Here is a 72,089-nt window from a genome sequence, read left to right as displayed (position 1 = left end):
AGAAGAGACGAGCATTTCTGTAAATTTCATCTAGTCCTGATGTCAATGTAGTTTACACAACTTATTTAGAATAATAGACCATGTCAAACTAAAGCATGAACTAAACTCAGAGCATTTCCTAAGATGATCTAGAACATCTGCAGTGCTCTCTTAAATGAAATACACATTTTTGAACAAAGCTCATGTTTTCTCGTGTTGTGTCACGTGTGTGTTGTGAAACGCTCTTACTTGTAAACAAACAGTAAACAGTGAACCACACGCCCATCAACAAGTTTTCTTCCTTCTGTTCTTCAAATGTATATTTCTGCAAGCCCACGTCTCTGTGTCTGACAGGTAACGCGCATGTTGCTGTGTCTGACGAACAGGTCGCGCGGGTGCGCGCATATGGCGGGCATTTATCATTGCTGGCAAACAATATGACACATTTGCAGTTTTGATTGTATAGATATAGATTAATATCCACTTCATCCAACGCTCTTTGTGTTCTGCGTGTTCTTAAGTTTCGCGCTACGAGGAGTGAGTAATCCTGCTTCAGATGATTCAGATCGTGCTGCGAACTGAACAAATCATTTGAACTGATTCATTAGCCTATTCAAATGGTTTTGCCCATTGTTCAATTAATGCTTTCAAAAGAATCGACTCAAAAGAATCGATCACTCGGGAATGCCCGTAAAAAGAGACGACAACCTTGAAATAAACAATGCGTTTTAAAAAGCATATTTTAAAATGAAGGAATGAAGGAACGTCACGCAATGTAAGTTATGTAACGAAGTAAAAGTACAGATTTTCTATTAGAAATTTACTCAAGTAAGAGTAAAAGTACACACTTTTAATTTTACTTAAAAAGTACATATTGTCCAAAATGTTACTCAAGTAAATGTAACGAAGTAAATGTAGCGCGTTACTACCCACCTCTGTGACCATGCTAATATTCTTTTATAGTCATAGACATATAAATGACTGACAAAGTTCTCCTATATTTACCTGTGTAAATGCATGTTGCCCACAGTTAACTGTTTTCCTAGTCACCAGGTGGCGGTGGCACCGGTCTTTTTACATTATTTTGTCATGTTGCCACTGTATTTTCACTGTGATGGTTGTTTATTTATAGTATGCTAGCTTCTGTCACTTGCATATGATGATTTCATTAATAAACTTATTCACGTTCTTGCAGGCAAGTGTTTACGGAAAAGTTATTGATAATCATAATGGGACATACACTGTTGATCTTCTGTTACCCTGGGAAGGACAAGCACAAGTGTCTATACGTCTGATGCACTCCAGTGAAGTTGTGCAGTTTTTTAAAAAGTACTGGGAGACTTCATTCCCACGCAGCCACTATTATGGATACTTTGAATGACCAGGACCCAAAGGAGTCAGGATTAGTGAAAAAGTAGAATGTAATCTTAAATGGATTTATGACGGAAGTTGGAGTAAAGGCAACTGCTGCTGTGAGTATAAGGATGTGAAAACAGAGACGGTGTGGCAGTGTGAGAGACCAAAGCAACTGTATTGTGACAACTGGGTGTATCATGAAAGAGGACCATTTCAAAGTCCATTAACTCCCTTGGAAAAGCAACTTATCACAAGGTAAAAGAGAAACCTGGGGTAAATATAAGATATGTTTTTAAAAAAAATTTACATTTAGGCATGTGACATGTTTTTTCCAAATTAACTTACAGTGCATACAAGATATACAGTATACAAAAAATTACAAGTACATGTGTTTGTTGGGAATAAAACCCTTTTCACTGTTGTACAAAATGATATTACAATCAGTGTTGGGCACGTTACTTTTAAAAAGTAATTAGTTATAGTTACTGAGTTACATCATTATAAAAGTAACTAATTACCGGGGAATGTAACTATTGCATTACCTTTTAAAACTGTTCAAATATGTCAAATAACTTGGATGACCCCAATATTAAATATATTAAATAAATGTGTGACGAGGGAGGCGTGATGAGAGCCGTGGGAGGAGGAAGCGAGGCCGGTGATGTGATTGATAATGAGCGTCAGCTGGGCGCCACACTGGCCTCGTATCTCCCACGGAGGAGATCGGAAGCATAAAAGGCTGAGCGACAGGAGTAGACGGCGAGAGAGGACCGGGCCCGGACATTGGTTAAGTTTTGTTTATGTTCGTGTTGCCGGCAGTTGTCCGTGAAGGGCTGCCGTCTTGTTACTTTTGTATTTTTGTGTATTTATTTTAAAATGTTTTGAATGTTCGCCGGTTCCTGCCTCCTTCCTTCCGTTTTATTGAACCTTGTTACAAAATGAAATAGAAACTAAATCAAATATATTATATGTACTGTACACTAATCCAAACTATTTTAATGTTGCTGTGGGTCAATGTGAGAGACAACTATTAAATTCAATATTTTATATATCAATAGTAAATATTATCATTACTATACTGGAACAATAAAACACAATAGAATAGTTCAGAACTTTTACTATTTATTGCACACACCACAACTGGTCTACAAATAAGTCTAAAAAGAAAATATGCTTCTAAAGACATCAACTTCACAACTGCTAGACATACTGCACTACTTATTTTTTGTGGTTTCTTACAAAAGTAAACAGTTTAATAACAAGAAGTGCTCTTAATGTTTTGACTGCTTTCCAGTAGCCTATGATAGCGGAATGTTAGTTTGTGCATACTTTAGATTGCATTTTAGGAGACAGAATATTTAATTACTCGCAGTTATTGTTTGACAGCGGAGCGTGAGGATAGTTTCACTTTCGCTTTGGAAATGTTATAGTTTTGTTACCCGCAGCAGCATCTCTGCCTCATTCCATCCATTTACAGTTGTGCTCAAAAGTTTACACACCCCTTGCAGAATCTGGAAAAAGCTGAATCTTTTGGAAAAATAAGAGGATTTTTGAAAATTAAGGTTTATTTTAAATGTAGTCCTGCCCTGAGCAAGTTATTACGCTAAAGAAATGTTAACATAAAGTTCACACTAAAGAATAATAACAGAATTTCTAAAAATAGCCCAGGGCAAAAGTTTTCACACCCCTGATTCTTAATACTGTATGATGTTACCTAAACAATCAATGACAGTTTTTATGTTTAGTCATAGTTGTTTAAGGGTTTCTTGTTTGTCACGAGTCATTAGACTGTCCACTGATCTTCAAAACAATCACCCAGGTCCTCCACAATCTTTCCTTTTTCAGCATTTCTGGATATTTTACTTATGTCCAGCAGTAACTGTATGATGTTGAGATTCCTCTTTTTACATTGATGACAATCAAGAGACTCATACACAACTATTACAATAGATAGAAACATCCAGTGCTGCCCACAAAGTTAACACGATTCATTTAAAGTCAGTTGGGTGTAAACCTCTGAAAATGGTTTTGGTGTAAAAAATATATATTTAATTTCCTGAAAAACATTTATGTATTTTTAAATCTTCTGAAGGACATGTATAAATAAAACAATAACAATTTACACCAAAACCATTTTCAGAGGTTTACACCCACCTGACTTTAATAACCCACCTGATGTAAATTTTACAGTCAGCCTGTATGTCTACAATAGGCCTACTGTATTTAAAAAAATTCTAATATGTGGCAAATGCATGTATGTAATGACACTTATTGTTTTACTTTATGTATTTATTTTTATATTTCAAAAGTCAACTGTGGCACTAGTTTTAAAATAAGTTTTGGTACTTTACAATAACACAAACTCAATAGTCAACTGTAATAAATGCAGCCTTTTAAATGAATTATAAACTTGCAGATTTTGATAATGTACACATATACTGGTTTAATGTTTAATGTAAAGAAAACACATTTGGACAATATCTGCGTATCGCAGTTCGTGCGATGTCATGACGTCATCAGCAGTGGACGTGGACATTTCGCGCGCTGCACATGCGCATTGCGACTACCGAAGGTGGACCGAGTGGGAATGTGAAGTGGTGAGTAATATATAACCCAGTACCTCTGTTAAAACGTGAACGAGTAATATTTTTATTTTGTCACGTTGCAAATGTAGTGAAATGTTTAGACGCCACTCCCCCATAATTAGTGCGTGTCGTGTAGAAGGCGTATATAAGTGGTTGCTAAGGGCAAGGGAATGTTGAACTGCAAGGGGTTAGGCAAACATCCCCAGGGAAAGATGATATCTGTTATGAAATGATAAAACACCTTTCAGATGTGTCCCTGAGTGTTATTGTACAGGTTTTCAATAAGGTATGGGAACTAGGTAAACTTCCCTCTTCATGGAAGCATGGAGTGATCATTCCTATCGCTAAGCTCGGTAAAAATCATTCTTTAGCCACTAGCTATAGGCCAATTGCATTAAAATTAAATCAAACTTGTGTAAATTAATGGAAAGAATGGTGGTAGCCAGGTTAAATTATACAATAGAAAAGGAGAGTATTCTTTGCCCTCATCAAAGCGGTTTCAGAAAAGGACGAAATACTATGGACTAAGTTATATGTTTACAATCAGATTTCAGAAAGGCAATGGTGAATAAAAACGTACTAATTGGAGTGTTCTTTGATGTGGAGAAGGCTTATGACATGCTATGGAGAGCGGGGCTTCTAATTAAGTTAGATAGGATGGGCATTAAGGGGAAAATGTAGAATTGGATAATGGATTTTTTACTCAATAGGACTATTCAAGTGAGGGTTGGGACAAGTTAGCATGTGGAGCAGTTAGAACGTCTCCAATTTCAGCCTTGCAGGTTGAAATGGCAGAAATGCCTTTAGAAACGAATCTGAAAATGGCATACTGGTGCTCTTTAAGGGGACACAGATTTTCATCCCGTTAAGGATGTGTTAAGAGAATGTTGGGAGCGTGAGTATACTAGTTTTAATAGTTTTGGGTGGAATGGTGATAAAGATGCAAAGGATATAGGTATAGATGGTATTGTCATGAGAAATACGGTAGTCACGTCAATAATACCCTCTGGGTTGTACAGAATGCCTTGTGTGGATCTCCAAGTGAACTGCATAAAGAACAGGTGATAAGAACAGGTGTTTACCTTTGGAAGTAGCAGTGAACAATTATTTGAACCAGAAGTATAATGATAGTGTCCAGATATATACAGATGGGTCCAAAAATCCAGATTCAATAAATACAGCAGCAGCTATATATGTACCTCATATGGGTCATAACATTGTTAAAAGGCATGATGTTTCAGTATTTACAACAGAACTAGTGGCCATATTAATGGCAATGATATGGGTGGAAGAATCAAATATCAAAAATGTAGTCATAGGCCCTGATTCTTTTTAAGCATTGTGCAGTTTAAAAAGTGGTAAATCAGATGCTAGGCAAGACATCCTATATGACATATTACAGATCCTACACAGAATTAATCCGCTAGATACATATATTACATTTATATGGGTACCAGCTCACGTAGGAGTGGAAGGGAACGAGTCGGCGGATAAAATGGCAAGGGAGTGATATTAAGTTGATATTAAGATATCGTTAAGCAAAGCTGAAGCAAAGTGTACAATAAAGAAAGCTGTTTTAAGCATATGGCAAGAGAAATGTAATAAGGAGTTAAAAGGAAGACACCTTTTTAGTATCCAAGATAAGTTATAGAGTGAAAGGAGTAAATATGGAACCAGAAGAGATGACACTATTATATCTAGGCTACGTATTGGGCACACCAGATTAAACCAATATTTGCACATGATAGGGAAAAGTGAGACAAGCAGGTGTGAGCACTGCGGGGTGACAGAAACAGTGGAGCATGTGTTAGTCCATTGTGAGGCATATAGTAGTGAGAGTGTATTGCGATTGACAAGATATCCACGTCTCATGGTCCTTGTGTCACCATAGAAATACAAACCTGTGTGTCCTTTATTTATATTTTCCCAGGTAGTTATACTGGGTGGCGTAGTTGACAGTCCCCTTTTCCTAAGTCTCCTCTTCCCTTGACTCTCTCCACCCTCCTCCTCGCCACATTTGGCATACCTAGCCACACAAAACTAGATTGTCCGTCTAATTTGGTTTCTCCGCTGAAGTTATTATTAGGTGAGTCTAGCACATAATTTGATGTAGTTAGTGCGTGTTAGTTCGATGAACATGCTGGAACGAGTTTTCTTTGTGTTTTTGTTTTGTTTTAAGTTCACTTGTAAGCGTGCATGGTGTTCATATTTGTACTTGAGCATGTTAGAAAGTTGCCATTCACATGCAGGTTTGTGTCATCCTTTTTAACATGTTTAAGTTACCTGTCAGTTCTGTAATAACGAGAGAAGTACACTCACGAGTTTTGTGCAGCATTTGAAACTGCATATAAATGTGTCTAATTCGCAATTTCAATGTGTGCCTGACTTTGTCAGGTTTTCTTTGTTTTATTTAAGTCCCACATATAACATTACAGATGTCACAGGTCTGAGTAGGACTCTCCTCTTAGGCACAGATATGTGACCCTGGACAACAAAACCAGTCTTATGGGTCAATTTTTCGAAATTGAGATTTTTACATCATCTGAAATCTGAATAATTAGGCTCTCTATGGATGTATGGGTTGTTAGGATAGGACAATATCTGGCGGAGATACAACCTTTTAAAACTCTGGAATCTGAGGGTGCAAAAAATAAAAAAATTGAGAAAATTGCCTTTGAAGTTGTTAATCAGAGGCACTGTAGCAGGCCATCCACTCACAAAAGTAACATTTTTATATATTTACGGTTTGAAATTTACAAAATATCCTCATGGAACATTAGGATACTTAATATCCTAATGATTTTTGGCATAAAAGAAAAATCTATCATTTTGACCCATACAATGTTTTTTGGGCTTTTACTAAAAATGTTCCCGTGCTACTTAAGACTGGTTTTGTGATCCAGGGTCACATATGTGATAAAACATTGAAATGCTATATGTAAAGTTCAATGTGGGACCCTAACACAGTTTCTGTTTCATTTGAAGAGCCATATTCAATCAGGACTGGCGATCCAGTGCCCTTTTGGTCACAACAGGTCATTTAAGGTAAGATCTACATTCGCATCACAAGTGTCACGGACACACAAAACGTGCTCCGTAGACCATTTGAAAGAGCCTGCTATGGCCATGGAAACTGATGTTGTGTCTGAAAGTGAAAGGTCAGAGGTTGCTGAGCAACATTTTTTTAAGAAACTCTTTTTAAGAATTTTTTTTTTAAAGAATTTTTTATTGAGGAAGAACAGAGTAGTATATTACAAACACAGCATGTTACTAATGCTCCTCGTGTCTTTTTAAAAAATTTAACCTTCTATCTTTTTTCTAGAAAACCCAACAAACAATGAGGTGCGTGCCGTTCTGTCAGGGAAATTCTCTGGTTCTGTTTGTCATGCACCTCTTAATGGCCCATTTTAAAGAAAAAAAGTCCCTTCTAATTGAAGCTGATGTAAGTAATATTTATTTTTTATGTCCTATATATATATATATATATACAGTATATATATATATAAATATATCATTTTTAATGCAAATTTTTTATTTGGTTACTTATTTTACGTAACTGCAACTGCAGCCGACATGGAAAGAGGTGAATTACCGGATTCACCCACACTGATCATCCAAGGTAATTTGATTTGCGTCCGTGTAAACATTATACAAACTATTCTTTGCTTTCTACAGTAATCACCAGTATCTCATATTTTGTAGAATTATAATTTTTAGTTTACATGAGGTACCCACCCTTCAAGAAAGGGTTTATCTTAGTAAGTAAAAGGATCTGCCAGTGGGGCAAGTAAAATAATCCCAAAAGAAGATTATTTTACTTATCCCACTGGCAAATAATTTTACTTGTTTTGAGCAAATGGATTTAATTTAGATTTTCCCCCTTGAAACAAGACTAAATGATATCTTGTGTCATTTTACTTATCTAGTTAATGCATCTTCATTTGAAAGTGAAAGTGACCTATTTGTCAGATATGGTGACCCATGCTCGAAATGTGACCTCTGCATTTAACCCATCCAGAGAGTAGTGAACACACGCACAGCAAGTGGTGAACACACGTACACCCGGAGCAGTGGGCAGCTATCACTGCAGTACTCGGTCAGCAAGTAGGGGTAGGTGCCTTGCTCAAGGGCACCCCAGTCGTTACCCGCCGGCCCTGAGAATCCAACCGGCAACCTTCTGGTCACAAGTCCAACTCTCTAACCATTAGGCCACGACTGCCCCTCATTTAAGAATTTTTATATATTTTGACTAGAAAAAAGAATTACAAGGTAAAATAAGTTCTTTTTTGCAGGCCATGAACCATACTTTTACAACAAAAGTTTACTCTTTCATAATTTTTCTAAGTGAATTGATGACGCCAAGCAAATGGATGATGTCAGTTCAAAGGGAAGTTATCCTGGGACCATGTTCAGGGGAATTTGTTGAGGGTCTGGCAGCATTGTTTGTGACACATTACAACTTAAACCTCGCTTATCTGTATGAAGCTGCATGCACGCTCAAATTTATTCAAAGGTAAGTCAGAGCATGAACTCTTAACCAATGTTTATTGTTTACTTGCAAATGTTCTTGACCTCTAGGTTTTCCAGTTAGAATGCTTTATCAGGATTAGATATGTAGAGCTGGAGCAACACACGTTGCCACGTTGATTATGCACTGTTTATCCATAAATCCCTGTCATGTTTCACACCAAACTCTAAAGCAGATGCTAATAACTAATATGACTGTGCTGCTACAAGCCTGCAAATTTCAGGACTTAAAACTGCATTTTTGATAAACCCAGTCTGTATAAAAGTAACTGCACTGGACAACTACTTGTCTTTTTATTTTTGGGTGACTCTTTAAAATGACACTTCTTTGTCTGGCAAATGTTGTATTTTGTTGTATTATTATATGCTGCTTTTTTGGTAACTAGATGATCTGGTTGTTTTTCGCAGAGGAATTGTGGGCATCAATCCCGAAACTGGATCTAAAGTTGCTGCTGGAAAGCGAGTAAAAAAATGCATTAACTGAACCCACATGCACACTGCTACTGAAACTAATGGACTTTGAATGTCTTGCAAATTAAATGAAGAATTCAAATGGAATTGAAATAAGAGACTCTGGCCAGATTTTCAAGTTTGTGGTTCATGTCCAGGTTAATGTACATGCAACATCTTGCCTTTTTATAAATAATCAATTTAAAGGTAGGCACAATTCAGACCATTTCTCATGTTTAAAGCCATATTTTGCAAACTGAAATTTTCCTTGTATTTCTATGGCTAAAGCCTTTTATTTGTTGTGTAATCTTCACTGTTGTGAAAGGAAGCATTCTTGTATTTTTAAGGCTAAAGCCTTTCATTTATTTTGCAATCTCATTTTCTTTTATTTTTTACTTAGTTTTGGAAACTAGTGCTTAATGTTCATGTTTATTGTACAATAAATGCATTTGGCTACATCTATGAAATCCTGTTTTATTGTTCACGTTACATTAAATTAACACACCTAAACACTACTGAAGTGTACAGCAAAAGTAGGTTACATAAATGTACTAGCAGTGAAAAATCTTAATTGTAGTTAATTTAGTGAATTTAATTTCACAGCAAATGCTATGATTCACTACAAGTATAGCAGTCCATATAAATTCACAGTTGCCCTTGTACACTTTAACTGTAATTTTACAGTGACAGCTGTAAAAAATTACATATTGCTACATGTGTGTATATATACAGAAATATGCTGTATTTTTACAGTGAAACTGTAGTTAGTGATTTACAGTACTCTTGTAAAAAATTACAGTCTTAGTGGCAACCAAAGTTGAAGTTATCGCTCTGACTATTAGGCATTGATTGGTGTAACTTTACTCAGTCTGTGCGACTGTGGCTGTGTCTTGTTTCGTAAGGCTGCGTCCTTGTGTCCTCCAGAGGTATCATCCTCTAAAGGATGCAGTATATGGAGGATTCTCAACTTAGAATTAAATGAGATGTCCTTCATAGGACATAGTGGCAGAAAAGGAAAGAGGAAGTACCACGTTGCTATGACAACACGTTGCACTCGCACACCTGTCAAATTAATTAAAATGATTTCTACATGATTTAAGAGGTAAAAAGTTGGTAACTTTCTACCCTAAACAATGCCAAAAGAGTTAAACAAATATAAATTGCCTTACTGTTTCAAAACATTTAAAAATCACTAAACACTTGTAAACCTATTTACTACATATGCCTGCTAAGATTCAAAAAACGTGACACAATTTGTAAATTGTTAACTGTCATGGTCCTGCCTTCTTGTTCAGGATTTTCTAGTCTTGCGGCAGGATCGTGACAGATCCCTTATGTTTAGTGTGAGAAAGCCATGGGGTGTTAATCTTTTGACATTCCATGTGTTTTCTCGTGTCGTCATTGGCCCCGCCCCTCTCGTTTCCTGTATTGCTTCCCTGCTGTGTCTTATGTTCCTCACCTGCCCCTTGTTATCTTCCTTTGTTTGTCTCCCTTTAAAATGCCCTCATGTTTCATTGTCCTGTGCTCGTTCGTTGTGCTTATGTGCTTGTGTTCCCGTGTAGTTGTACCTGTACCTTTGTGCTCCCTGTGTCTTGTATTATCTTGTCTTGAGTCCTTGACGTTGTGTCATGTTTAGTTTTTGTTATTTTTTAGTCCTGCTGTTTTTGCCCCACGTGGGAAGTTTTGGTTGACCTTTTTGATATATTTTAGTTGCCTTGTCTGTTCCCCATGGTGGGTGTTTTTGTTTTTTGGGAACAAATAAAGTATATTTGTTAACCCCTTCACCGCCGCTGCCTGCACTTGGGTTCTTCCTGTGAATCCCTGACAGTTAACATTTAAACACCACATATTTGATTGAATGTGCAGCTGTTGCAGTTTAGTCAAATAACAGACGTTGGCCGATGCAAAAAATTGTGGGTAATCTCTAGCAACGAAGGATACAACTCATGTATCCTCTGTATTCCTGTCAAAGAAGTTCGCATTTGAAGGGTGCCTCTGGAGAGTCCTACCTGATTTTATGAAACGAGACAGCCTCGATGACGAGCAGCCTTCGAATGAGACACAGCCTGTGTTTGTGTGTGAAAACCCACCCACTCTGCCTCTGGTTGGCAAAAGATGAAAATTGACCTTACCTAAGCCAATCATCATCATTTATGCGGTTGTCTCCCACCCCATTCACACACACACACCAATCAAAATCAGTTATGTGTCCCACCCCCCAACACACACTGCAGAGAAAAAAAAACTTTGCAGGTCCTTTGGATGAGAGAGAGCCTACTCGGATAAAAACTGCTTCAGTGAGCTCAATTATAGAAACGCTGCATACGGTAACGACATTGTAACGGGGAAACAGTAATTTGTTTGTTTACTCGTTACTGAAAAAAACTAACGCCGTTTATTTATAACGCCGTTATTCCCATCACTAAGGCTACAATCATTTATAATCATTATCATGGCAAGAAGCAAAGTTTAAAACTGCTGTGATGCTACATTTCATTAAAGCAGAACCAAACACCAAGTCACAACTTGGCTGTGTAAAGACGCCTTTGTTAACTTTACAGTGCAATTTGAACATTTCAATTGTATTTCATAATTTATAACTTTTAATATATTTAACATTCTTCACTACAGAAAATTTACAAATGTTGGTATTCCTGGAGACACACGCATCATAAATGTTCTTTCCAGCTCTGCAAGTATTGGTATGTTCAGATAGGACAAACGACACATATTTAAATGCACATTGTTATTACACACCTTAAAAGTAAATAATACTTTCTTTGCTTTAGGTACAACAGGGAAATGCAGATCAGGTCTGACCACACCAGTTCCTGCAGGATTCTATTTTCAAGATGTCTGGAAGTCTTTTGTATGTAATACTAGAAGGTTTAGTTTTACACAAATGGCAGATTGTCTTGCAAACAAGATTATGTACATGATGGGAGACTCTACCACAAGACAGTGGTTTGAGTTTTTTGAAAGAAGTGTGCCAAGTAAGTCATTAAATAGGTAATTTTTAATTTATTTATTAGTTTAAGGTGTTTACTGTAACTGATCACAGAAAGGTAGTTGGTTCAAACTCAAGAATTGTGATTCAAGCACTCTAACCCTTGTTCTTAAAGGTGCCATAGAATGGAAACTGTATTTACCTAGATGGCAAAGATGAATAATAAGAGGTCTGTACATGGAAATGACATATCTTGAGCCTCAAACACTATTGTTTCCTCCTTCTTGTGTAAAACGTGTGCATGCAAAAGACCATTGAAAAAGAGGCCAATCCCAACATTACACAGACTGTGATATTACAGTCGGGATGTACGCCCCCAACGTTGCATATACCCGCCCATGTTCTAGGCCAGCCAGACGTGCACAGCCGAATCATCGGCAGTTCTACAGGTAGCAGGGCTCTCAAGTTTTGAACTGAGTTCAGAGTGAGATTTTGACGGCGGCGGGGGTTTGGGTGGGGACGGGGGTCTGATCTGAAAAATGTGACACATAAATTCGTACAAATAAAAAATATTTATTTAATTCAGCATTTCTTAGTGCAGGTGTGAGTGTGAGAGAGAGATAATAGTGTTGTTTATTGTAGGTGTTGGTAGCAGGTTTTGAGGCCTTCAGCACGGGTTGGGGGCTCCCATTTGAAACACGGGGGCTCTAATTTGAAACACAGTGGTTCCAGGCCAGCCATTTTCACTGTCATGATGGATGACAGAGTTCCATCTAGTGCCAAGCGATTCCTGGTTTTGTTTAGTGAAAAGAGAATTTGTACGTCATGTGAAAGTTAAAACCAAAAGCAGCTACCTGGACAGACCAATAACCAAAATCTGTCTTTTATTGGAAGCAGAAGATGAATAATTATGGATTGAAGTTTGATGGACATTTTGCTTTAACATAAACTTTGATCTATGGATTTGACGAAAAATAACTGTTATGAACATTGAATACGTGATTATGAACATTTATCTCTTGGACTAATGTGATGAGACTTTTTCTCCTTTATGTTGGAAAATGAACATAGTGAATTTCATGTCTTCATGTACAAGTATCTGTACTTGTAATTATTATTAATTTTGATAATAATTAGGGGCTGGTAAATGTAGTGGACATGAAATGGTTAATCTGTCACATGATTTGGGAGTGGTCATGTGGGTATTGGTTATTAGGCACCTGCTCACCTGTTGAGGGCAGGAGGGGGTGAATGGGGAGTAAGTGTACTCTTTGTTGATCAGCAATTCTTGCAACGTGTTTGTGGAGTAATAAACGGAGTACCGGAAAACTTTCCACTTTAACATATGGATGATGTCATTTTTTGATGCGTCACAAGTACAGCACTCCCAGTTTAGCCTCTCAGCGGCTTTTTGAATAGCATGGCGCCGCTACATTGTCGTGTCGATCGAGCCCGTGAATCACAGAATGTGTCTTTGGAATCAGAATGTTACGGAGCCCGTCTGGTCACCCCTCGGAGAAAAGAAAACAAGACCCGCAAATCCGTGGCCACAGTTTTGTAATTCGTTCCCTCAGTTTAAAAATCCGTGCTCTCGGATTAATAAACTGTACCCACAGTTTACAAAACCGTGCTCTCGGATTAATAAACTGTACCCACGAGTTTCCAATCCGTGCTCTCGGTTTTGTAAACCGTCCCCTCAGTTTTTGAAATCTGTACCCACGAATTCATAATCTGTGCCCACGCTTTCGCAATCCGTTCGCACAGTTTTGCAAACTGTAGCCTACTCGCGGAATTGAAGCCTCTGTCTGTCAACAGAACAAGCTCCTACAGCAACATTAACGAATATTGTATACTGTTTTATTTTAGATTATATTATAAAGTGTCTTAATGTGTTTACACACGAGCGCGTGGCGCATAAAGCATGCGTTCATTGTCGCGTTTCACTGGCATGAAGTTGGTTTGACATTAAACTTTCGATATTCGTGAATTTAGGGACCGTCTCTAAAGTTACATTCACATTAAAATATTTTTTTCCAACTTCAAAAGCATTTAAAAGGAAAGATTTATAGCCACAAAACTAGCTGTACAGTGTTCATGTGTGTGTCAGCTATTATGCACAACTTTTAGATTATTGAGTATTAAAATAAACCATCAAATAATATGCACATATTCCTATACGTATATTGATCTTTAAATAATGGTATATTTGTGTATGAGACCATTATACACATAGGAATGTTTGCATGTGATTTGACGGTTTATTTTAATACATATCAATAATCTAAAAGGTGTGCATTCTATCTCACACACACATGAACACTTTACAGTTAGTCAGGGAAGTCATTCCCTTTAAATGCTATTGAGTTTTAAAATGTGTATATTTATGTATGAGCCCATACAGCAGTGAAACACATAAGAATATCTGCATTTGATTTAACTGTTTATTATAATAAATATAAATAATCTAAAAGGTGTGCATTATAGCTGACACACACATGAACACTGTACAGTTAGTCTTGTGGGTATAAGTCATTACCTTTAAATGCCATTAAAGTTGGAAAAAGGTATTTTAATGTGTACTTTAGAGATGGTCCCTAAATTCACGAAAGTTTAATGTCAAACCAACTTTATGCCAGTGAAACGCGGCAATGAACGCATGCTTTATATGTGCCACGCGCTCGTGTGTAAACACATTAAGACAATTTATAATATAATCTAAAATAAAACAGTATACAATATTCGTTAATGTTCCTGCAGGAGCTTGTTCTGTTGACAGACAGAGGCTTCAATTCCGCGAGTAGGCTACAGTTTGCAAAACTGTGCGAACGGATTGCGAAAGCGTGGGCACAGATTATGAATTCGTGGGTACAGATTTCAAAAACTGAGGGGACGGTTTACAAAACTGAGAGCACGGATTGGAAACTCGTGGGTACAGTTTATTAATCCGAGAGCACGGTTTTGTAAACTGTGGGTACCGTTTATTAATCCGAGAGCACGGATTTTTAAACTGAGGGAACGAATTACAAAACTGTGGCCACGGATTTGCGGGTCTTGTTTTCTTTTCTCCGAGGGGTGACCAGACGGGCTCCGTAGAATGTAAACGTTGTTGCGGGGATATCTAAATCTTACCCGGATACAGCAATGCTATTTTCTTATTGGCTGTTCGGTAGCTTTTTTTATTTGATTAGCTGGTGCGTGGCTGGCAGGGCCTTCTGAACTCTATGGGGAACTCACTTGATTCCTCTAATAGCGGCGCAACTTGGTGTGCGTTATCCTGGAAATTTCTTTGCGTGAGAAATACAAGGTGTGGCGTGTGAACGGGTTGAAATGTGTATTTGATACTTGAGAGCCCTGAGGTGTTGTGAATAGGGTTGGGCGATGTCTACCAAATTGGCATCGGACGATGTGTACAGTGAAACCTCACAATGGATGATGACATTGTTGTCTTAAAGAAGCCGTGACATCTAGGTGCGAGCTGCACAGAGACACATCTTATTTATACAGTGCGAGCTGGGCAGTTATAAAGTCAGGCATGTGTCATCTGTACAGTGCGAGCTTCTCAGTTATAAACTCATGCGCGTCTTTATACAACGCAAGCTGCGCAGACACGCGTCTGATTTACACAGTTATAAAGTCAGGCGGGTCTGCACAAGCTGAGCGTCTTCTTTAGACAGCGCGAGCTGCACAGTTATAAAGTCAGGCGCGTCTGATCTGTATTGTGCAAGTTTATATGCCCCTTAAGCCTTGTTTATATTTGTTTACAATGCAATTTGAAGCACAGAGCAGCGAGAGTCACGTGACGAAAGGGACAGTTTTTCGAACCTGGGACAATATCAAGCAGGCAGGGGCGTAGCCAGAACTTTTTTTTAGAGGTGGCCAGGTAAGACCCAGTGATTTTATTAGGGTGACCAAAAAATCCTTACAGACAGAAATTCTTTAACTTCTACTGTAATTTACACCAATTCTTCATTACACATAGTTTGCTGGTCAAAAACATACACAAAGAACGTAAAGTAAACAATTTATTTGCAATGCTTTCATGTGCTAACATTATTTTAAAATAATTTGCTAGCTATCATTTGCAGTAAGTTAGCATTTTGTATAGAAAATAAACATTGCAGTACCCCAACTTAAACTTTTGCGAAAATATAATTAATTAATGAAATCCAGTTAAACAAGACTGATTTTACTGACCTGGAGCCGGCTGCACCAGCTGTGCATACGTTACAACTTAGCCTACTGTAGTTTTGACTTAAACGGGCATTAAGTTATGCACTACAAAATATTTTTGAGTTGCACCATTCAACTTAGTTGAAGCGTAATGTTACGTACAAACTAAATATTTACGGAAGCCTCCTAACGGAATAAGCTCTTGTTTCACTCAACATTCTTCAATGACTTACACACATGATAATGCTGACATTTACAGTCACTTACCTTTTAAAATAGAGAACATTATGTGATGACATTTAATTTTTGACTGCTCTAACACGAACCGTCCTAGCGCGCCTCCGTGTGTGTATATCTGCCTGTTTTGTGCACGTCAAAATGAAATAATTTTCTTTTTATTTAATTGCCGGTTGGCAGTCAAATGAAATCACCCATATTGAATGTCATTTATTATTGCATTAAGTAGGCTGTATTGTTTTAAACAGCATTTGTTTATTAATCTACTTTTAAATATGCTGTTCATGAAAGGTAGTATTCTATATACCGTTTTACCATTATTATGTGAGGTAAAATAATTTTAAATCAAGAATGTTTTGAAATTCACAACATTTCAACAACTTTTTTTCACGAATTTAAAGGCTGCTATTGGACTGTTGAAGGTAAACGTCATATTATGCGACTACGCATTACTTTACGGAGAGCTAACGAATTAGCTACGTTCTGCCTTAAGACCAAATGGTGCAACCGAATAACATACAGATTTAGTTACAAACCAGCTAGTTACTAAGCCTCTAGTGTGGACTTTACATTCACGTTTAAGAAAGAACTTATGGCTGGTGCAACCCTACCCTGATCCTTCTGCTCGCGATGAACTTCCATGGTACACAGACAGTACACTGTCACGAAGCGAAGAGGTTAGCAGCTGTTCAGCTAATAGCGCTCAGACTGTTTGCGTCAGTGCATCAGCATCATATTAACATCATATTAACGCGAGAGTAATGTTCTCGCGTTACTTTCAGTGTATTCGCTAAATGATCTGCGCAGCACTCCGTAAACTCCAACACGCATCTCAAAACTGCTTCACACAACAGAGGTGGCCAGATAGGTGGCCATCCATCATTCAGGGGTAGCCGTGGTCACCCATGGCCACCATGTAGCTACACCCGTGCAAGCAGGCTTCGCTCAGTGTTTTGATACTGATTTAAGAAGGGTGCAATTCCGACTATATTGCCATTAGAACCCCTGCCGCAAGCAGTAAGCAGGAATATTTTCCACTTCTTCCAATTCACGCCTGACAGTAGCGATCTGTTTGCTGTGCAAGCTAGTGGCATGAGCCGGTGCAGCAAAACAGCCAGCCAGAGCAGAGCTCAGCATTAATATGCATGACCCTTCCAAATAAGGTAATAACAGACCTTTTCATTCTAGGGACAAATCCTGGGTTTGTGAATGGACATGTAAAACCGTTTCTGGATAATTTTGGCACTTAATAAAGCCACATACCTTCTATGTACATATCAGAGAACAATTTAACATATTGTATCAATGAATTCTTTGGCACCTTTAAAATCACATGTATATACAGTAAGCTTTGATGAGGAAGTATGAATAATGAAGTGAATATGTGTGACTGCAAAAATTTTAATGGACTCCAACTTATCTCATTCAGACCTGAAAAGATTAAATCTTCATACCGATTCCCAGAATGGACCCCTGGTGGCTCTAGAGATGACGAAAAATATCATAATTCACTGGAGGCCACATGGATTACCTCTTCAGTTTCGTAAAATGCCAGCTGTTGATCTGCATTACATCAGCAATGAAATTGATCAAATAGCCGGCGGCCGTCATACAGTTGTTGTTTTCACAATATTTGCCCACCTGGTTGTTCATCCGTTAACGTTTTATGTGCGTAAAGTGGCCAAAATTCGTCAAGCAGTGGTTCTACTACTGAAACGTGCACCAGAGACTACTGTCATCATCAAGTCTGGAAACACTGGGCTCACAAAGGTACAGTACACTGTCATTTCAATTCAAAATCTTTGTTGCATCATTTATATGTGATGCCCAGTGTTGGGCATGTTACTTTTAAAAAGTAACTAGTTAGTGTTACTAGTTACTTCTCACAAATAGTAATTAAGTTAGTAACTGAGTTACATCACTATAAAAGTAACTAATTACCAGGGAATGTAACTATTGCTTTACCTTTTAAAACATTTTCAAATATGGTCAAATAACTTGGATGCCCCCAATATTAAATATGTTAAATGAATGAAATGGAAACTAAATTGAATAAATTATTTGTATAAAACATTGCACACTAATATACACTATTTTAATGTTGCTGTGGGTCAATGTGAGAGACACCTATTAAATTCAATATTTTATATATTAATATATTATTTTTGTAAATATTGTAAATATTATCATTACTATCATGGAATGATAAAACACAATAGACTAGTTCAGAACTTTTACTATTTATTGCACAAACCACAACTGATCAACAAATAAGTCTAAAAATAAATTATGCTTCTAAAGACATGTAGGCCTACCAACTTCACAATTGCTATACTGTACTGTACTACTTATTTTTAGTAGTGTCTTGCGGTAAACGGTTTAATAACAAGAAGTCCTCTTAATGTTTTGTATGCTTTCCAGTATGATAGCGGAAAGTCAGTTTGTACATACTTTAAATTGCATTTTAGGAGACGCAATATTTAATTACTCACAGTTCTTGATTAACAGCGAAGCGCAAGGATAGTTTCGCTTAGGAAATGTTATAGTTTTGTTACCCGCAGCAGCATCCCTGCCTCATTCCATCCATTTAAAAAGTCTCTGTGCTCTGTGCTTTGTTTCACATTGCCGTGACAAAGGCAGAAAGTAAACAAATGCCCACAGGCTGTAGCGTCATTTGTTTTACTGCGAAGCATGGATTTATACGTTTTCAGCACGTTTCAGTGTGGATAGGCAGCATTTGGAAAACACTTGAAATACTAGTGTGGTCAAAGACCGTTTTTAAACCGAAAACTCAGTTTTCAAAGGGAAACGTATGGACAAGGTCTCAGCTACTAATTGTGTGGCAGCATGTGACGATGTGAGGTGCTTCATTAGATAAAAATTACTTGCCACTGACCTAGAGCCTCTTTCTTCCTGGGCATAAGTTGCACGTTACATACACATTCCTTGTGTTTCACCATAACGAGGGAAAAGTAGTGCTTATTTCCAGTTTGCGAAAGCTAACTTACATTTGAACTTGTTGCTCTTACCATCACTTTCTGACTCCTAGGCATTGGTGTACACTGTGCGACTGTGTTTGTGTGTGAAAACCCGCCCTACTCTGCCTCTGGTTGGCAAAAGATGAAAATTTACTTTACCTAAGCCAATCATCATCAGTCATGCTGTTGTCTCCCACCCCACTCACACACACACACACACACACACACACACACACACACACACACACAACAATCAAAATCAGTTATGTGGCCCACCCTCCAACACACACAGCAGAGAAAAAAATGGATGAGAGAGAGCCTACTCCGATGAAAACTGCATCAGTGAACTCAATTATATTAACGCAGCACTTTATTGTCAGTAACGGTAACGGCATTGTAACAGGGGAAACAGTGATTCATTTGATTACTCGTTACTGAAAAAACTTACGGCGGTAGTAACGCCATTTATTTATAACGCCGTTGTTCCCATCACTGGTGATGCCTATTCGTGCTTAATGTGAAACCCTGTTGTTTTGTGACAATAGTGCGTTCCCTTTCAATACGGTTCACTTTGCAAAACTCCTGTTTTACCCGAGACTGAAGCCTATTGGTTAACGTCTGTGAAAATCACACATCAATGGTGTTTGGGCCCTCCATTTTGGGCAGCACCGCTCGCCTATATAAGTCCGGGCCGAACTCCATTCAGTTCCATTTTGTCATTCAGCACGATCATCTCGCTCGAAAACTACGCTTCAGAGCGCTTCCCCTGCGGCTATCCGAAGAGCAAATTTCTATAAAAGAGCATAAGCGCGTTGTTTCAAATGGAGCTTAGGGACTGCGGCTGAGCCCCGGCGTGCTCTCTCTCCACCACAACTCAGCGATCCTGTCCGCTTTGCCTATGAGGCCCTAAGCCCCTCCTCCAGTGCAAGCAGCGTGCAGCATGGTCTCGTTCGGCGGTACAGACGAACTGGATGAAATTTTTTCCCCCGTCTCGGAGTGCGACGATTGGGCCACTTCGGGCGAAAAAGCTGCCCTGCCGGCAGAGGGATCCAGCGACGGCCATCCTTATTCTGACTCCGAGCTCGTCAGAATCCTGTCCAAAGCAGCTGCAGAGCTCGGCAACCACCTTTTCGTCTCCTATCGACCCAGAACACAGCTGCCTGGACGAGTGGTTCCTGCAGCCGGGGCGCCGTCAGCAGCCTCCCTGCCAGAGATCCACTCCCTTCTTCCCAGAGGTTCACCAAGAGCTCACTAGATCGTGGCACGCCCCACACTCTACCCGTGCCCACAGCTCTGTCACCGACACACTCTCCTCGGTTGATGTTGCTGATGACAAAAGCTATATGAAGAGTCCATAGCTGCCCACCTCTGCCTGTCTTCTGTCAGCGGTTGGAAAGCGAGACCCAGCCACCCGTCCAAGCCGTGCCGCCTGACATCTGCCTTGGCGGCGAAGTCTTATGCGATGGCGGTGCTCCATTTTTTTTCCGCGAGCTGCAGATCTGGCTCCCCGTGGCACGAAAGTCACTGCCCAAGCAGTCGGACGAGCCATGGCCAGCCTGGTGGTGTTGGAATGCCACTTGTGATTAAATCTGACGGACATCAAGGACGCCGACTTTGTGGCCCTCCTCGATTCTCTCATATCCCCGGCTGGTCTGTTCGGCTCCACAGTCGGTGGCTTCACCCAGCGCTTCACCAAAGCACAAAAGTCGTTGCATGCGATGCACCACTTCCTTCCGAAGAGGGTGGGTCCTTCTGCTGATACCGGCAGTTCAAATCCGCCACCACAGCAGCAATGTCCCAAACCAACGGCCACACCGCAGCAGCCTCAACGGCAGCCGAGAGCCCGATCTGAAGCGCTCCCGTCCGGCTAGGTGTGCCAGTCTTCCCAGGGTAAGAGTTCCCCGTCCCCGGCTGATGCTGGACCCTGTGCCGACTCCGAATACCTGAGGCGCGGAACCCAAGGAGGAGAAAGGAGTTGAGTCACGCTTTAGCCGGACCACCCCCGAAGATCCCGTTCTCCCCAGTCCTCTGTTTTCATCAGGGAACTGGACACGGTGCTAATGTTGTTGGTTATGGGCCCGCTCACACGCTCCCAAACCCACTATCACTATGATAGCAAAACCACTATTTTTAACTCCTCACAAATTTAGCAATTTTCCTCCTCACCATGTTACAATAGGAGACGGCACCCCACTGCCGTGCAGCTGTGAGATTACATTCTGTCTTTCCTCCAAGAGTTGCTGGATGGCGGCCGCGCCACTACACCCTCAAAGTCTGCATGGCGGCTTTAGCGGCGAATCATGCCCCCATAGACAGTCGTTCAATCAGGATGCTCGATCTGATCGTTAAGTTTCTCTGCTTGCTCTCCCCTCAATGAGCAGCAATGAGCAGCCACAGTCTATTATTTTTAAAATTATAAAAATTATATAGGCTTATATAGGCGAGTGGTACCACCCAAAATGGCGGGCTCAAATGCCATTGGTCTGTGATTTTCACACACGTTAACCAATAGGCTTCAGTCTCGGATAAAACAGGAGTTTTCCCAAAACGTTTTGCTAAACGTAATGCTCATTCCCTTTATCTCAGGGAACCAGGGTTACGTGAGTAACCTTATCATTTTGTTACAGGATGAATATGGAAATGACTGGTACCGGATGCAGTTGAACACAGTGATGAGCGAGATGTTCCGTGATATTAAAGGATTGGTCTACATGGATGTATGGCAGATGACTTCATGTCATTACTCAAGGGAAGACATTCATCCAGTCCGTGTTATCGTTGGCAATGAGCTTGATATGTTGCTCTCGCATGTTTGCCCTTCCTGACACATGCAAATAACAGCAAAAATCTTGAGCAAACCAGTGCTTGAAGTAGGAAAAAGGATCCGGTACTTTCTTGTGAATGTTGACATATGCAACTTTTTACCACATTTTAACTTTCTACAACAAAAAGAAACTATTTGGAGATATTGCTTATATTTCATTAATAGTTCTGCAGTCTTTTTAATTCTTCTGTTAATTAAATCCACCATATAGACGGTTTCATTGGACACGCGCCTGACTTGAAGTTAACTTATGTGTTTGTTGATCGGTCTGGCTAGTAGCTAATAATATAACTATTTATGTTTTATTTAATTCATATTTATATTTTATTGTTTAATAATTGTATTGGATAAAACATTTGTTGAATATGATTGTATATTAATTTGATTAAATAAACAATTTGTTGAATGGGTCATGTAACTTTGTCACATTTAAGTTTAGTCAAGTTACAGTTCTTCTACTGGTAACCCAAAATAACACTGACTAGACATACTTTTATGTGCTAGCTAATGTATTTTACTTATTATTTCTGATAACAAGCAATAATAAATAAATAAGTAGGTACTCTATTCTTTGTGGAGGTATACCGTAAGTTACATATGGACCACAAAAGCGCACATGGGCAGTAACGTTTGTTTACGTTGTTGCTTTGAAACCGTCTATACACACAGTCATATTTTATGCCTTATACTGTATGCTATAAACTTATATGTTATGTTTTTAGGCATGTTAAGTTAAACACACGTTAACTCTTAAATTATGTGACATACCACCTGTTTTCATTTATAACAGCAAAATTTGCCAAAGTTAAGTAGTTTGCATCTCTGAATCTTTGCCTTCTCACATCTCACTACACAGCGCCTGCCTGCCGACAGTAAAGTTCTGTCTTCTACAATTTAATTGGCTGAACATTCTGTCTTTATCAGTTTGTTTAATTGGCTGACATTCTGCTTGGCCTCTGTAATTTGATTGGCTAGAATTCCGTAAATCCTGTTTGATTGGTCAACCTTTTGAAATTGGGTAGATCCATGCTAATCTCACTGACTGGAAGCATCTTGCGCTTAAAATGACGCGTCTCCCTAAGGTCGGGGTTGATCGATCTGAGAGTTCAGAGGTCCAATTTCCGACTTTGAGTGCCGTTCCTGACATTTATTTCTGGGTTTGAGATGGAAATATTTGAAATCCCAGAAAAAAGGAAGGTACGCTAAAGATTAAAATTGAAAAGTGCCGGTGCATATCAGCCCACTTCAAGCACTGGAGCAAACTTAACATGTAAAAAAAATATTCACTGAACATATGCTTGAACAGACTGGACTGCACAAGATTTGTGATTTCTTTCTGTGATATGTTACTCAACTTTCCACCAAGGCATTTGCAGGTACATTTCTAAGGGATATTGGCTCTAAACACTGTCTTCTACAGGCTATGTCTCACTGTACAGACGGACTGTTTATTACTCTGTTTATTACATCTGCCGTCCTCGTGTCTTCTTGCAGCAGGTTCACATTGATGAGCAGGAACATCTTTCTTCTGGTGTTTTTCAGAGTAATAGGAAGGTCTTTTTAATGTTTGATGTCATATAGTTGATCGACATCTGTGAGTGTCCTCGTGTGCATGTATGTTAATTATGTTTAATTTAACAAGTGTAAAATGTTTAAATCCTGTCCAATGAAGATCTGTAATGTTTTTATGTATTGTCAACACTTTATAATCCAGTAATTTAAAGAAAGGTATGTTTTTGCTGAGATTTGTTATTGATTTGTTTGTGTTAGCTCAGAATCATAATGACAATTTTTTTCTTGTAATGCAATTTACTTTTTATTTTGTTTGCTTTTTATCAAAAAATAATTTGCAGGGACTTTGTTCTTTGCAGAGGTCCACCACGCATGTGCAGTAACGTTTGGCCCAAAATCAAATCTGGTACTCCCAAAATGTCATCAGTAAGGTGTATTCTGGATCTGGGCCACCATACACAAAGATAAACAACAGGGTGTTCTTTTAAAGTATGTCGCACACCCTCCGTACTCTATTTAAAGGGTTTACAGGAACATTCTAAGGCAGGAACAGGTTAAGCCCTACTAACTAATTTCATTTAAAGTGTTTATGAAAAATGTAATTAAAATGGCCTTGAATGCTGTGAGAAGAGCCGTTAAAAACCGGCGAAGGTTCCGTCATGGGAGACGGGCGCTCCAATCACAAGGCGCTGTCGTGAATAATTATGAGAAATGTCTTCTCATTGGTCTAGAAAACACAGTGTCATGAATAATAATGAGACACCGACGCGTCATCGATGTACTATAGTACATCGCACGTCACATCCTTTGACGTTGGCCAGATGAGGATTTTAAACCCGGAAGGCAAAAATAGCGCAAAAAATCTAGAAATTAACTAGTTTTCTCTACTGTAATAACATTGTTTTCTATGATGTGTGTTACAAGGACTCCCACAGGCAAACAAAACTTAAGGTCCAAGTTCTTACAGCTTGCTGCAAGGTCCCCGGATGAACCAACGGAAAGAGACGTGCAACTGGGTGACAGGATAACAAGGTGTTTATTTACAAGGTGGAAACCAAAAATTGGAGAAATGATCATCAGGAAATGCAGAATGTTCATTCAAGTCCATGGTTTCAAAAATAGTCCGTGTCAGTAAGAATGTCCCATCAAAAATTCATCAAATTCACAAAGGTTAGGCTACAACAAAAATAGGTCCAAACTGGTAAATTTAGTTAATCCGGTTACTTAACTCACTCAACGAGCTCTTACTACCAACCTTCCTTTGTCCTACTGAAGGCAGTCTTAAATAACTCAAGCCCTTATGGGGATCATACCAACCCAGGAAACAAAAAGGGGGTTTAAACAATCTTAACAAACCATATAAATGTATTATACTGGCACCAATAAACAAATACATTTCCACATTGCAAATACAAAGAAATAAAACACTAATAATACAATTACTTCAAACCAATAAACATTTACCATTTTACAAACAAATATTCAGACCACTGATTTCCCCCATTCAACTAAACAGTTGGGCTGCCCTTCTTGCAGGCGGGAAAAAGACAGATAAAATGGCAACTTATACACATATTCGGCTTTGACTGTATCGCGTGGAAAAATGACCCAAGACGTAAGTACTACTGTTTAGATATGAATTTGAAATGTAACATGAATAAATATTAATCCAAACTTGTGTCTGTTGTTTCTCTTATACTATGTCATTTAAAGTTGCATTTTCATTGGCCCGCCGTGGAAGCCTATACCGGATTGGTTGACTACTTTTGACATCCTATAATCCCAGAAAACACAGGAGGATCTCTAGAGAGCAAGGGTACCAAAGGACGCGCGCACGCACTCACTGAGCGACAGCAGAGAACATTCATAAGAGAGCAGCGTATAATTGGGAGCGCGCGTCCAGTTTTGTGCATGAGCAAATGAAATCGGGGTGAGAGCGGAGAGATTCGCGCCCTTCTATTACATGAATGCGCTCTCGCCGTGTAGTAATGCGCTCGCGACATTTGTCATTAGAATAACGCCATAGAGACGAGCGAGGAAAATGACAGCGACAAACTTGTGCCTAAAAAGAACGGTGCGTTACGTCTGAAATATGGCAATATTTTGCAGGGCGAAGTGATTGTTTTGTATTGGCAAAGTGAGAGAGAATTTTACTTGCCCGACCGGACAAGTACCTTGAAAAAAATGAATAACAACAGTGCGACATATATGTACAGTAGACTAAGACATTAGACAGAGCTGCGTGTATGTGTGAAGTGCGTTTGTCGTGGTTGTGCTTGTTTGTGTGTAACAATAGTCCATGTAACGTACGTCAACTAGATACGAACACGTAATCTTGTTATTTCAATGTCATCTGGCTGTTCTGCTTGTCTGAGTGAATTATGTGCACAGTTTAACATTCAACACGAGTGATGGTCGAGGATTTATCTGCGTCTGCATTGTATGAGGAAATTTGAACACGTGAACTTCATCTCCAGAGTTGTTCTGAGAGTTTATTTTATGAGCGTTTTACTGTTTGAGGGAAGCTATAGGCAAACACAAAAACTTGAGTTTTCCCAGAAAACCCGTCAAAATAAAAGTCCTGTTGAATTGAACACACACTGTAGTGTTAAGTCTAAATGTTTGCATCTTCCTCGACAGTTTTTTAGCCTGAATTAGATTTAATTACATCAGAAGAATATCTACCTGTTTATTTCAGTATGATAATTACATATATAAATAATAATAAAAAATAGCTAATAAAAATAGCATTTCTCTAGGAAATGTTATATCGCAGGAAATATCGCTAGTGCGATATTCAACAACAAAATAGCATATCGCAATTATTTTCTCAATACCATGCAGCCCTAAACACAACCAACTTTGTTTACTAGACACTTTTTCACATATACAGCACACTGCTGTGTGTAGGCCTACATATCCTCACAAAAGACTCAATAACATGTACTATGTTTACATGCTTGCGCTACAAATCATCTTGCACTGTTCTCCAGGGGCCCGTTCTTCGTACATCGCTTACTACATCCAAGATCAAATGAAATATCCGAGATGACCTATTCCCGCTAATCATGATCTGGATAATTCAGTTCTTCGAACGCACCTCTTGTGTACGATTAGTATATCTGGATTTAATTGGAAAGGCAGCATATATCGATAGAAGAACTAGTGATCAGCAGCGCTGCTATTGGCTGGTTGTTACGTCAAAAGACGCAGTTACGTCCATAGTTTATTTTACCGCTGCTTAAAGATTATGACAAATTTTAAAACCTTATTAAAATGTCAGGAACACTTCAAACGATGCACAGACAGATTACTTTAAGAGATATGTATTACAGTTTGAAGCAGTTGTAAACTGAAGTTGTATATTTTGATAAACTAACTTTAAGTTCTTTTTTTATAAATTATCTTTTTTAATGGTTAATTGCAATGAGATGGTGTTTTCCCCACAAAATAAAGTGTTTTATACACATTAGTGTTCACTTCATGGGATTCTGAGGAAAGTGTCTGGAGGTCTGTCCATTTCAATAACATTTCTTAAATTGGATTAACTCAGTAGCAGTTGCAGGAGTTCACGTTATCTGAAAGGCTTTTACATCTGCTGAGTCTGCATAGAAAAGTGGTATAGATAGTGGAAAATATGGTTTAGTTGTGCTATTTTATTGCTTTTAATGTATTGTGTCTTTTGTGGAGTGAAATAAATAATTCACAAGGCACCATGTATAAACTTTTTGAAGTCTTTAACGGTTGGATATATGCAAATTCAAAAGCAGCCAAAACGTCAAAACATTGACCTTGACAATATAAAGAACACAAACCTTAAACTGGAGATTTCATTTTAAAAAGATTGGAGATTAAGTAACTATTTCTATATTGTTTACTGACCTAACATCTCTTATTGCAGGTAAAAGATGACACTGATGCCTGCCTATTATCCATGGAGATTAAAAGTAAAATACATGTGGGCATAATGCATGTTTGTGTTGCTTTTTATATAATAATAATAAAAAAATTGTATACCAAAAGTTATATCTCATGAAGCTCAGTCTGTAGTGGTTTAGAGATCATCATCAGGCTGTACCTCCCTCACAGGTCTCCTCTGTTTTCTGATGATGTGTGTAGTGTATCACATGACACAGTACAGGCCCTGTCAGGCAATTTTGATACACTGAAATCTTTCATTCCTATCAGTTGCCCAAATCTCATTTCATGATCCTGTCCTGGTTAGGGCTGCAGTGTAACAGGTTTGGGTCAGGGAACGGTGTCTTCAAACACAGTCCCATCATAAATGTGACTGAAGATTGTTGACTCATGCAGATTCAGGTCATTTTGCTTCAGTGCTGGTGATACTGTAGGTGCACATTAGGTCACACACCATCTAAGAGATTAATCAGTCAGCTTCCTTATTGATTCAATTACTTTTTGCTTAATACTATTACTAATATTAAAATGAATATTACCTGCAAATATCATAATTTATTTTCAGAAAATAACATGAGGCCTCAGAGGCCTATGATGCAATCTATGACATCAATCAAGACACATAATGCTCATTGACATGATCATGATTGCAGAATCTTTAGTTCCCTTATATCATATTAATTAAGATGGGGTCTTAAGAGACTGAAATACCAGAAATTTGCAAATGGCAAGACAGACTGCATTTTCTATATATCCCCCATATCATATGCACTGTCTGAGCTTTTTTATATTTTTATATTATATGCGAATATCTCCTTTACAAGACAAAAAAAACAATATTTTATTTATTCATTCATTTATTTCGGTCCTCACCAAAGACTTTTCACAGTAAATGAGAAACAAAATTTGTTCTAAATATATTATATTACATTACAATAAATAATGTTCTAAAAGCAAAACATTGCGTTAATTACATATTAAATTCGCAAAACTCTTTCTATTAGTCATGTACAACAAGTTGCTTTTGTATGAATGAAGCCGATTTGACTGCATCATGACCGCGATCTAATCCTGTTTACATGAAATAAGCCTGCTCCCGAGCAGGTTTAAACTAACGGACCTGTTGCTAAGGCAACAAGTCCAGGATGAGCGTCGAAGAACCGAACAATCCAAGATCATGCGAAATCATCAACAATCAAATCCAGCTAACTGAGTTAGCGAGGTACGAAGAACGGGCCCCTGGTAGCTGCCTGACAATGTTTACAATGTTCTCCTTGCACATGTAAAGTATTTATTTGCAGCATATAGACTGTAGTATATTTATAGTCACTCTCTCAGTAAATTAGTAGGTTAGTTGTGTATAGGTTTATTCTTGTTTTACTCCACTGTTGTATGTCTGTATTTATGTAGCATTGTGGTCCTGTGAGGCACGACATTTCGTTCCACTGTATGTCCCCACATGTAGCAGAAGGACAACAAAGCTTAACTTGATCTTGAAAATGCTGTTCATTCATGATACTTTAATAATGGTGTGAACAAAAAAGGGTCTGAGATCACTTTAGAACTGGGTTCTCTTTTGAGTCCACTCAGAGCCGTCACAAGGGGAGTGCAAGGCCCTGTGCGAACTTGCTGTGCGGGGCCCTCTGGAGGAGAGAATGGATTTTGCGGAAGTTTTATGATGATTTTCTAAAAAAAAAAAATTGCTATTGCTAAAAAAAGTTTATCGCTATTCCAACCAGTGGCGGCCGGTCAATAGGGGGCGCTGGGTCGCCGTCCCCTTAAAGTTAGTCAGAGAAGAAAGCTACTTTAATATGCCAACAATAAGTTTAATATATATATCATAAATATATTACTTATATTAATTAAATATTTTAGTCGTACTATTCCACCGTTAGTCATATTATCATTTATCAAAAAATCTAAATTGTATTTTGTTCATACGTGTGTGCGGTGCGCCGGACAAACGAGTGTGTATGTAGGTGCGTACATTTTTGAAAAGCATGTGATTTGAGGCTGAACTCTAATTGGCTTGTTTCAAATCGTCCTGCGCCCCAAACCCTCCCACTTTTGTTGTAAGCGAATCAATATTGTTTTTATATTTTTGGCCTCATGTGATTGGACCGTTCTTGACGCCTCTCAGTACCGCTCAGCATATTGTCATTTGACTGATTAATGTGGAAGCAAGCGAAATTATCTCGAGATGAAAGAAAATTCGGTTTTATCTTTACAAGAATACCCGTTCCAAAGGCGTTCGTATGAAGAAAAAAAAACGGATCAAGGAGCTTGGACCAGATCCAGAGGCGGATTAACCATATGGGCAATTGGGCGAGTGCCCAGGGGCACCAAGACTTTAGGGGCACCAAATAAACCAGCAATACAAAATAAAAAATTATAAATGTACATAAGCACTCGTTTTTTAAGACTTAAGTCACGCATCTGCGCTAAATAGGCGTGGCACCATGTGCGGGAATGCCCAACTTTCAGATAAAAATGGTTCTGTGCCCCGCACTTTTTCGACACACCTCCGCCAACATTCTCTCCCGTGTTATCTGGTTTGTTACATAGATTTGAGTGAACTAACATTCAGTCAATCACAAGTGAGTGTTATGAGGCGAGTCGTTTTAAGATTCAAACAGACGGAAGGGGGAACGGTGCAGAGCGCATTGTTGTAGCGGCTAAAAATGTGGGGATTAGCACTGATTGATAAAGGTATATACAGTATATAGATGGCATGCGTCAGAAATAAGCTGGTATAGTGCCGATAATGTATGCTTATAGTACGTGGAGGTAAGGGCACTATTTAAAGTCCAAACCTGCGTTTTAAAGTGAAAGTGAAGAACGGTGTCATCACTATAGCAATCAATTCATATGTTTACTTTTTAGTGGAGTACACTTTTATCGCAGTACTTATGTGATCGTTTAGGAGTCTGTAAGAAGAATATACACATACTGTGCTTAAAAAGAGCATTTGAATAGCTGTATGTGAAATGAAACCCGTCTGTTTAGTGCGTCTCCCTAGCAGTTAAAATAGTAATAATAACGTTTCATGTTATGTTTATAAATAACCTTGCTATACATTGTAATCTGGTGAATGCCACTTTGGTGAATTAATGTTCCAATGTCCTGAAAATCTGTACATTGTTCCATTGTCCCCCTAATGTGAATACATACAGTACATGCAAACTATAGGCCTACATAGGTTTTATATATATATGTCCCTGTACCCCCACTTTGTGGCACGCACAACATTTACACCTGTTAAAAAAAATTGTTAGTGATTTTTTTTCACTACATCAATAAATTTAACATTACAACAGAAAGCAGGTGCCCCTTAACTACAGTAGGCCTAATTGTTAAAAATGCTTGATGAAAAGAGTTGTTTTTTGTGTTCTTTTCTACAAAAGTGTCATGTTAATGTGTGATTCTTGTAAAATAGTATATTGTAAATTGCCGAGTTTCATTCTTATAAAATCATTTAATATATAAATCTTTTAATGAGTGGATTCTTGCAGTGGGTAGGTGGGTGGATGGGGGGCACCTCTAGGGCTGTTGCCCAGGGGCACCATGAGGTCTTAATACGCCTCTGACCAGATCGACCCAACTTGCAAATTCAGCAGCAGTCAAGTGATCGCGGTCGATCTTACACTCGGTGCTTTTCCGGCACTTCTTATGGAAAACGGAGTTGGTTAGCTGGATGCGATGTAAGTCATGCCTTTTATTGTTTTCCCTGTTTGCTGTTTCAAAGTCTTGGCACCGAAACGTTGTGGACAACAACAGGGGTTTGCGATTTAAAACATCTCTCTGATAAGTGCAAGCGACATGAAAGTAGCCGCAGCCATCTTGACAACGCTATGAGGCTCCAGTTTTTTGGGAAGCTTAGCATTGATGAACAGCTAGATGAAGGCTACAGGATTGGCATTAGAAGGCACAATGAAGAGCTCACAAAAAATCGGCAGATCCTGTTTAGAATAATAGACTGTGTAAAATTTTGTGGCACATTTGAGCTGGCTTTGCGTGGTCACAATGAGAGCGAGAGCTCAGATAACCCCGGGATATTCCGTGGCTTGGTCGACTTTGTTGCTTCTCTTAATGGAGTTTTGAAAGAGCACCTCGAGAATGCCACTGTGTTTAAGGGAACTTTGAAAACCGTGCAGAACGAGCTGTTGGACTGTAGTTGTCTGTTATGAGGGAACACATAATCCAAGAAGCACAAAGCAGCGATTTTCTATCAATCCAGGCCGACGAGACCACCGACATTGCCACACAGTGCCAACTTGTGCTTGTGCTACATTGATGGCAAAAGCAACGTACAGGAGAGGTTTTTTGCTTTTATTCATCTGCATTCAACTACAGCTGATTCCATCGCTACAGCACTAAAAGAGCATCTTACTGTCATCCTTCCAGAGGATCAGAAGAGTAAACTCATCTCCCAAGCGTATGATGGAGCCAGCGTGATGAGACGTGCCACTGCAGGTGTTCAAAGGAAGATTCAAGATGTGTACCCAAATGCCCATTACATCCACTGCTATGCGCATCAGCTCAATCTAATAATGCAAAAGGCCACTTCTCACATACCCAAAGTTAGAATTTTTTTTCTAAGCTTGGAGGATTTGCCAGCTTTTTTTCAAGATCACCCAAGCGCACAGATGTTCTTGATAAAGTAGTTGCCCATAGACTAACATCAAGCAGTGTTAGATGGAACTTCCACAGCCGTGCCATCAATACAGTGTTTGAGCACAGAGAGGGCCTCATTCGCTGTTTTGAAACTATTCGAGACTCAGGTGACTTTGACCCTGTTACCACCAGAGAGGCAGGAGGCTTTGCCATGCTGCTGGAGGATCAGGATTTTATTTTTTTTCTGCAACTTTTCCACAACATCATGCCACACGTGGACATTCTCTATGCCAAACTCCAGAAGAAGGACATAGATTCAGTCCACATTAAGTGGAGCATCCAGCAGTTCCAGCAGGACATACAGAAGATCAGGTAGCAGCTGTATTCCTTCTTTTGAATTTGTTATCATTATTATTGTTATTAGTCATACATTTTCTTAATCCTTTTCAGAAATTCTCTTCTTTCTCTGGTTAACCAAAGCAGTGAAGGAGCTTCTCAACCTAAGAGGCTGCGGTTGCTTAGTCCAGATGTCCATGAACGGATTGCAACAGAGGTAAGTTTATTGTAGTCCTTGTTACTCTGCAGTTTTTCATAGAAAAGCTATCAAAGGAAGCTATCAAAAAGAAAGTAAATATTAACAACAATTTAAACGGCATGGTTTCATTTACCCTCTTTGGGTACTAAATGTGTTCTCATGTCTTTGATTTTATATTTTTTTTGCTTAAATATTGTAGCAAAGAGTAGATCCTTTGATATTGGGCTTTATTAAACTTTATGAAACTATACTACATTTATTTGCAATGCATATTTTACTACAAGTCAATCTATTTAACCATTTTCATAGTCTTTAAATTGTGATCTAAATAGATTTGTTATTCTTAGGTTTCCTGTAGTGGAAAAAGTTAGTATTACAGCCTTCATATTCTCTTTATCTGATTGATATGAAAATGGCTGACAATAAAAAATTGCTATTAGCCCCTAAGCATCAGAAGTTCATGAAACTTGGCATGTTTGTCTAGTCCATATGTATGAAGTTTGGATAAATCAGGGATTCAAACACTGAAACTGGTCTCCATCTCTCTATAACTTAAAACTGATCATTTTAAATGTTGCAGTTGAAATTGACATTTTGTCATCACTACATCATTTTTGTTGTTGTCCTTCACTCTGTAGGTCTGTGACACCATACTCCAACACACCATGGAACGGTTCTGCTTCACAAGCCACCTCGTTAGTGCCACCCTGCTGCAAGCAGACAAGGTTTGAACAGTACACAGTGGCGTTTCCTGAAGATGCACTGAGTAGGACTTTGAAGGCCTATCCAGTGCTCAATGGGAGTAAGCTAAAGACAGAGCTTAGTCTCATCTACTGCAAGGAAGAGTTCAGAACCTGTTGTGGTGCTGTGGACCTACTGCAGCTGTTTAAGGAGAACAATCTTGAAGAAGTCTTTTCAGAGACTGTCACTCTCCTAAAGATCCTAATCACCACACCCATGACCACAGCAGAGGCTGAGAGGTGTTTCTCAACTTTGAAAAGAGTTGAGACTTTTCTGAGAAATAGCATGACCCAGGAGAGGCTAAATGCATTGGCCATGCTGTCAATGGAGAAGAGAATTGTGACTGAGATTATTGACTTTAACCAGAAGGTCATTGAGAAATTTCCAAGTCAGAAAGAAAGGAGAGCAAAATTTATTTTCAAATAGTGTTACTGGCCAATGATTAGGTAACTATAGTGTGTTGTGTTTTTCTTTTGAATGATTACCTTGATTACTTCATTACGGATAATAAACCCACATTCAATTCAAATTCACTGATTCATAGTACACTTATTTGCATGTATTAACATTGACTGTAATAATGATACATCATCTGATTAATGGCTATTTATAGTCTTGCATTACTGACAGTTGGATTTTCAGTTTGTTTGCGCCCCCCAAATATTTTTAGGACCAGCCTCCACTGATTCCAACGATCGCAACTTTCACACGCATCCGATGGACAGATAATCCGCGCTCTTTGTTGTTAATGGTGTGGATATTTCAGCAAAAAGTTTGCATCAATTTAACAGCATTAGATTAAAGATGGTAAACCTTTACTGTACGCATCCATTTGATGTATCCATATGGGGGAGAGATAACCACGCGTAGATAACCATGGGCTCTTATTTGATCAGTAATGCCTTCGCGTCTCTTCGTTCAGTCAGTTTAACAGCATTATTAAAAATGGAAACGTTATCATTCAATCATTCAAATGAACTGTACACTGAAATGGACAAATCAGATCGATTAACACAGTAACAGTAAATCATTACCTCCTGGCTCAAGTCAGCTGTCACTTTATTTTGACATGTTGAAGTGCGATTCAATTCTACGGAGCCCCTTAGGGACATGGGGTGGAAAAAATATGAGAGGGAAGAGAAAATATATTTTTAAAGGTTTTGCGTTATCTCGCAAAACTTTTGCGTTCCCTCACAAAACTTTTGCGTTGTCTCGCAAACATGTTTGCGTTATCTCGCAAAACTTTTGCGTTCTCTCGCAAACATGTTTGCGTTATCTAGCAAAACTTTTGTGTTCTCTCGCAAAACTTTTACGTTCTCTCGCAAACATATTTGCATTATCTCGCAAAACTTTTGCGTTCCCTCGCAAACACATTTACGTTATCTCGCAAAGACTTCATGTTTAATGTCCCGCTGGCAGAATTTAAGACTAGCTCCGTAGGCTACATAAACATTGGTCTATAGTTGCAGATTCCCGGACCAATAACTCGTGAGCTAAACGTTCTTATAACACAAATTACACCTCATTCTATGTAACGTAAACAATGAACTTTAACATAATTTTCCACAAATCGAGCCTTTTATTGATCTCAGGCGGGAGCCGGCTGAGACAATACCGAAGGGATCGTCTGCAAAGTGCAAAACCCGAATATCATTAGGCTACTAATAATAGTCATTAACTTCAGTGCTACATACTGTAGTATAACTAAAACCAGTTTAAATTCAGCAGGAGAGCATTAATGTGTAAACTGAATTTGGTGAGACTTCAATGTGTAACATTTAAGTTATTAATGACTATTTTTGTAATAACGCTTTTCGGATTTACAGTCACTTTGCAGACGGTTCCTTTGGACTTGTCCATGTCGCCTGCTCAGATGATATCAATTTATATTCTCGTTTTGAGGAAGACTGGGGTGTAGATCCTAATCTAAGGAATTATGTGTTATTTGTGTTAGAACAACGTTTAGCTCACGAGTTATTGGGAATCTACTATGAACCGCTCCATTGTTAATGTACGGAGCGGGACAACAGGACGTTTGAATGTTTTGCGAGAGAACGCAAAAGTTTTGCGAGATAACGCAAAACCTTTAAAAATATATTTTCTCTTCCCTCTAATATTTTTTCCACCCCATGTCGCTAAAGGGGCTCCGTACAATTCCTTACAACTCACTTAACAAATCAATATTTAGGCTATATTCATATAAATTATTCAGTGTTCAAACATTTGACAGTGACAAAATGACATTTGTTGACAGTTTTTTTAGTTTAACTTTATATACAACAACAGCATTTTTTACATTGATCGGCTTATCGACAGTGTGCCGACGGTAGTCCGACTGCGTTAAATTGCTGAATCTATGCCGCCCAAAAACCGCCGGTGGACCACCAGGTCATTGTTTGCTGGGATGTTAAAACTGGTGTAGGAACTGACAAATTTTCATTATATTTGTCATGGTCGACAAAGCTGAGAGAGACCCAAATGCGGGAAAAAGCTTTATTAGAAAAAGGCAACAGTCAATAATCCAAACAACCAAGGAAGGCACAGCCGCGGGAAGCAGAAAGATACACCACCGGAACGGGAGAGGCATCCGAAGAGCGTCGAGCATTCCCCGCCGGGGTAAGGGGTCAGTAGTTGGGGTTCCTCGAACCAACTCTCAGGAGGATAGAGAAGTGGTAGCTCGTGACGAAGATGACGCCCCTGATGCGACTGTTGCCAGGTCGGGTGTGGAGCGAGGCCGCCGGCCGGGACGCCGTCGCCAATGGATACTGCGTAGACAGAGAGCAGACCTGGGACGTGATGGGAGAGAGGGGAGAACAAACTGGAAAAGCTAAGGAATAACAGAGTCAAGAGAAGCACGTTCGTGAAGACCAAATGACTGAGGAGCTAGGACTAAGGCTATGACTACGACTGTGGCAAGGCTAAGGCTAAGAAATCCAAGAGGATACAAATGTGCAATAGGTGAGCCGCAGCAGCACCTAGGTCAGTCTGAATAGGAAAAACACACAACGGTCAGACACAGGACAAGAGACACCAAGGGATTATAAAGGAAACCTAGATGGGCTGTAATAGTTAACAGGTGTGGGACAATTGCGGGAACAAGCGGGCTTAATGAGGGAAGTGAAAACAGGGGTGTGAGAGCTGAGTGGAAAAACACCAGTGCAAGGAAAACCCTAACGGAGACACGAGGGCGGGAACAGTGACGCAGACTCCAAGCACGTGATCAGCCGTGAGTAGACAGCTTCCACGTGCTCGACAAAACAAGACCGTTCCCATGCAGACAATTACCCCGACCTGACCTGGGTCGTGACAATATTATTGAACTTTCATTTTGCACCTAATGTTGCATATGTTGTTTTAAATGTATATTTCAATACATAAATGCATTGCCATTTTGCATATTGAATTTCAAATTGAAATTTACTACCAATATGCTTCCGTAAGCAGCTGGTATCGGACCCAGCTGCCTCTCATCAATGTGTTTTAAAGGATCACATGATTTGTGGGGGAGGATCACAGCCCTGTATGTCACCAGGCAGGTTTGACAGTCAAGCTTCATTCTCAGGACAGACTGAAAAATGTTCGTGTTAGTGTGACTGTAACCATGAAAGAAAAGAAGTTAACCATGTCCATTCCACCTACATCTGATTCTTCAGGTAAATTACGGAGAGCTTGCAAACATTTTTTTTATAGTCTAGCTCAGTTGATATAGTTTTTAATGTAGTTCATTTTATAGTTAGATAAACTGGGTTTATGTTTTCATATTTATTTAAATATTAATGTACATTATTGTATACATTAATATTGAATATTAATGTATCAGCCTCACTATATTGAGTTACATGAATACATTACTTTTTTATGGTCAGATCAGTTAAATTATTTTCTCCGTATCAAGATTTCACGTTAGTGCTTTATCAGTTCACAGGTTCAGACGTCACAACATTTGTCTAGTGCTGCTATTTATTTTCACATCAACCTGTATGGTAAGTTCAAGCACATTTAACTTTGATTATTTGCTATAGGTTAACTTTAATCGGAACAGTCTGACTTGTTCAATATGATGATTCATGTGGTGTTTAGCATTGCTATAGTAGGATTGTATTTTGTTGGTATTTAAAAGACTTTTGTTTATGTTGGCGAGGTTATCATGATTTAGCTTATGCATCCAAAATACTATGAAAGTTCCAGTCGTTCTGGTTTCACAGGGTTTGGGGGCATGAGGGGATTAAATGTTTTGATATGCTAGTTTACTGGACCCAAACTCCCAGAAAAAAATCTTAGTAAACCAGTAGTGCTGTGGCACATTAATTTAACACTACTAGAGAGACAACTAGTTTGTAGAACCTATAACTAATGGCGCTTTTCCACGGCATAGTACTGCACGGTACGGTGCGATACAGCTCACTTTTGGGAGGTTTTCCACTGGGTACAGTACCTGATACTTTTTTTTGTACCACCTCGGTTGAGGTTCCAAGCATATTGTACCGATACCAAAATGTGACGTGTTTACACACAGATCACTGATTGGGCAGAGAGAATCATTACCAGCGTCATTGGATTTGCAACACATGAATACGCATTTTAATACGTTATATTGGCATTTAGTTTTATGCTTTGTGACAGTAGAATAGAGATCGAGACCCTTAACGCAATGCTAAATGCTAATTTAGCTCACCCTCGTGTGCCGTCGAGTAAACCAAATGATCGTTGTCTGCTCTTTTCAGTGGCGTTGCTAGGCCCTTTTTAGGGGAGCTAAAGCCCCCCCCCCTAAAGTTCTAGCCTAGCCCCTTAGAACATTGTGAGTAATTGTAATCTGTACAAGAATTCGAGATCGCTTTATAGTCCCCTTTAAAACTCTTATTATGAAAACGGCGTTAGGCTGCGTTATTTAGCGCATTCTTTAGTTCACAGCAGCACATTGGAGTGAACGTCATAAGCAGAGTAATGTTACAAGATGTGTGCATTAACGTACATCTGCATCTTTGCCATTCTTTGTAATAAATGCAGCTTAATATGATGCGGGAGCGTTACAAGACACTTTACCATCCACTGTAAAAAAGTTTTGGTTGCGTTCACCCCTCGTTAACTAACGTTAGTTGTTACCTCCAGCTAAATGAAAGGAGCACTTCTATGAAGGTATTTTTGGTGCAAAACAACTGAGCGCCTGTGAGCGTGGAACTTGTAGTTGTAGAGGTCGGCCACACATGTGTATCAGTAAATTTGAAGTTGCAAACTTGTAGATTTTTTTCCTCTCCCGCAAACACAACACAACAGTCACGCCTTCTTGAATCCTTCAGTGCAAGTGCACAAATCCAGTTCTACAAATCACAAACTAAGATACTCGTGGACTCACAACTTTTGCTACGATTGCTGCAGTAAATATGGTGCAAAACACATTCATACACCTGCACCAAAAGACATGCGTTCACAGACGAGTTTATGTGAATTCATGCAGTGAGAGTTGAATGCTTGTCAAATATTTTCTCACAAATTAAAGGTTTCATTCTTGGACATCTTTCTAACACAAGAACATAACTACAACTGCTTGAATCTGCTGCTGCGAGTCTCTGACACAAGTTCGCACACTCTCTCATTTTGCACCACATATCTGTGTGATGTATGGAGCGAAAGTGATTTGTGCACTTGCAGAGGCCAAACCAGCTAGTTTTTACGCCCAGCAGGTGGCGCCCTAACGCGCAAGTGATGGAAAGTCCATGTTTTTTGTAAAAACCATAGTAAACGATGGTTACTGTAGTAAAACCATGGTTTTACCCTAAGTAATCAATGCACCAAAAAACCATGGTTAATTTTCGTAAGGGAAAAGCGTGAGAGAGGAGCATCTGAGTATTGTGAGATGGTTCTTCCGGCGAACGTGGTTTCTATTTAAATCACCAGTTTGTGAAATTTAGGTTTTTTCTAAATTGTTACTAAATGATTGTCAAATCTGCTCTCATGTCCGGAGGGCAAAACGGATCTGAAAAGAAGCGGAATTCGACAATTCGATATTTCTAAGCTTGTAAACAACACAATGGTGAAAGTGTAACTTAATAAAATATGAATAACTTGGCCAAATGTGGCTTTGTCATGTGTACTTATTATTACAGATTCATAATTTCTGATCCGCATGAATATATGAGTGCTCACACCATGAAAAATGTGCAAAGTACGTTTAGAAAGGTCATTTGTGATAAAGCTCTTTGCTATCATTCCATGTCCATAAGGGAGCGCTTCTTTGAATAACAAAGGAATTAAAATGTTATTCCATATATTCTAAACAAGTGCAAACAGCTCTTAAAAATTTGAATGTAAATACAGGCGTTTTTCTATTTGCTGTCATTTTACGCTGCTGTGCGTGTCAAATGCAAAATGATGTAGATTCCCAAGCTCTATTGCTGGGCTATTCTGGTTCTTGTTAGAGTGTTCAGGGTCATACGTAAGGTGGTGCTATATATGCTGTTGTTTAGCTAATCATAAAATGTCTCTTGTATGCTGTGTTTCTATAAGTTCTATAAGAGAGATGTTAAAGCAAAATCCCTGTTTCCACAGACTGATTCTACTTCAGGGTGATAGAGCACCACCTCAGGTTGTCCCACATGCAATATCAGGACAATATAAAGCAGAGTTTTTTATAAGACCATGAAATGTCTCTTAAACATCGTTTTTTTACAAGTTTAGGCAGATTTTAAAAGAAATCAGATGTATATCTAAAAAATACAGCTTTCCTGTAGCTCAGTGGTAAGAGCATTGCGTTAACAACGCAAGGTTGTGGGTTCGATCCCAGGGATTGCGCATGCCTATGTATAAATGTATAGGATAAAGCAATGTAAGTCGCTTTGGATAAAAGCGTCTGCCAAAATGCATAAATGTAAATGTTCCGATGCTGGAGTAATACTATAAGAGCTTGTACTTTGGGTGAACAGAAGGCAACACTGGAGACTGACCCTTGCAGTTGCAGGTATTAGTCGGTTGCTCAAAATGAGACCAGACAATTGCTGTGTCTCAATCCGCATACTGTCCGTCCTAAATAGTCTTTGAAAGTAGAATTAGTATGTCCTAAAATGTTATCTAGGCAACAACGTCCAATTCCGCTTCCTGTTAGTATGTCCCATTGCGTGCATATTGTTTTGCTACACAGTAAAATGTATATACTTCTCCATTACAAAAACAATACATACTTTTTTGCGTAGTATAAGTAGGTGAAGCGGGACGCAGCAAATGACTGTGGTTGAGGTGTGTACTTAAACAGTGATTTGATGAGTGTATATTCAGAATCAGAAAGAGCTTTATTGCCAAGTGTGCTTGGACACACAAGGAATTTGTCTTAGTGACAGAAGCTTCCAGTGCACATACAGGTTAAAAAAGTCAAAAAAAAAGGCACAGGTAACAAAACATAAAAAATAAATATGTGAGAGACCTCACACATTTGACAGAAAGGACAATATTAGACAAAAGGACAATAGGCAGTATAATGGATGTACAGATGTGCTATATACAAATTATACTGTTATGTACAAGATATGCAGGGGAATGTGGATAGCTGAATATTATATCAACAACATATGTATAATAAATATGAGTATATAGTTGTGCATTGCATGTGTTTTTATTGCACAGTAGAACATTTAACTGTTCAAGAGGTAGATGGCCTGAGGAAAGAAACTTTTCTTTTCTGAGGAAAGAAACTTTGTTTTGGTGCTCAGTGCTCTTTAGCGCCGACCAGACGGCAGCAGTTCAAAAAGAAAGTGTGCGGGGTCCAGAGTGATTTTGTGAGTTCTTTTACTCACTCTGAATGAGTACATTTCTCGTAGATTGGGGAGGGTTGTGCCAGCGATTCGCTCAGCAGTCCGGACTATTTGTTCTTCCGTTCAGTCTTCGGAGGTCAGTTTTTGCAGCTGAGCCGAACCAGACAGTTATGGAAGTGCAGAGGACGGATTCAATGACAGCTGAGTAGAACTGTAAGAGCAGCTCCAGCGGCAGGTTGAACTTCCTCAGCTGGCGAAGAAAGTACAGCCTCCGTTGGGCCTTTTTGACAATAGAGTCAATGTGAATGTCCCACTTTAGGTCCTGTGAGAGATGGTGGTGCCCAGGAACCTGAAAGACTCTACTGCGGCCACAGTGCTGTTCATGATGCTGAATGGGGGGAATGCCGGGGTGTTTCTCCTAAAGTCCACTATCATCTCCACTGTTATGACTGCACCAGACATCCAGCTGCTCAAACTCACTTCTGTAAGCAGACTCGTCACCGTCCTGGATGAGGCCAATAACTGTAGTGTCGTCTGCGAACTTCAGGAGCTTGACAGAGGGGTCAGTAGAGGTGCAGTCGTTGGTGTACAGGAAGAAGAGCAGTGGGGAGAGCACACATCTCTTGGGGGCACCAGTGCTGATGGTACGGCTGTTGGATGTCAATTTACCAATTTTAACTAGCTGTTACCTGTCTGTCAGAAAACTGGTGATCCATTGACAGACAGAACTAGGATTAGAGAGCTGGTTTAGTTTGGTCTGGAGGAGTGTTGGGACGATGGTGTTAAAGGCTGAACTGAAGTCCACAAACAGGAGCCTTGCATAATTCCCTGGTCTGTCCAGATGTTGTAGGGTATAATGCAGTCCCATGTTGACTGCATCATCCACAGACGTGTTTGCGCGGTAAGCAAACTGCAGGGTGTCCAGTAAAGGTCTCGTGATGTCTTTCAGGTTAGCCAACACCAGTCTTTCAAATGACTTAATGGCCACAGATGTTAAGGCAACGGGTCTGTAATCATTAAGTCCTGTGATTTTGGATTTCTTTGGGATGGGAATAATGTTGGAGCGTTTGAAGCAGGAAGGAACTTTGCACAGCTCCAGTGATCTGTTGAAGATCTGTGAAAAAATGGGGGCCAGCTGGTCAGCACAGGATTTCAGACAGGCTGGTGAAACACCGTCTGGGCCTGGTGCTTTCCTTCTCTTTTGTTTCCTAAAGACCTGACGCACATTATCTTCACTGATCTGAAGTGCAGAAGGGGAGGAGAGGGACCCTGTCTCTTCCACACTGAGACAGGGTCGTTTGCTGAAAACCACAAAAATTGCTTAGCCACTTTAATTTCCATTGTCAGTGTGTTCTTGGCCTGATTGTAAAATATTCTGTCCCCACTCCTGTAGGCATCCTCTTTGGCCTGGCAAAGCCGTCTGAGTTTTGGTGTGAACCATGGTTTGTCGTTGTTATATGTTAAATATGTCCTGGTAGGAATGCACATGTCCTCACAGAAACTGATGTATGATGTTACAGTCTCTGTGAGCTTGTCCAGATCGGTGGCAGCAGCTTCAAAAATACTCCAATCAGTGCAGTCGAAGCAGGCTTTTAAGGCCTGCTCTGCTTCGTTGATCCATCTCTTTACAGTCCTTACTACTGGCTTTTTAAGTTTACATATTTAAGTTTTTGTCTGTATGTTGGGAGAAGATGAACCAGGCAGAGGTCAGAGAGTCCTAAAGCTGCTCTGGGGACAGAACGATATGCATCCTTTATTGTGGTATAGCAGTGGTCCAAAATATTACTGTCTCTGGTGGGGCATGTAATGTGTTTTGACAGTTCACTTGTGAGTTTTGCTTTATTAAAGTCTCCGAGAATGATTATAACAGAGTCAGGGTGTTGTTGTTCTGTGTCTGCGATCTGATCAGCCAGCTGTTATAGTGCGGTGCTCACGCGGTGGAATGTAAACACTTACGAGAACGAACGATGAGAACTCCTGTGGTGAGTAGAAAGGCTTAGTTAGATGGATAATGAAGAGCACTTCTACATCGGAACAGCACATCTTCTTTAACGCTGTACGTCCCACACCACGAGATTTCCCTGTTGATTCCGTGTCGCGATCCGCTCTGAACAGCAGGAAGCCCGGCAGATGTAACGCACTGTCCGGGATGGCTTCATTCAGCCAGGTTTCTGTGAAACACAGAGCAGCAGAGTTTGAAAAGTCCTTATTTTTCCATAAGAGCAGAAGTAATTTGTCCATTTTGTTGGGTAGAGAGTGGAGATTCGCCAGATGGATGGCAGCGCAGTTCTAAAGCCGTGCTGTTGGAGCTTAACGAGCGCGCCAGCTCGCCTCCCACTTTTGCGCATCTTAAAGTGTTTGAACACTAAATTTAAAGTTATTTCAACACGATTGGCTGAGAAAGATTTCCAGTTCCCAGCATGCTTTGCATGAGGTTGCATTAAAAGCTTAAGTTTAGAATTTAAGTGTCATTTTATGTGCTTTTTCAATAAAGATTTACAAGAAGAGTTTGCAAAAAACAAGCATTCTGCAGAACCAGGGGGATTTTTTTGGAAGACCATTGTACGGTTTAATTAATTAGGATGAAAAACAGAGAAATTTCTTTTAAAATCTGCCTAAACTTGTAAAAAAATATATGTTTTAAGAGACATTTTATGGGCTTATAAATAAAAAACTCTGCTTTAAATTGTCCTGATATTGCACGTGGCACTAATATAGCACAAGGGTCCACCACTCTCTTTAATTATACAGATGTTTTCAGTGGTGTGTGCAACTAAAACCGTAAACAACCATATGTAAATATGTAGGTAGACATTTCTGTGCAATGTAGCAGTATGTACAGTTACTGAAATAAAGATGCGTTTTTCCACTTTAATGTGTTAAAAAATTGCACTTTTGTTTGAACTGTTCATAAATATTGCCTATAAACATTTCTATACAACTCTACATGCATGATAGCTGTGATATGCATGATAGCTGAGTTAATCAAAACCTGTACTTATCATTGCATATTTATATTTATAGGCTAGCTGAGTTTGATAAAAAGTTAAAACTACTAAGAGATTGTACAAATAAGCAAAGTGAGTGTCTAAAATAAAGGTTTATTGATCCTGCTGATCAGCACCGTATATAAATAATGTTTTCTTTGTCGTTCATGGTCAGTGTCTGTCTTGTTAATCTTTGCATTGCATTTGCCTCAATAAATAAGGTATTTATTTCAACTAAGGTAACTAAGGAATCACAGCGCGTTTTAAAGGGTTCATATGACACGGCTAAAACAAATATTATCGTTTGTTTTAGATGTAATGCAATGTGTATATACTATTTAAGGTTCAAAAACGCTGTATTTTCCATGTACCGTGCACGTCGTTCTCTTAAAGCTCCTCGCTCTGAAAAGCGAGGTGTGCTGTGATTGGGCAGTTAACCAGTGCGTAGTGATTTGTCGAATACTGCAAGCGTGTGACAGAAATGTAACACCTCTTACCATATTTGGAACATCAAGTTCCAAAGCAATTGTACTGACAGGTACGCCCACCTTACTTGCGTATACATTTGGGCGGTCTAAGTCGAATCATACCACGAACTGACGTAGATTTGTGGAGGTGTGGTTACACGAGGCGTGTCTGGGTGAGCATTCACTTTCAGATAGAACGCAGCTTTTGTTCCGACACTTTGATTTTTGCAATTTTGCGTGTCTAATGCATGCATGGGCAACTTATAACACACCAGACACAGAAAAACACATTCGCGCCATATGACCCCTTTAAAAAAAAAAAAGCATCTGTGCAAATTTATCTACAGGCTGTAACTTGAAGGCGACGACCCTTTTGAACTTATTTGAAGGAAAATTCAGGCTTTTAGGTATTGAAAAATGTACCAGTATTATGTTAAAGCCAAATTCATTAACATCAGATGCAGTGAAATGTACACTTTCATGTTTCAATTTGTTGAAATTAGCATTGCTTAATATATTTTTAACGAACTAATGAATTTACAAAGAACAACCACTCCGAACAAGTTATGGTAATAAATGAATTATTGTTAATCATTTAATATTACGTTGGTATTTTTATACCTAATGTAAGTAATGTTAACAAAGTCTGTGGCTCACCAGTTTTGAAACATTGTAATATTGTGATAACACGCGATCCGGGCATCCGGTGTGTAAACTTAAACTGTTTAAATTAAATACGGTGTACAGTCTACGATGGACAGTCTGAATGTACTGGAAACACATGTTAGTAGTAGGGATGCAACGGTTATAGATTTTTACGTGTATAGTCTGAGGAATAATCACAGTTGCACGATTATGACGATTATTATGCATTATACATTAATTTCCAAATTTTTACTGGCACTGACAAAAATTGTACTTGCCCGCCACAAACAGTAATAAATAAATAATAATGTCTAGTACCTGTCAGCATTTGAGACCCGTAATCGCAAACCGGAAAGAAGATCACCGCGATCGCGGGTCTCAAATGTTACGAGAGTTTCCATGAGAAATAACAAAATGGGAGACTCCCGGCCAAAACGACAGTGTTGGCAAGTATGGATATGTCCCAGCACCCGAAATAATATCAAAACACTTCAACACAGCCTCCATTATTCGCAAACGGTGGATAAAACCTTGAAAAATGATAAAGTATATGAGGCCGCCAAATCACAGAGATGCCGATTTGCACGGGACTAATATTATCACAGGACCTCTGTGTTCCTCAAAATATGGTAGGTAATTTGTGGGGTAATTTAGGTCCCCAGGTAATACTAATCCCATGCGAATAGGGCTGTGACGCATCGTACAGATATTTTTACTCGCATAAGATTGCTGTGCCATTCCTGTCGGATCCAATATTGACGGCACAGCACTGCTTTTTAATTTAGTCTCTCCGCAAATTCAGCGTCGACCTGTGCCTTGTTCACAAAGGAATCAGCGGTGAAATGAAGCGAACAAACGCTCAATGTTTTACCCACGTGAGCTGGAACGTCTTTAAAAAATAAACTTCAACCACGCATTCCTACTGTTGGAATCCGAAGGAAGGTTATGCAGCGACTGTGTTCTTCCACAACCAGGCACTGCACAATATATTGCGATCTTTGCTTGCTCGCTCTATCTTGTTCCGCGCCACTTGTGTTACTTCAGTACTGTCATGAGCAAACCAGTGGGCGGGGCTAGAGAAGTAGTCGTTGATATTCTTGTATATCAATGACAAAGATAGGTGCATTTCAGGACTTGGCGTTTTGTACATCATGCACGTACATGCCGATTGCCAACAAAACACAGACGTATGACTTTGTTTGACTTACCGCGTGCAGTTCATGTCTGGCATCTTTTAGCACTGGGACCACGGCATCTATCAGTTTCAAATGATCTCCAAATCCAGCATTACAGGCGTGCTCAAATTTGTTGGTACCCCTCCACAAAAACGAAGAATGTACAATTTTCTCTTAAATAACTTGAAAATGACAAAGTAATTGGCATCCACCAACAAATACCAACAATTTGCCATTTTAGAATATCTTTGTAGAATAAGCAATAGTTCATCTCTTTTCACAGCTTCTTTGCTTTATTCTATAAAGCATTTATTCTAAAATGGCCTGGACACATTTGTTGGTACCCCTTAGAAAAGATAATACATAATTGGATTGTAGTGATATTTCAAACTAAGTTTCTTTAATTAGTATCACACATGCATCCAATCTTGTAATCAGTCATTCAGCCTATTTAAATGGATAAAAGTAGTCACTGTACTGTTAGGTATCATTGTGATTCAAGTCACTAATGCTTGCTTACAGGACTATCACTGGATCTGCACCGGCATACTCTCACACCCTCCTACACTCCTACACCCCATCAAGATCCCTGCGTTCAGCAAACCAGCGGCGTCTTGTATTGCCTTCCCATAATGGCAGTAAATGGCTTTCCCGCTCATTCTCATTCACAACTCCTTCCTGGTGGAACATTCTTCCTAATTCGGTCCGGTCAACCACATCTCTCACAACATTCAAAAAACTACTTAAAACCCATCTCTTTTGTGAATACTTGACAGACAAATAAAAAAAAACCTAACCCTCTCTCTTTCTCTCAACAGGTAGTGGTCTAGCTTTTGTTGAAACTAGTAACTTTGTATTAGCACCTATTGTATTATTGCTCCTGTATGACATATCGCTTATTGCTCCTTAAACTCTTTGTAAGTCGCTTTGGATAAAAGCATCTGCTAAATGACTAAATGTTAATGTAATGTTCTATGACATACCACAGGCATGCAAGTATACATGATATAGTATACGTACAAGTATACATCTTTCTTTTTTTTTATATCAGTTTATTGTTTATATAGCACACATAAACACAACAAAAGTTGACCACAGTGCTTTACACAATCAATCAACTTAGTAGTTCACCAATATCAACTGTGTTAGCTAAATGCTCAATGGGAAGCATATGACAAGCTTCAGAAAAGGCTACGGCAGAAGTAGGAGAGGATAGGCCAACACGTGACCACTTTTTAGGTCTAACAGGAACAGAAATATGACATGACACATCCACCTTAAAAACAACCGGGCAGTGGTCTGAAAAATCACCAATTTGAACATCGGAAATAGGAAAGCCATGGGATAAAACCAGATCAAGTACATGACCATGAACATGAGTAGGCTCATTAACCCATTGAACAAAATCACAGGCTTCAATCAGATTTAAAAAATATTTTGCAAAGGCTCCAGAGTCACGGCACACATGAATGTTAAAATCACCCACGATTAACAGTCTGTCATATTTCGGAGTTATCACTCCTAAAAAGTCTGAGAACTCATATAAAAAGTCTTAGCAGTTGTGTATCGCCCACCGAAAACAAGCAATCACCAATGAATTGGACTGGTCCAGTGCTAGGAGCTGTACTTCAAAGGAAGGGTAACGATGTGTATCCAAGATGCAACAGCAATAAAGATTTTTAAAAATCGATGCCAGACCTCCTCCTCGGCCGGAAAGACGAGGGGTATTAAAAAAGTTATAGTTACTAGGCATGAGTTCCAAAAAAGAACTCAAGTCGTCAGGAGGAAGCCAAGTCTCCGTAACAAATAAAAAGTTATACATACAATATACTGTATGTATTGTATTGTAGTTGTTAAATGTTGGTTGTGTATGTGAAGCACCATGACAGCTTGAATTAAATTACCCCAAAGGGATTAATATAGCTCTAAAAATATATATACAATAGCTTTTAATTTCATCACTTTTCAGGAGGAATGAAGCATCATTTCAATGAGCTGTAAGTGTACTAGAGGTAGACCGATATGGGTTTTTCTCTGGCCTATGCCGATTTTTAGAAATCAGGCCAGCCAATGGCCGATATATGAGGCCAATTTTTGGGGCCGATATGTTTGGCCGATTTTCTTTTTTCCCTTCATCTCATCAAATCTAACAGTTAAGTAATAAGAAGTGATACAGAAAATTGCTTAAAATAAACATTTATTAAATAACACAAACCTCCAATCAGTCCACTTGTATAATTTATATAAAAAACAATGTATCTTATTAATTACACAAAAACAGGTAATTAAAACTTTTTGATGAAAAAATAAAGTTTTAGCGCACAAAAACAGCAGCATTCCTTCATTTTTGGTCTGAAGTGAAAAAAACTATATACAATAATACCTGAACTTCACGTTCTGAGTCTGAACTCTACTTATCATTTTAAGTTAAATAAAGTGCGCAAGTAATCAACAAGTCAATAAAAAAGTTCACTTAGCAGCATTTATCAAGTTTCTGAGAACAAAAATGTGTAAACACACACAAACAATAGTTATGCTAGACATCGAAGTCTATTTAACTCTTAAGTATGCACTCTTCTTTTTTTTAAGGGCCTCAAGTAATCAACAGCAATAGATAATGGCCATTACTGAGGTAAGATGGCCATTGAGGTAAGTTTGTAAACAATACAAAAAAGAGTGCACATTATCTTCCATCACTTCAAAGTTCTTAGTACTCCCAGTTTAAGAGCTTCAGGCTGTAGTTCAGGAAACACAGTCTCTCTGCATTTTCACCTGTGAGCCTGCTCCTCTTCTTGTCATAAATTATCTCAATCTCACTGAATACTCTTTCACTGGGAACAAAAGAGGCAGGTGGACAGAGGAATTTCCTTGCCAGTGGTGCAAGGTGGCACAGGCAGGATGAATTGTGTTTCCACCATTCCAGTGGCAGACCAGTCCGTCTGTCAATCAGTGGCTCACGGAGGTACTGGTCCAAATGCTCAGAGATGGAATGCTCATCACTCTCTTCAGCAGCAGTTGATTGAGCCCCCAAAACGTTTGCATACATTTTCTCAAGAAGACCAGAGGGACCGGGTTTCTCTTCTTCTTCCACCCTTGTCCGTTTCGGTTCAGATACTTCGTCTCCACTGGTAGCTCCTTTTTGTTGCTTGGACACATTAGTATGCTCTTCTTGCAGCCAAGTTTTTGCTTTGCTCAGTGTGTCCACTGCAAAGACATTACTCTTGTATCGAGGATCAAGCAGTGTTGCCTGTCATGGTTCTGCCCCATCTTGTCTTGCTTTTCTTGACCTAGTGGCAGAATCATGACAGAACCTCTTGTTTTACGTGGAGAGAGGCGTTTTGGCCCTGTTGGCCTTCCACTCTCCGGTGTCGCCGCTCTGTTCCCGCCCTTTCGTCTCTTTAATTGCTTGTTATTGGTTTCATGCCCCACACCTGTTCCCTCTTGATTTGTCCCCTTATTTAATGCCCCTGTGTCCTCTGTCTTGTGTTGGAGCATTGTTGTGTTTGTGTCATTGTGGTGAGTTCCTGTGCTGTAGTCAGTCTAGTTTGTGTTTAATGTCAAGTGTTGTTATTATCTTAGTCTAGTTAGTCCTTGTTCCTGTTTCCATGTTTTGTTATGTTCCCCATCGTGGGTTTTTGTTTTGTATTTATATATTATTAAAGTCTTGTTTAACCCCTTACCTCCCGTCTGCACTTGGGTCCTCTGTCCGTGTCTCACCTCGAACCATGACAGTTGCCAGCACCAAACATTTGGTCTCCTCCATCTTTGCAAATCGTCTCTCCAAGCTTTGCAGTGTTTTGACACTCTCCAAGTGTTTTGATCCGACTTGTGGTGGGACCCTCTGCCTGAAGCACCATCTTACATTTATATTTATGCATTTGGCAGACGCTTTTATCCAAAGCGACTTACATTGCATTATCCTATACATTTGTTTCTAAGTATGTGCAATCCACTGGGATCGAACCCACGACCTTGGCGTTGTTAACGCCGTGCTCTTACCACTGAGCTACAGGAAATATTCAGCACAGCAATGCATGGGATGATGCAGGAGATTGAGGCCTCTGCCTTGCTCGCATCAAACGTCACTTCCTCAATAGGGCCCAGTGTATCAATAAAATTTGAGATTATATCCCATTGTCCTGCAGGTAGTGTGGTAAACTTTCCATGTTCTGCTGCATAGAGGTTCAGGGACTCGCTTCTGCTCCAGCATCCTCTGCAACATATGTAATGTGGAGTTCCAGCGGGTGGGAAGGGAACATCCTGAATGATGCTGTGCTGGGGGAGGCCAATATCTTTTTGAATGGCTCTGAGATGCTGCTTTGCAAGCACAGAGTGCCTAAAGTGTGTAGCACATGTCTTCAATTTGGCAACGATGTCCCTCACTACTCGCTGACTGCTGATGCCCTCTTTCACCACAAGCTGTAATGTGTGTGTACTGCAGCTTAAGTCTGGTATATATGCCAATCTAAGGCCTTTAATCATGTTTGCACCACTGTCTCACAGCACAAGCATCACTCTGTCTTGGTTGATGTCCCAATCATTTAGCATGCTAAGGATCTCTCGCTGATGTAGTCCCCAGTATGGGAGCCAGACATGGCCTTGACATTTAGGACTACCAGTTTCCTTTGCCGTTACTGTCTATAAAATGACATGTTAGGCTCATTAACGATTTAGTTTCTCCAGACCAACAGTCTGTTGTGAAGGACAAATGGCGGCCAGCATTCTCTGATGCAATTAGTGTCTTAATTCGCTGTGCAACCTTTGTGTGCACACTGTCCAGCATGTCTGTGCGGTAGTATTTGTCACTTTTGATTGTATATCTTGGTTCTATCGTTGTCAGCAAGCGCTGGAAGCCAATATCTGAAACCGCTGTAAAGGGCTGGTTGTCTGTAGCAATCATTTCTGTGATTAGGGTATCAATTTTTTTGGACCGGGGATCATATTTTGCCATTTTTCTTTGAGAATCAAACATCTGTACTACAGTGGGCTGAAGTAAGTTGGGTGCAAAAGCAGCTGCATCTTCTTTCTCCTTCTGTGCGTCTTTATAAGCTTGGAGGTGGTGGACTTTCAGATGATTCCACATGTTTGTGGTATTTTTAGTCTTTCCTTTTTGTGCTCCCATGCTCAGCAATTTCTGGCAGATATGCACTTGGCCTTCCCTGATGTTGGCTCCGTGAAATACTGCCATACTGGGTTTGATTTCTTTTCAGCCATCTGTAATTATTAAAAAAACAAGCTTTGTAGTTTTTAAAGTCAGTTTTTCTATAATTACATTTTGAGGATGTGCATGGAATAATCTAATATCTTTTGGAAAAAAACAGGTGATCAAGAGTTTGAGTAAATGTTTATTGCAGGGTACAAGCAATAAATAGTAATAACAGTAGCCTAGTTCATAGTAATAATACGTTGCTCAAAACTTTTAAGGGCCTTCTCAAACTGTTCTGAAGCATGATTTTTGTTTATGTTTGTTGACAGACATTGCTATAAGTCAAATTACCATAATCTGTAAGTGATAACAATGATAAAAGAATTAACTCATATCACACAGCCTGCTGCTTATTACCGGTTTAATGGCCATTTAAACAGAATGCATTTTTCCATTCCAATGTACTTTTTTTTCTAACACGTGTTAGACGGTAATGTATGATTCTGCGCTCGTGTCTTTTGCAGCATATCGCGCATGACAAAGCGTTCTAAGGGGAGCTCAAATTAAAATCAGTTCAGTACCCCCCACGTCTCGTGTTTTTAACAGAAACGTGTTCTGTGACTGTGAACGAGCCCAAGAGTGCACTGACCACAAGTGATGATTTCTTGGAGGCTATGTCGGACCCACAGACACATTCAAGTTAGAAGTTTCATATGAATTACACGCGTTTCTACTTTGACACACAAATGACTTGTTGCACTTATAAGCATGGTCTGAATCAATTTTAGTAGGCTACAATGTAATTACGCGTTCGAAATGGTCTGTCCTGTCATCGTTAGCTGAAGCTGTGAACACGGAACGGCTGCAGAGTGTGAGCTGCTCGGTCTCACATGCAGGCTCAGACGGAGAGAAATTCTCCGGTACAGAAACAGAATTGTTAACATCGGAGTTTATCTATATAACGCAGGCTACTATAATAATTTAGCCGCTGGGCTCGTTGCCAGGTTGTGGTACCCGTGCCTACCTGTAACGTTAGCCTAAACTACAGCTGGTTGAAGGCTCGCTAACAATTCAGCACAGTTCCAAAAAGTCATTTGCATTTTTTTTCTCCATTCTTTCTCCAAAACTAGCATCATATTTAACCAATCATGAAATATATAAGGCTAGATTAAGAATGAAGAGTAAGTACTTACCATTTTCTTAGGAAGATAGCAGGCGGGCGATCATGCCGGTGGAATGGCAATCTGCTTGCTGCAAGTGGCAGCGTCACGTATTCCACAGCAACGCTTAGCTGCTCGCAGATGCGCCTACCTATTAATCGGTCTAATTTGCAGCACAATCGGCCGATACCGATTCATAAAAAAATGCCAAAAAACGTGCATTGCAGCCCATCTTGACGCAGAGCACACAATCTTGATGGTAAGCAGGTCTCGCTCGTTGGTTGGCTCGTGGGCGGGCTCTTTCACCTTCGCCTTGCCATGCTTTTCCGGTAGAATGGACAATAAAAGGAATAGGATGACACAGGGATCCATAATTAGAAAAAACTTTACAAAAAAATTTGGAGTGCTGGGAGAGTGCATCAAGTACAGAAATACTACGTCATTCATCCAACTCATTTTTTAACAAGTGACCATGTTAAGCCAGCACGTTTAACAGTGTAAAGAAGTCAGATGGCATGACATAGCATGATACCTACACTTTAAATGATTAATCAAGAAATAAGTGTTAATATTATAGTAATGTTTTCTTTAAACAGCTGCTCACAGAAATTATTTTATTTCAGTGGCAAGCTGGTGATCAGGACTTGAGAGGCACTGAAAACAAGCAAATTCTTTATATTCTTAATTTTCTGTTCCCTCTCTCATTTCTTTCTGTCAATCTGTCCTTCTTTTAAGGTACACTTACTTGAGTAGTGTACAGATGTTTTATCGATCACTTCCATTTGTTTATTGTAATTGTATTTTAGTAGTTTTTATGAAGTGCATGATTAAGAATAATTTATATACTTAATTTAGGTAAAAAAAGGCTAATTTTGCCAAAAGTTTTGTTGTTCTTATTAAACACATGTAGATTTGCTGGCTGAGTGTACAGTTTTTAGATGGCATGATTGTGGCCCTATGCTGGCAGTGTCCGATCACTTTTAGCACCTGGACTCGGCCAGGGTACTTGGGCTGATTCTGGGGCGTCATTCATCCCAGATTTGGCATGAGTATGGCAACCGCAACTGGGCGGAGTAATTTTTCTGGCCTGCCGGATTTGGGCCATTATCTAGGAGATAAATGGGGGCGAAGTCAGACACAGCTTAAGTCTCTCAAAGACATAACAAAACAAACATTAACAATGGCAACAGTCAATAGATTATTTTAACAACATTAAAATTCAAGGGTCAAGTGGCAAGAATATTCAGCCAAGATAGGTTTGCTTTGTTCTGCTCTTGAAGTGTGTGTGTTGTCTGTGTTAAACTTCAATTCAATTCAATTTCATTTATATAGCGCTTTTCACAATGTGCATTGTTCCAAAGCAGCTTTACAGGAGAAAATAAGAAAAACTGAAAAACACACACACAAAAAAAAGGTAAAACACAGCACAGTGCATGGTGTTTATAGAACAAGCAAGATTATTCTAGTAAATAATATCTAATAAATGCAGTCTCCCTGTGGTATATATGAAAAGATGTGTCTTTAATCTAGATTTAAATTGGGAGAGTGTGTCTGACCCTCGAATAGTATCGGGGAGGCTATTCCAGAGTTTAGGTGCTACATTTGAGAAAGCTCTACCCCCTTTGGTGGATTTAGTTATTCTAGGTGTTATCAAAAGTCTGGAGTTTTGAGATCTTAGAGAGCGTGATGGGTTGTAGTGTGGTAGAAGCTCTGTTATATAGGTAGGGGCTAAACCGTTTCAGGCTTTATAAGTGATTAAAAGAACTTTTAAAGTCAATACGATACTTAATGGGTAACCAGTGAAGGGTTGATAACATTGGGGTTATGTGATCGTATTTTCTGGACCTGGTTAGAACTCTGGCTTCTGCATTCTGAACTAACTGTAGTTTGTTTATTGATGATGCAGGACAACCACTAAGCAGTGCATTACAGTAGTCAAGTCTTGAGGTCACAAATGCATGAATAAGCTTCTTTGCGCCAGCAACACATAAAATATTTCGTAATATGGCAACATTTCTAAGGTGGAAGAAGGCTGTTTTTGTGACATTTGAGATGTGAACTTCAGGTTCCTTTCGAACACTAAGTTTCTTTCTGTGTTTTGGTTCACCATTAAAATCAAATGAGGAATAGGTTGGATGTTGTGAGAGAATTCTTCTGCAGATCTGGGAGCACAAAAACAAGACAGAGAGGCATCAAGCTTTTGAACTCATTTATTTTAGAAACTACAAGTCTTTATATACGGTACCAGAAGACATCTGGAAGGTTTCATATGTCCAGGGGTTCACAGAATGACCAAATAAGGTATAGCATGTCAGACAAAGAATGTTTAGCTTAGAAGGAATCCCCTCCTCCACATATAGCCAGAAGGAATCCCTTCCTCCACATATAGCCAGCAATGTATTCAGTGAGCTTAAAAACCATTCATTTTTGTGGGCTTGTATTCATTTATGCGGAAATTAAATCTAACAGTTGCCCTCTTTAAGTCATTTATGACTTACCAGTTAATTTTCCGCATCCATGATAAACAGTAAAAGTAAAAATGGAAAATATAAAGAAAATTCCTAATCTAAGGACCATGTCCAGTCTGAGCAGATATTTTACCTCTGTCCTTACATTACATCCGGATTCGTGTTCATCTTATCCCCTGGTCTTGCCTGAGCAACATGGTAACCTTTCATAATTACACATATAGATGATTTTAATGCACGGCAAATATTAGCCATACAGGGCCATAAGCAAAGCAAAACCAGAATGCATGAAATAATTATAACGATTCAAATTAGCCAATGTTTGATTTTACGGAACAGGCTGGAAAAACTCAAACTCCAGTCCCATTCATCTCCATTCCTCTCTCGGCTGGTCATCTCATCAACTGCTCTGGTGACGTCCTTAATTCCTTGGTTGATCAGATGTCCATCCGCATCATTATCTGGAACATAAGTACAACAACTATCATGTCACTTGTCTTTACGGTGTAATTAGCCAATCTCCACCACATGTTTGTGGCATATGAATGTGGTGGATCATGATGGTCTAACCATGAATCATCTTCATCTATTAATTTAATTGCTTGTGCACCGGCCAGGATCAATACCAGAAATATGACTGACATATTGGACAATTTAGACCCAAATGTGTAACGGGAACCTTCAGAGGTGATCGGGAAGCTATAAATGGGGCAAAATTTGCCCAGGCCCTCTGTTCAGCCAACAGGTGGCCCCCTCGCCCACTACAAGAGCAAGGATCTTCTGTCTGGCGCAAGCCCTCTCACCAGTGCCCTGTCACACACTTTGGGCAGGCTTCTTAGGCCCTACAGTGTCAATTGGTGATGCGGATGTTGGCAGATGTTTCAGCCTGGATTTATGAATCCACTGCAGTTGATGATCCTTCAGAAGTCCAGTTCTCGTTACCGCGATAACTACAGCTGGCCCCAGATATCTCGGTTCCCACACGGCGTCTGGTTTCAGACTCCGAATCGGCACCTGTTGGCCTGGAATGAAATTATGGGTGAGCTTATCTGATGGAATAGGGAGAGAAAGAGAAACATCAGCACACACAGAATTCAGTTTATCAATAAGTGAAATCACGTGGTCATCCAGGATCACATCCATGTCTCCTAGGGAAGAAACGACTGCGCGACCTTTGACCCAAGGGGTCGGGAAAGGCCTACCCATCAAAATCTCAAATGGTGAGTATTTTGTCGTTGAGGATGGGGTCATTCTCATTTTTGCCAATACGGCTGGTAGCACATGTGGCCATTTCCTGCTTGTTTCCATACAGGCTTTCGTGATCTTATCTTTGATTGTTCGGTGTGTTCGTTCCACCACCCCGACGAATGCGGGTGGTAGAGTATATTATCGTGCCAATCTATGGCTAACGCTTTAGCCAATAGTTTGGTCACTTTCCATGTGAATGGCGTGCCGTTTTCACTTTCGATAGTCATAGGAATGCCGAAGCGCGGAATTACTTCTTTCGACAGTATTTTCACTACCGTTTTCGCATCCTCCTTCGCACACGCAAAAACTTCAGGCCATTTTGAAAACCTATCGACTATAGTTAGCATGTATTTTAGATTTCCAACCGCTGGTATATGAGAAAAATCTATTTGAAGGCACTGAAAAGGCACTTCTGGAAACGGTAACGTGTCGTGTGGCGTTTTTCTGTGAGGGTTTGTTTTGGCACATATCAAACACGAGTCTACAATTAGTTTGACCATGTTTGCTGTATCCTGTATACAATACAGGCGATTAATCGTCTGTGTAACTTTAGACGCGCTGTTGTGCGAAATACCGTGGTAATGTCTTATCAATACCACCAAAGACAGCTTTGGTAATGCGATTCTGCCGTTTTTATCTCTTATCAAACCGTTAGAATCTGGGGCGCATCCATTTTCTGCCCAATGTTTCTCGTCTCCCTGTGTGGGTTGATTTTGCAAATTTTTCAAATCTATGTCAGGAACATGTACATGATACATGCAAACATCATTGTTTCTACGTCCCTACTCTGCGCTCTCTGATATGGGGAAAACTGCATGTTCCGCAGCCCATTTGGCCATTTCATCAGCATTTCTGTTGCCAACAGCGTCTGGATCATCTCCTGACGCATGTCCCTTGACCTTCACTACAGCTAGTTCAGATGGCAACATTACAGCTTGTAATAGATCTCCCACAAACTCTGCATGTGATATTGGTTTGCCCTCAGATGTCTGAAAATTGCGCCTAGCCCAAGTCTGGCCAAAGTCTTGAACGACCCCGTACGCATATTTGCTATCTGTATAGATGGTGGCTCTTTGCCTTTTGTTAACTCGCAGGCTCTTGTTAATGCAATTATTTCTGCACCCTGTGCTGAGATATTCCTCCACCCTCTCACCCTCCTGTGTCACAATGGCATATCCACACAGAGACACTCCATCAGACGGTCTTGAACATGAGCCATCTATATACACTCACCTAAAGGATTATTAGGAACACCTGTTCAATTTCTCATTAATGCAATTATCTAATCAACCAATCACATGGCAGTTGCTTCAATGCATTTAGGGGTGTGGTCCTGGTCAAGACAATCTCCTGAACTCCAAACTGAATGTCAGAATGGGAAAGAAAGGTGATTTAAGCAATTTTGAGCGTGGCATGGTTGTTGGTGCCAGACGGGCCGGTCTGAGTATTTCACAATCTGCTCAGTTACTGGGATTTTCACGCACAACCATTTCTAGGGTTTACAAAGAATGGTGTGAAAAGGGAAAAACATCCAGTATGCGGCAGTCCTGTGGGCGAAAATGCCTTGTTGATGCTAGAGGTCAGAGGAGAATGGGCCGACTGATTCAAGCTGATAGAAGAGCAACTTTGACTGAAATAACCACTCGTTACAACCGAGGTATGCAGCAAAGCATTTGTGAAGCCACAACACGCACAACCTTGAGGCAGATGGGCTACAACAGCAGAAGACCCCACCGGGTACCACTCATCTCCACTACAAATAGGAAAAAGAGGCTACAATTTGCACGAGCTCACCAAAATTGGACAGTTGAAGACTGGAAAAATGTTGCCTGGTCTGATGAGTCTCGATTTCTGTTGAGACATTCAAATGGTAGAGTCAGAATTTGGCGTAAACAGAATGAGAACATNATTGTAAAGACAAACATTTATATATCAAATATGCTAAGGTTTGAAGTGCATCAAGACATGATTCATTCGGCGGTACGAATACAAACAAAGCCTGAATTAACTTGCCTATTTAACAATTACAGATTATTTAAAAATGGCAAGAGCGACAACATATAACCTAGATATTTAGATATATTTATAGAAAAGGACAATTGAATCACACGTTCCTATTTGTCAGAGAAGTTTCTCTGGTTAGCCAAGTTTCAGATTAGACAGAGAGACTTCTCCCCTCTGCTTTGAAGCTTAGGAGTCGTAAAATATCCAACAGAGAAACAAAAGGTTATCAACACTCTCAGTGAGAGGTTTTGACTCTGGTCTTTTGATGATCGTATCAATAAACCAGGAGAAAGGGGAGTGAAAGGGGGTTGATGGCTCTTCTTTCAATGACTCCGACCATTTGGCTTATGCTAAATTCTCTACACTATACAAAGTTGTTGTTAAGTTTAATCAGCTTAAAAATTATGAATGAATTTACTTAGAAAATCTGTGGAAACTGATTACCCCAGAAAGTAAACTCTACTCATTACTTTTTACAGTGTATAAGTGCTCCCCCCATCCAGGGGCGTATCTTTCAGATCGACCCTGGCCGAAGTGGAGCGCTCAATATCATTCATGCAATCATGAGGTACAGTTTCAGTTATCAATGTGGATAAGCCATACAGCGACTGAATTGCTGGGCTAGAAACCGAAGTGGGCTTAATGGTTAAATTTTCTGTGGCTAGAAGTGTTGCTTCATAGCCAGACCTCCTTTGGGCCGTCATGTGCTGTGTCTTCAAATTGTGCAAAATAACACCCACCTGGTCAGTGGTGTATACAATCAAAGGATGTGATGAAACAATTTTCTCAGCCATTCTTACCATCTCCGGCGCCGCAGCCACAGCACGAAGGCATGCAGGCATACCATGGACTATCTGTTGTAATTGTCTGGACAAATAAGAAACAGGACGTGGTTTGCCAGCATGCTCTTGGGTCAAAACGCCCATTACAACACCCATAGCCTCCCCCGCATACAAGTGAAATGGCCTTGAATAGTCTGGTAGCCCCAATGCAGGAGCGCACATGATGGCAATCTTCAATGCATCAAAATGTTCTTCCGCTTCAGAAGTCCAGTTCAACGAGTCCCTCGGACCCATTCCATGTTGAATGAGACATCGTAGGCCTTTGTCATGATATGCACAGTCAGGTATCCATGCACGGCAATAGTTCACCAACCCCAAAAAACTTTGTAGCTGTATCACAGTTGCAGGAGTACGCATGGTCTTTATCAGCTGCACCCTCTCAGCTGAAATAGCCTTCAGGCCCGGTGAAATGATGTGGCCCAGGTAATGGACTTTGGGTTGCACCCACTGCAGTTTTTCATTCGAGGCCTTAAATCCAGCGCTCGCAAGCACATTGCAAACAACAATTGAGGCGTGCAAACAGTCAGCCTCCGTTTCAGTGGAGATTAAAATGTCATCAGTATACTGTAGGACACATACCGTGGACGGCAGGTCTGTTATTGTGTCCAAAACACGTTTCACCGCAGCGGAGAAGACGGCTGGGCTGTCAACAAATCACTGAGCAAGGCGTGTCCAGGTCAGCTGCACACCTTTAAATGTAAATGCAAACAACGGCTGAGTATCTGCATGGACGGGGATAGAGAAGAAGGCTGCACACAAATCCACCACTGTGAAGTGGGTGTCATTGTGTGGTATTGAATTTAGAATAGTTGGAACATCAGGCACAATCGGGGCCAGAGGAATTATTAATGAATTAATAGCCCTCAAGTCTTGTGTCAACTGCCAACTCATTCCGTCAGCTTTCCTGGTGGGATTGATTGGTGTATTGTAAGGTGAGTGAGTGGGGACAATAACCTCTTGTTTTAAAAAAAATATCAATTACCGGTTGAATACCCTCAACCTTTTCAGGTGACAATGGGTATTGCTTCATGTACACAGGCTTCTGTGTGATCAATTTCGCCTTGTAAGGGGGTATACCAACAAGGCTTGATTCATCTTTATACTGTGACCACAATGTTGGGTTTACCTCAGCAATGTTGTGTTTAAATTGTTGTGGTACGTCATTACACATGAAGTGTGGCATTAATTCCACAGTTGCATCTGGGACATCTGAAAGCAAAGAAAAATTAACAAAGCTGTCTGAAAATACAACCTCAATGCTAAGTTTATGCATGAGATCTCTGCCCAAAAAAAGTCAATGGTGAATTTGGAGTAATTACAAATTTGTGAAAGAAAGGCAGATGATTAAGTGCCCTTACCTCAATGGCAGGTGTCATGTGACAAATAACTTCAGTCCCTGAAACCCCAACAGAGCACATAGTACGATTTGTGATCGGCCCTTCATAAAATTTTGCAGAAATAGATGAACACGTAGCCCCAGTGTCGATTAAAAATGAGTAATCTACCCCATTTACTTATAAATTTACAATGGGTAGTTCATCCGTGCGATTGCTAAAAGAAAAGAAATCATTGATTGTGCATCTGGACTGACATCGCTCTGTGGGCACCCCTAAGCATGTTTTGGATTATTTTGTTCACCCCTCTTGTTCACCCAAGACACCTGATATTGATCAGCAGAACCACTGCCATATAATGGTGCTTGAGTTTGGTTTATCTGTGGTGCTCGAGGCAGAGGTCCGATGTCATGTTCCTGTTTCAGTCTACACTCTCTCTCCCACTGGCCTGGTTTACCACAATAACGACACACCCCGGACCTTTTAAGACCTCCCCGAGGCGGTCCCCGATTATTCTGAGGTCTGCCCCTTTGGTTCCTTCTGGTACGCACAGACACTGCAGCCATTTGCTGTTGAGAAGCTGCCAGCATAACTTCCTGTTTCGGCTTAAACCGAAAAGAAGTGAAACCACCAGATGCATCTAACTCACAAATGCGTTTGCAAAAATCTTCAACAGTTTGTTGCATTAAATTTGCAGTCGTTACACGAACCAAACGTGCCAAATCAGGATTCATATTATTTAAGCACGTATTATAAACAGTGAGGACATTTCACCGCTTACTGGAATATGGGCGTCTTCTTCCCACACACATTTAAAATGAGAAACAATAGCAGAAGCGGATTCTCCCTTATTTAGCTTGGTATTTGTGGCATGGGTCAGATCTCTACAGACATGAGCACGGGCATCTAGAAAACGCTTAACCTGCTCGAAAAATGTAGTGACATTATGGGGATTGGCCCACCAAAATTCATGAGGGTCTCGCTGTATACCAGAGTCATCCAAGTCATCATTATCAAGACTTAAAGAAGGAATTTCCACAATAAGAGACGATTCAGTAACATCATCATACAAAACTTGTAATAAGATCGATCTCTAATCAGATCCGCTTAATTGTGCATATCATGTGTGTGTGTGATCGCAAAACATTTGTTAGAATTATTTGGGTTCAGGAGAGTTTTACATATAGTATCAATATCTGTCATTGTTGCCGGTTTAAGAATAATTCTAGGACCCTCTTGGACCCACGCCATTGACGGCTGAGCTGCAGCGTGTAAAGTTTCTTTGTTTAACTCGGGAGGGGGAGGGGGTTGTGCACTAGAGGAAAATGAAAGCAAAGAGGGATACAAATTTGAACTGGTCTGAGCATGAGTTTGGACAGAAATCACGGCTGTATCATAAGGTGGCGGTGTCTTTACGGTTGACGGTGCATCGATCGATATTTTGTTCGATTTATTAACACGCTCAGGACCTTGGTTCCATATTTGTTTCATTTTTTTTCCTACGATTTCATACGATTCGCACATACAGGTGCTGGTCATATAATTAGAATATCATCAAAAAGTTGATTTATTTCACTAATTCCATTCAAAAAGTGAAACTTGTATATTATATTCATTCATTACACACAGACTGATATATTTCAAATGTTTATTTCTTTTAATTTGATGATTATAACTGACAACTAATGAAAATCCCAAATTCAGTATCTCAGAAAATTAGAATATTACTTAAGACCAATACAAAGAAAGGATTTTTAGAAATCTTGGCCAACTGAAAAGTATGAACATGAAACGTATGAGCATGTACAGCACTCAATACTTAGTTGGGGCTCATTTTGCCTGAATTACTGCAGCAATGCGGCGTGGCATGGAGTCGATCAGTCTGTGGCACTGCTCAGGTGTTATGAGAGCCCAGGTTGCTCTGATAGTGGCCTTCAGCTCTTCTGCATTGTTGGGTCTGGCATATCGCATGTTCCTCTTCACAATACCCCATAGATTTTCTATGGGGTTAAGGTCAGGCGAGTTTGCTGGCCAATTAAGAACAGCGATACCATGGTCCTTAAACCAGGTACTGGTAGCTTTGGCACTGTGTGCAGGTGCCAAGTCCTGTTGGAAAATGAAATCTGCATCTCCATAAAGTTGGTCATTCGCGGTATGTTTGGACAGAACATTTGGAAAGATATGATGTAAGGAATTCACATTAAGTAATATTATATGATGGCTCAAATGCAGGAAAATTAATGAGTGCAGTATGGAGATTTATTAGGAACAGTGAGTTAATCACTTTCATCACTTTTCCAGCATTCATTCTTTTCTGCCAGCATGTACTGTTGGCACTGTAAGGTCAGAGCCAAGATGTCCCGACCAGAGACTATTCTTGTCCTGAGAAACAAAGAACGGTTCTAAGCACAGTGGGGAACCTAGGCCAAAAGGGTGCCCCTTCCTGAAAGAACAACACATCGATTCCTGATCAAAAGATAATCATCTCGGGAAAAGGACAGAGAGCATCTCTCAATACAGTGAGAAACCTGAACCTGAAACCTTCCTTTGAGAAACAACAGACTCCCTCCGGTACAGCAAACTCCCTACTGAGCTAACACCTACATCTCAAACGACGCATACAAGTGAATCACAGATGCAGACCTCACCCTGCACCCCCAACTGTTCCTTTCCTACCCTCTCACTCAACGCAGGACACCCAAAAGCTCTGAGGACCATACACAAGTAAAGAACACGTCACATATACAAAAAACATACACATGTTTGGTAACATCCAAAAGGTCTCAGTGCAACTGGTACAATGGTCTCACTCCCATAACAACAATGTAATGACAAAGTTTTGTAAGAACTTAACAAACTTCCCTCAGTGTTGGAACATTTCTCACACATTTGGTGACTTTCACCAATCACCTACTGTATGCAGATTAAGTACAGCCCCAGGGATCACAAGACCCAATCACAGCCAAATTCCTAACTCTAAAGAATATTTACATAATGCTTTGTTCTGGTTTGGTATTTAAGGGAAGTTGACAAAAATATCTGGGAATCTGTAGCCAGATCTCCCGCACAAATCCCTGTGTGTCGTCTCTTGCCAGGTATGCAACATTGAACTTGCTTTATTTCTTATGATTTTCTATTATTTGTTATTGAATTATATTGATTGCCATTGATTATTGAATTGGATTTTGAATTATGCTTCCCTTACCTGGCTAATAAATTGTTATGTTTGAATTCATTCTGTATTTTTCTGAATTTATAAACTTTAGTAGATCACGCTATATCCTTTGTTTCCGCAAATCTACGTTCAGGTTAGTGTCGGACTAGAATCCTGTATTAGGTGGAGCATTGGGCACGCCAGCTGAGATTTTAGAGCTCCGGCTAACTACTTGGCATTAGTTTAAGTGTAATTAGACCGTAGGAGCTATCGTTTCCGTTTAGAACAGCACATAGGTTGTCTGACCAATCTAAATAGGGCAAGTCACCAAAACCTCTGGTTATTGTAATATTATTCTAACTAAGTGTACATAGGAAACTATGTCATGATTATATAAAGCTACCGTCAGAGGAAGTAAGATTGGTCTATTTATCTCTATGGAGTGGTCATGACCTCTGGTTGGAAATAATCATTACTTTAATTAAGTTGTCAATAGTCTAAGGGGACTAGATCAAATAATGTTTCAGGAAGTGCTGGTTGGAGACGGCCATCTGAGCATTACTAGTCATAGGAACCTCTGGCAGTGACCAAGACTGGCGAGTTTGTGACCGTGAGATCCGCGTATAACGGCCGGCGCGAGACTCTAAGCGACATTGAGAATCGGATGAAGGAGTGTAATTTAGAATAAAACAGAGGAATCAGACATCCATCCAAATTTCACAATTATTAATGATAAAAGTTAAATGTAAACTAAATGAGAAGTCGAGATATTATTAAATTGGAGTCAGATAAAATAGAGGTAATTAAGTGAAATGTGCTTTCATGCAAATATTGTTTCACTAAACAAAGGAAGACAAGAACACGTGTGAAGCCTTCGCCATGCCTCTGGATACCGTCATTGGACCAGCGGGTGATGTCTTACAGCACAGTGGTGCATATGAGCCCATCATTGGTGCTTACAAGTCATTTCTTGTGGCTGGTATTTTATAACTGTAAATTAATCCTTTTAGTTGAATAAATTAAATATGGTAATAGTCTCACTTATGTTTTTGAGTCTCTGTGTATGTGTGGCTTAACATGTGGAGCCGCAGCTCATTTACATTTACAAAAAGAAAAGCACAAAAACAGCATGTTTCTGCTAGCACTCAATACTGGCCATTTAGGGCATCTTATAATGATCTGTGTGGTATTTTGAGGTAAAACTTCACTGAGACTTATATAACATAATGTAAACAGGGAAATGTGTCCCCTTTAATGTATTGAATTCTTTTGTTTCTTTTAGACTGTATGGCAATTGCTGGATGGTGATCAGATGAAACAATTCCAGCCGCCCGCTCCTAGACCCTTTACACCAACAAGACACACACAAACAATTGCATCATACAACATTTCAGCATTTGACATGGGAATCAGTCAGGAGGAGTGGGATAGACTACAGAAGGTTCTTGACTGGCCTAGTCCAGATCATGAAATAACTGAGCTGGGTCTCAGCACAAGTCCAGTCCACACAACATTCTCTACTGTGGGATTCAATGACACTTACAAAGTAGGAGATAAGATCAGTGTTACTATCACAGCCAGAGATCACAACAAAAATTTGAAAACATGTGGAGGTGATTTTTTTCAAGCAAAGGTCTTCAATAAAAAGCTAAAGGTATGTTACGAAGTACACTTGAATACAGTTATTTTGGATATACATTTTTCCAAATTTCAACATATTTGTTATTAGGTCCCGACTCGATACATTAATGTACAGTACATTTTCTGCAATATTTGTCCAGTTGTTGCCATTTCCAGGTCTCATCATAGTCATTATAGAGTTTTAAGCAGATTAGCATCATTCGGTCTCATCTAAAGGCGTTTGTGATGCTACATTGCAAACATATTGAGTTTTTTTTGAAGGCTGTGTCTGTGACAGACTGCCCACATTTGGCGTTTTGCCATAAAACAGGAACTTGTTTTAACTTAGGCATACAATGCCTATTCTGCCTCAAACCTCATGTTTAATAAGAGTTCTGGCCTGAAGACATCTGCATGCTAAAATTTTCATATAGTCCTAGACATCTAAATGACTGACAAAGTATATTTACCCATGTAAATGCATTTTGCCCACAGTTAACTGTTTTCCTAAAGCCACCATGTGGCGGTGGCGTCCAACGCTGCTTGCAGCTTTAATGATTGTGTTTTATTATATGGCAGTGGCTATTTACACTAAGTGAAAATAGCAGCATTTCTTAGCGATATGCTATTTACACTAACCAAAAATAGCTGTAGGGCCTATTTTCTTTGGATTAAGTAAAAATAGTAGTTAGATGCTTTTTACTTATAAATAGTGGCAGATAACGTTACTATTTGCACCTCAATATTGTTGTGGATTAAACATAATGCAATAATAACAGACAGTAAATCATTATATTTATAAAAATTATTAAAATGATGGCAACTTATTGAGATATTAAAGCCCTCTATACCTACCCCTAGCCTTACCCTAAACCTAAAGTTTATGAATAAAAATGAATTTTAAGTCTTAAATCAATTTTATTGAAAACAAATGCCTTTATGATCTGTAAAGTAATAAAAAAGGTTAAAGTAGGTTTTCACCACGCTATACAGACTTTACACTTTATGCCACTCGTGTCGCTGTTTGAAATGGCATCAATCTTACACTTTCTCTATTCCAATCACATATTGGTGGGCTATCACATATTGCCAACAAGGCGGGCTATTTGTACTTAGTGTAAATAGACACTACGTTATTATATTATGTTGTCGCTGTATTTTCACTGTGACGGTTGTTTATTTATAGTATGCTAGCTTCTGTCACTTGCATATGATAATTTCATTAATAAACTTCTTCACGTTCTTGCAGGCAAGTGTTTACGGAAAAGTTTTTGATCATCGTAATGGCACACACACTGTTGATCTTCTGTTACCCTGGGAAGGACAAGCACAAGTGTCTATACGTCTGATGCACTCCAGTGAAGTTGTGCAGTTTTTTAAAAAGTACTGGGAGACTTCATTCCCACGCAACCACTATTATGGATACTTTGAAGGACCAGGACCCAAAGGAGTCAGGATTAGTGAAAAAGTAAAATGTAATCTTAAATGGATCTATGATGGAAGTTGGAGTAAAGGCAACTGCTGCTGTGAATATAAGGATGAAAAAACAGAGACTGTGTGGCAGTGTGAGAGACCAAAGCAACTTTCCTGTGACTACTGGGTGTATCATGAAAGAGGACCATTTCAAAGTCCATTAACTCCTTTAGAGAAGCAACTTATCGCAAGGTACTGTATAAGAGAAACCTGGGGTAGATGTAAGATATGTGACAGATGGTTTTCCAAATCAACTTAGTCTATTCGAGATATATAATATACAATTTAAGATATACAAGTACTACTAGTGTTTGTTGGGGAAAAAAATCCATGACCTTTTCACTGTTGTACAAAATTGTTTTATGTCATACAATATTTATAATCATTATCATGACAAGAAGCAAAGTTTTAAACTGCTGTGATGCTACATTTCATTAATGCAGAATCAAACACCAAGTCACAACTTGGCTGTGTAAAGACTCCTTTTATGGCTTTCCGTATATATGGTGCAATTTAAACATCTCAATTGTATTTCATAATTTATAAATTTTTACATATTTATATATAAAATGTTTAATTATTTATATATATTTTTTATACAGCAAATTAACAAATGTTGGGATTCCTGGAGACACACGCATTATAAATGTTCTTTCCAGCTCTGCAAGCATTGGTATGTTCAGATAAGAGGACTAATGCATACCAGTCAAAAGTTTGGGATCACTTGACAAAAGTGTTTCTTATGCTCTTAAAAAATCTTTTAATCTGAAGGTATACAATGTTTGAAATGTTTGGACAAAAAATATAATTGTGCCAGCATAGTAATTTCTTTCTAGAAAACCACATTCTTCTTAAAAAAATATTTTTTAAATGGATTACTTGGATAAAATAATGAATAAAAAGCCAGAATATATGGAAATACCTTCAATACTGTTTAAAAAGTGTCCCAGGTTGAGACATCAAGAAGCTGGCTTATAAAATGTCAAGAGAACGATTTAGCAAATTCTAATAAAAGGGTGACTTTTTATGGTGCTAAAATAGAATGTAGAGTTCATTTATTTTGAATTTAGTCACAACATAATTCCCACATTACAACTGTATTATTCCACCCATGTTTTGATGCGTTTACTATTATTCTAAAATGTGGAAAAATATAAATAATGAATGAGCAAGTGATCCCACACTTTTGACTGTGTATATTTGAATGTATTTTGTTACCACACACCTTAAAAGTAAATAACATTTTTTGCTTTAGGTAATGCAGAGAGATGCAGATCAGGTTTGACCACACCAGTTCCTGCAGGATTCTATTTCCAAGATGTCTGGAAGTCTTTTGTATGTAATACTAGAAGGTTTAGTTTTACACAAATGGCAGATTGTCTTGCAAACAAGATTATATACATGATGGGAGACTCTACCACAAGACAGTGGTTTGAGTTTTTTGAAAGAAGTGTGCCAGGTAGGTCATTTTTATTGGATTAGTTTAAGGTGTTTAACTGATCACAGAAAGGTAGCTGGTTCAAACTCAAGAATGGTGATTCAAGCACTATAACCCTTGTTCTTTAAATCAAATGTATATAAGCTTTGATGAGGAAGTATGAATAATGAAGTGAATATGTGTGACTGCAAAAATTTAAATGGACTCCAACTTATCTCATTCAGGCCTGAAAAGATTGAATCTTCACACCAATTCTAAGAATGGACCCCTGATGGCTCTAGAGATGACAAAAAATATCATTATTCACTGGAGGCCACATGGATTACCTCTTCAGTTTCGTAAAATGCCAGCCGTTGATCTGCATTATATCAGCAATGAAATTGATCAAATAGCCGGCGGCCGTCATACAGTTGTTGTTTTCACAATATTTGCCCACCTGGTTGTTCATCCGTTAACGTTTTATGTGCGTAAAGTGGCCAAAATTCGTCAAGCAGTGGTTCTACTACTGAAACGTGCACCAGAGACTACTGTCATCATCAAGTCTGGAAACACTGGGCTCACAAAGGTACAGTACACTGTCATTTCAATTCAAAATCTTTGTTGCATCATTTATTTGTGATGCTTATTCATGCATGATCTGAAACACTGTTGTTTTGTGACAATAGTTTGTTTTGTTACAGAATGAATATGGAAATGACTGGTACAGGATGCAGTTGAACACAGTGATGAGCGAGATGTTCAGTGATATTAAAGGAGTGGTCTACATGGATGTCTGGCAGATGACCTCATGTCATTACTCTAGGGAAGACATTCATCCAGTCCGTGTTATCGTTGTCAGTGAGCTTGATATGTTGCTCTCGCATGTCTGCCCTTCCTGACAAATGCAAATATCCTGAGCAAACCTATGCTTAAAGTGGGAATAAAAATTTCTGGTACTTTCCTGTGCAAGTTGACATACAGTATGTAACTTATTACCATTTGAAATGTCTACACTTTTAAAATGGATGTATTCATTTTGTGTTGATTGGATTAGTTGTTAACACAAGTTGTAGCACAAAACGTGTTGTCCGAAGAAGTAACACAGAGATGTGCATTAATGTGTCGTCCTTAACTGAACACAGAATGTGTTGTTTGAAACACGACTGTTTTTACAGTGTACAAAAAAAGTATTTGGACATTGCTGGGGCCCGTTTCTAAAAGGAGGTTCAACCAACTCTAGGTTAAATCTTGAACTCAGAGTTGGTTTACTTAGAAATTAGAAACTTTGAGTTTTTGGTTTCAGAACAGCTGATTTGAGTTAGTTCAATTTACTCTGGGTAGGTTTACCCTGGGTTATAAAAAGCCATCATCAATGCAGCTCCGATATTACGATTCACCATGGCAACGGCACCAAAAAAAGCAACATGGCGGCAGAAAGCACACTTTCCGCTCTGCATACAGTGAATTTACTGATGTCCTGAAAATGACTTAAGTTTAAATTAATAAATAGATAAATGTACCAATAAACAAATATATTAATCAATAAATGAATGAAACAACAGAAATAATTAAAAAAATCGTATGTTCTCACTCGCCATGAGTGCCCTAGTTACGTGAGTGAGACGTCATGGTGTATAGGACACCTGTAGGGCGTCAGGCTCTCGTGTAAAATTAGACTGATCACCGGTTCAAACCCTACTCTGAGCAGATTTGAGTTGGAATGGCTGCACGTCTAAATTGCTTATTACCTTTATCGCTTCATTTCTGCATGTATGTCTGTATTTATTAATTTCTTTATTCATGCACTTTATTTATTTATACACTTTATTAAGTCATTTCTCATCGTCCATAGAAAATTATGCTCTGATGTAATACACGTACGGTGGCTGATGTTATTGATGTAAGGATGGATGAGATATATTTTGATTCACTGTAAAGAAAAACGGTACCGTTTTAATAACAATGCTCAGGGAAATTACAAAATTCCACCGGGGTCCTAAATTGCTCTCCTGAAATCAAAGAACATCCCAATGAATTAATGCAGCCTCTTCATGAATCCTCTATAAAAGCACATATGACATATAAGTCACTGAGATGGTCTCTGCGTGATCAAAATGTGTGCCATGAATGATTGTATTAATGAATGAATGAATGAATTTGTATTAATGAATGAAGGAATGAGTTACACCACTTGCACTTTAAAAGGGGAGGAGATCGAAATAAACTGGGTTTACCAAAGAAAACCTGCTCCCGACCAGGTTAGGTACACAGAGTAAGTTACTATGGTTACTGACTCTGAGTATAAGTTACCTCTCTTTTAGAAACGGGCTTGAGTTACCCCGCTTTCTCGGGTTTGACATACCTCACATTCTGAAACGGAAAACCCAGAGTTTCCCTCATTTCAGGGTTGATATACTAATAGTTTTCACTAAACCTCCTTTCTGAAACGGCCCCCTGGTACAACACAATTATTTACTAAAGGAACCATTTGCCAAACAACTGATTTAATAATGTTAAATACATATTTGACCAAAAATTATAATCCACCATATACAGTTTCATCGGATGCATGCGCGCCAGGCCCAAAGTTACCTCGCATTTATTAATTTCGGTCTGTCTAGTTGCTAATAATATAACTATTTATATTTTGTAAAATTTATATTGATGTTTTATTGTATAAGAATTGTATTAAATAAACAATTGGATGAATTTGAAATTGGATATTTATTTTGTTAAATAAACAATATGTTGAATGGGTCGTGTAACTTGTCGCATTTAAGTATAACCAAGTAACGGTTCTTCTATTTGGTATCCAAAATAATACTGGCTTGACATACTTTTAACTTGCAAGCTGTTATGATGGCGGGTGATGAAAGAGTCAAGGTATCAATAATACGGATATATTTAATGAACAAAACAGGTAATAGTCAAACAAACGAAAGAGCAGTAACAACTGTATAAACTAACATGACCACCAACCTGTTGAAACGACAAAGAACAAAGGGAAAAGGCAGGGTATAAATAATGTCCATGTGAGGATAATGATAACAAACAGGTGCGGGTAATTAAACAAGGAACAGGTGAGGCCGTGGAGACAATCAAGTCCTTGTGTAAAAACGAGGAAAACTGAATAGGTGACAAACATAAATGTGACACTAGCTAATGTAATTTGCTTGTCATTTCTTTTGCTTGTTATCAGAAATAATCAGCAGAAACTCTATTCTTTGTGGGTGTGTACTGGAAGTTAAGTTTTTAGGCATGTTAAGTCAAACACACATTAACTTACATTATGTGACAAACCACCTAAGTTTTTTATTTAAAACAGCAGAATTTGCAAAAGTTAAGCAGATTTTGCATCTCTGAATCTTTGCCTTCTCACATCTCACTACACAGCCGTCATGAGCGCCCACCTGCCGACAGTAAAGTTCTGGCTTCTTTGGTTTGATTGGCTGAAATTCTGCTTGGCCTCTGTAATTTGATTGGCTAGAATTCCCTAAACCCTGTTTGATTGGTCAGCCTTTTGATATTGGGTAGCTCGGCGCTAATCTCACTGACTGAATGCATCTTGTGCTTAATATGACATGTCTCCCTGAGGTCGGGGTTGATCGATCTGAGAGTTCAGAGGTCCCATGTCCGACTCCGAGTGCCATTCCAGTTTCTGGGTTTGAGGTGGAAATATCTGAAATCCCATTTATCTGGACTGCAGCATAAGTGCGCCCTATCTGTAATGGGATGTTATAGGCCTTTTTCACACTTTCGGGTTTTTGTCTTCCGCATCATTCAACGCAGGGTAAACAATGTTCCGTTTACAGCAGTATCCAAGTCAAACAAGAC

General features: G+C 39.4%; 1 protein-coding gene, 1 long non-coding RNA gene and 1 pseudogene across 4 annotated transcripts; all 3 read left to right on the top strand.

The window, feature by feature from the left end:
* LOC130549467 (NXPE family member 3-like) overlaps positions 1–23,733 on the top strand; it is a 53,628-nt pseudogene extending 29,895 nt beyond the window's left edge.
* Positions 3,876–9,719, top strand: LOC130549468 (uncharacterized). The gene is made up of 6 exons (XR_008962203.1): positions 3,876–3,932; positions 6,906–6,965; positions 7,243–7,362; positions 7,489–7,539; positions 7,939–8,433; positions 8,856–9,719. It is a non-coding gene; the product is annotated as an uncharacterized LOC130549468 (long non-coding RNA).
* Positions 23,734–36,896: 13,163 nt separating the features above from the next.
* On the top strand, positions 36,897–70,407 carry LOC130549470 (NXPE family member 3-like). Of its 3 annotated transcripts, XM_057326678.1 has the most exons (9): positions 36,898–37,026; positions 37,292–37,356; positions 62,893–63,315; positions 65,028–65,399; positions 66,615–67,030; positions 67,441–67,511; positions 68,094–68,297; positions 68,501–68,841; positions 68,957–70,407. In XM_057326678.1, the coding sequence occupies exons 4-9, from the start codon at positions 65,058–65,060 to the stop codon at positions 69,152–69,154; spliced, it is 1,572 nt and encodes a 523-aa protein (XP_057182661.1). In that variant the 5' UTR covers positions 36,898–37,026; positions 37,292–37,356; positions 62,893–63,315; positions 65,028–65,057; the 3' UTR covers positions 69,155–70,407. The 3 variants fall into 3 exon arrangements, with proteins under 3 accessions (XP_057182660.1, XP_057182661.1, XP_057182662.1); XM_057326677.1 differs by lacking the exon at positions 62,893–63,315 and having other exon boundaries at positions 36,897–37,026; XM_057326679.1 differs by lacking the exons at positions 36,898–37,026; positions 37,292–37,356; positions 62,893–63,315 and adding an exon at positions 40,293–40,328.
* Positions 70,408–72,089: the final 1,682 nt, after the last annotated feature.

The sequence above is a fragment of the Triplophysa rosa genome, unplaced genomic scaffold (genome assembly GCF_024868665.1).
Source record: "Triplophysa rosa unplaced genomic scaffold, Trosa_1v2 scaffold121_ERROPOS1305309+, whole genome shotgun sequence".
In the NCBI taxonomy this organism is placed as follows: Eukaryota; Metazoa; Chordata; class Actinopteri; order Cypriniformes; family Nemacheilidae; genus Triplophysa; species Triplophysa rosa.
This window is presented reverse-complemented; position numbering and strand designations above follow the sequence as displayed.

Bases quoted from the DNA above. Each gene is read 5' to 3' on its own strand.
- LOC130549470 (XM_057326677.1), top strand. From the start codon at position 36,975: ATGAAAGAAAAGAAGTTAACCATGTCCATTCCACCTACATCTGATTCT. The intron at 67,031-67,440 runs GTACTGTATAAG...TTTTTTATACAG, and splicing joins GAGAAGCAACTTATCGCAAG to CAAATTAACAAATGTTGGGA. The intron at 67,512-68,093 runs GTATGTTCAGAT...TTTTTGCTTTAG, and splicing joins TTCCAGCTCTGCAAGCATTG to GTAATGCAGAGAGATGCAGA.